Genomic DNA, 72,089 nt, shown 5'->3' with positions numbered 1-72,089 from the left:
CTTGGCTCACACTCACCCATACAAGACTATGGATGCGTGTGAAACATCGGACTGCACTTGGATGTCATCCCAGTGCAGTGCAATTACCATGGACGCTGGCAATGGAGGAGATGGAGAAATGACTTTCTTCGTCTGCTCTGCACCTACAGAGGATGGAAGCACAGTGCACTGACACTCGGCTCACTCTCGCAGCAGATGCTATACGCTAGTGTGACCCCAGCCTAGCACTGGATGTCTGTATCACAGGATATTACATCCAGTATACAGCATAATATGTGATGGTATATGATATACTGTGATACAGACATCAGATATTATACCAGCCATCAATGATCTTGTATATAATATGGGATGTCTTTGCATATAGTATATCACATACAGGATAATATGTAACTAGTGCATATTACACTATGACTACAGACATCAGATATTACACCACTCACATATTATCCTGTATATACCATCTGATGTCTGTGCACAAAGTATATCACATCCAGTATACAGGGTAATATGGGATGGTATTTGACATACTTTGATACAGACATAAGATGGTATATACTGGATAATATATGATAGCATATATCAGTGGTGGGTAATTAATTTACTCGAATGGCCACATGAGAGAACGTGACTGTTGTGGAGGGTCGAACCAATAGATTGAAGTTAATTCTGCTCAATATTAATATTAACAAACATTAATATTAACAAAAATTTATATTAATATAAAATATTAATTATATCACTTGATATTGAGCAGAATTAAGTATGTTGACATCCCCTTAAATACCGTATGAACGCACACACATAGCCCCCTTTGTTTAGTATGAGCCCCACATAGCCCCTTATACACAGTATAAGCCCATTATACACTGTGTGACCCCACATAGCCCTTATATACAATGAGTCCTCACATAACCTCCTAAATACCGTATGAGCCCTCACATAACCTCCAATACACATTATGAGCCCTCACATAGCCCCTATATACAGTGTGAGCCCTCACATAGCCCCCTATATACAGTGTGAGCCACACATAGCCTCCTGTATACATTATGAGCTCCCATATAGCCTTCTATATACAGTGTGAGCCCCCACATAGCCTCCTATATATGTAGCACCCTGAGGATTCGGCTGCTACAGGGGTATTGCACCTCAACCCAGAGGTGTGATATTCCACTCCCGGGTAAGGATGGAGTGTGGAACTGAGCTCGGTAGGCTGCATGCACTACACACATCCCATTTCCGAGGAACAGGCCGACGGTACTCCCACTTAGAAATGTGCAGGTACGACCGAGTCTGTTCCTGGCTGGAGTGGGAGGGGGGTGGTACATCCCAAGTAGTGTAGGGGCAGATAGGGGGAGCAGCCTGGGTAAAGATAGGAGCTCATTGGGTGCTGGTCACCTGAGCTCACACATAGAGGGTGTATATAAGGTGGGCACCATCATAGATCAGGGTCAGTCTGTCAGCCTTTGCAGAGGAGTCACAGGAAGAGGAGCAGAGCAGATCCAGAGAGAGAGAGGAGAAAGAAGGAAAGACCCAGAGGGGGAAGCAGAAGAGAGGACTCTAAGACCCCAAATTCAAACAACGGGTGAAGAGCCGGCATTAGGGTACCGGAACCCAAGCTGGTGGGGGCAAAAACACACCCCAGCCAGAGACCGGAGGCCGTGGGCAGCGTCTGCCACGGCCACCCACCACATCCACCACGAAGGCATACCACGCGGAGGGTCAGGGAACCCAAGGCCAAGGGTCACCCAACAGAAGGCCCGAGGGAGCTGGACCTGGGTGGATCACTAGTGGGGACGGCCAGAGAAAGGACAGAAGGAGAGCTCAGGGTCACGCTCCGGACTCGCTTGGGGGTTGGCTGGATCCAGGACCTGGTGGACGCAGCACGGCTCGGGAGGTCACTTGAAGCTGGAGTGACCGGAACATCAGCAGTGAGTAAATACCCTAAAACTGCACAACCCGACTCTGTCTTCCTTTAACACCTATGCTGCACCACCACAACCCCCATCCTCTGCACCTGACCCCCTGAGGCTATACCCCACCCGTTGGGGGTTATACCATCACAAGCTGCACCTACACCATCAGCCTCAGCGGACCCTGCTGCAGCGGCGGCCATAGTGACCGCAACACAACGGGTGGCGTAGTCGACAATAAAGAACTTATAACATCTGTAGGACTGCCACATACAACTGAGTTTGACACCCTGGGCACGGGCCGGGTCACAGCCACTCGGAAGACTACAACTCCCATCTGATCCGGCTCCGGATATTCCCACTAACGAATATGGCCCAGGGGGCGCGTCATATACATTATGAGCTCCCACATAGGCTCCTATATACAGCGTGAGGCCCCACATAACCTCCTAAATACAGTGTGAGGCCCCATATAGCCCCCTATATACAGTGTGAGCCCTCACATAGCCCCCTATATACAGTGTGAGCCACACATAGCCTCCTGTATACATTATGAGCTCCCATATAGCCTTCTATATACAGTATGAGCCCTCACATAGCCTCCTATATACATTATGAGCTCCCACATAGGCTCCTATATACAGCGTGAGGCCCCACATAACCTCCTATATACAGTGTGAGGCCCCATATAGCCCCCTATATACAGTGTGAGCCCTCACATAGCCCCCTATATACAGTGTGAGCCACACATAGCCTCCTGTATACATTATGAGCTCTCATATAGCCTTCTATATACAGTATGAGCCCTCACATAGCCTCCTATATACATTATGAGCTCCCACATAGGCTCCTATATACAGCGTGAGGCCCCACATAACCTCCTATATACAGTGTGAGGCCCCATATAGCCTCCTATATACAATGTGGAGACCTACATAGCCTCCTATATACAGTGGGACCCCCCACATAGCCTCTCTATATACAGTATGAGCCCCCGCATAGCCTGTGTATACTATATGCCCTCACATAGCTTCCTATATACAGTATGAGCCCACACATAACCTCCTATATACAGTATGCGTTCTCACACAGCCTTCTTTATGCAGACACACATCCCAAACACATATAAAAGAAAAAAAACAACACCATCTCACTTCGCTCTTGTTCCCCCAGTTTTGATTCTGCACTTAAAAAAGTAACTGCAGTTTTTTACATGCGTTTTTTTTAGGCTCCACATAGAAGACAAGAGAAAGAAATAAACACCAAAACTGCACAGTTTAGCAGCGTGTCGAGACTACAGAAGGCGCAGTTCTCATGAAATCACATCCACTTCGCTTGGATAGCTAAACCCAGCAGAATTTATGTGCAAAAAAAGCAGCAGAAAATATGCAACATTTATGCTACATGGGAACAAGTAAATGTGATTGCATGAAATCTCCGCCCTCTGTGCATGTAAATACGCTGCTGTACTCTGCGGTTTTAGTGCCTTTTTCTCTATAGGCTTCTTCTGAAAAAAATGCATGAAAAAAACGCTGATGCATTTTTAAGCGCAGAATCAAAGCTTTTCTGTACTATTAAAAAAGTGCTAAAAACTGTGCTTTATATCTGCCACAAAATCGCATGAAATAAGGGGAACACGCATAAAAGAAACGCAGCAAACACACAACAATCAGGGAAGATTGTTATTGCATCGTTTGGTGAGGACACCTGCAGAAAAAAGCTGTAGAAAGAACGCAGCATTTGCGCTACGTGTGAACACGGCCTCAGCACTACAGTTTTATTACATTTTTTATTGGTTTAATAGAGAAATATCAATCACGCCTTTTTTATGCCATTTACTGATTCCCATAAATAATTTGATGGCTGTGTTGTGCGGGTTATCACGATTACAGGAACACCAAATATGTCAGTGTTATTTGCTGATTTGTGATGTTTTTTATTTAAATTTAAAAAAATGCATTACAAATGACAATATTTTTTTCATTATCAAGTGTTTTTCATTATTTTTTAGTAATTTTATCTCTAGAATACAAATACATACATTGTACACAGCAGTGTATTTCTATCAGTAGAATCTGTTTGTTGAGTCAGAGCCTGCAATAGAGATAAAGTATACTAAATTCTCCTCACAACCTCACCAGAGCTTGTAGCTCAGTAGCTTAGGCTCCTGCCTGTAATGTTAAGGTTATGGGTTCGGGACCTGGGGAGACTCACAAAATTAGAGAAAATTATGTTTTTGTAATTGCTTCTTATTATTTTTACTACTTTTATAGCAATCTTTTTCTTCATCTCAGTATACAGGGAACATAGAAATACATTTTTATATATACAATGGATCTGTATGGACATGTATAATCTGATTCTGGGTTCACTGCCTGCAATAGAGGTCAAGATTGCCAAATTCTCCTATGTGAATCATTATAAGTTGTGGCTCATTAGTAGAGCGGCAGCTTGTGAACATGGAGATGTGAGTGTAAGACCAGATCACTGGAGAAGCAGTGAATATATGTGGCGCCCCTGAGGGTTCAGTTGCCACAGGGGTACTGCACCTCAGCTCAAGGTGTGGTATCTCCTCTTCCAGGTAAGGATGGAGCATTTCTCAGGACCCTACTTCACCACTCAACACTACACCACTCCTGTCCTGTAGGGGGCCTAAATGCACCAGGGTGCTGCCCTGGGCCGGGATGGAGGAGATGGGGGGGAACCAAAGATAGGGGGAACCATGTAGTGGGTGAGGGTGGAGGACACACTTTTAGGAAACACTTATTCTTTCATATTTAATCTACGGCCATCTTAAGTTCACGGTCTTTGATTGTGGTCTTCTGTCGGGGTCCAGCAAGAGGCTGTAGCTGGCTGAAGAGAAAACTTAGTGGGAGAACTAACCAAGGAGAGGAACACACACCAGAGGGTTCTCGACAGGTGCTCCTGATCTACCTGGAAAGTGCTGAACCCCCTTCCCGGTGGCCGCATTACGTCGTGTGTAGCACAGGGAAGCTTTGCGGCTAAAGATCATCTGAAAGTGAGTAAAAACCCTGGATGACTTCACACACCGCTTCAGCCTGTTATTTTCTGTGCGGCACTGCACCCATCATCACCTTCATCTCACTGCCCTGAGGCCTGCTCTGCCTGTGGGGAGCCATCCCATCTTAGCTGCCTGTAACACCGGCCTCAGTGGACTGAAGCAGCGCTGGTGTCCATCACCGGAAACCGCAGGTGGCGTAGTCGAAATACCACTCTCACTTAAAAGCCCAATTTTTTATGAGGAAGCCCTGGTCACGGAATGGGTCTAGGCCACGACTGCATCCCCATCCCCTACAACCGACCCGGTTCCCAGTAACCCCATCTCCCAGGGAGGGCGTCTCATATATAACTTAATTTATGCACTGAGTAGAGAAGCGGCCCTGCCCCAAAAAGGAGGAGTTACGGAGCGATGAAAACATTGGAGAGAGGTGAGTATCAGAAGCCAGGACAAAAACGCTGACGTTTCGGGAGAGTCCTGCTGAATCCGGGATAGTTGTGAGCTACCAGAATATAGGGGGGGAATTCATGACTGGTATATAATATACTGTGACCACAGACATCTGATGGTATATAGCAATGTGTATTTTTTAAAACATCTGATTTCTGTATCACAATAGATCATACACCAATCTGTATACTAGATGTGGTATATTATGTACACAGATATACAATGCAGTGTACTGATCACACCTGGACCGGCCTACAGGACCTAGCATATTACATATTGGGCCATATAGTACAATCTGTCATGTGCTGTAGGTTCAAGTGTGATCAGTAGTGTTGAGCGATACCTTCCGATATCAGGAAATATCGTATCGGATTGGATCGGGCCGATACCCAAAAAGTATCGGATATCGCCGATTCCGATACCGGAAACCAATGCAAGTCAATGGGACACAAATATCGGAATGAAAATAAACCCTTTCTTTCCTTGTAGGTTAATTCTACATGAAGTAAAACAACTAAGAATAATGTAGAATGACATGAAAAGCCGGCAATTCATCAGCGGCATTCACCGGTACCCGACAATTTACAACAGAAAGAATAGAGCTTCACACATAGATTAGGTAGATAGAACCATGTCAGTCACATATATATGAAGTACAGTGACAGTGTTGCTTACTGTACTTGTCATTTAGTGTAAAGGATTTATTTTAAAAAATATTAGTGTTTTCGTGCACCGTCTCTTTAAGACAGCCGGCCGGCAATTCAGCAGCGGTACCCGACAATTTACAACAGAAAGAATAGAGCATCACACATAGATTAGATAGATAGAAACATGTCAGTCACATATATATGAAGTACTGTGACAGTGTTGCTTACTGTACTTGTCATTTAGTGTAAAGGATTTATTTAAAAAAATATTAGTGTTTTCGTGCACCGTCTCTTTAAAAAAGCCGGCCGGCAATTCAGCATCTGTACCCGACAATTTAGAATAGAAGGAATAGAGAATCACACATAGATTAGATAGATAGAAACATGTCAGTCACATATATATGAAGTACAGTGACAGTGTTGATTACTGTACTTGTCATTTAGTGTTAAAATAAAGGATTTATTTAAAAAAAAAATGGCGTGGGGTTCCCCTTAATTTTAGGCTCTAGCGGAGGTTAAGCAGACAGCTGGGGCAAATGTTTAATACCCACGGAGCTTCCCAGGCTACTAATATCAGCCCCCAGCTGAATACCTAGCCTTTACTAGCTATTAAAATGGGGGAACCCCCCCAAAAAAATAACGTGGGGTCCCCCCTAATTTAATAGCTAGCACAGGCTAGGCAGACAGCTGGGGGCTGATATTAATAGCCCAGGAAGGGTGCCATGAATATTGGCCCCCTCCCAGGCTAGAAACACCAGCCGTCAGCCGCCCCAGAAATGGCGCATCCATAGGATGCGCCAATTCTGGCACTTAGCCTCGCTCTTCCCACTGCCCTGTAGCGGTGGCAGTGGGGTAATGGGGTTGGGGTTGATGTCAGCTTATAATGCCAGATGACATCAAGCCCAGGTTAGTAATGGAGAGGCGTCTATAAGACACCCCCATTACTAACCCCATAGTCAAAGTTAAAGAAAAACACAAACACCCAGAATAAAGTCCTTTAATTGAAATAAACACACAATTCTTTATTGTTCTAAATTAAACCATACTTACCATCACGCCCATTCCAGCTGAAGCCAACGATCTCCTGCAATAAAAGAAAAATAATAAAGCAACCTCATCCTTACCTTTCGATGGTTCCCAGGACAGCTCCAGCTCTGCTACATCGAGATGACAGGCTGGACCGCAGCAGAACGCTGCCATCCAGCCTGTCATCCCGCAGACACTGAGAAGCGCAGGCATGCTTGCGCTCCTCAGTGTCTCTCTGTGACGTCATCCAGATGAGCCGAGTTCATGTCCAATGAACTCAGCTCACCTCATGCACGTCACTGACAGCGTGGGAAAATTCTCCTGCACTCAGCGCTTCAGCGTGAGAATTCTCCCACGCTGTCAGTGACATACATGAGGTGAGGTCATGTCCAATGAACTCAGCTCACCTTATGCACGTCACTGACAGCGTGGGAAAATTCTCACGCTGAAGTGCTGAGTGCAGGAGAATTTTCCCACGCTGTCAGTGACGTACATGAGGTGAGCTGAGTTCATTGGACATGACCTCGGCTCATCTGGATGCCGTCACAGCCAGACACTGAGGAGTGGAAGTATGCCTGCGCTTCTCAGTGTCTGCGGGATGACAGGATGGATGGCAGCGTTCTGCTGCGGTCCAGCCTGTCATCTCGATGTAGCAGAGCTGAAGCTGTCCTGGGAACCATGGAAAGGTAAGGATGAGGTTGGTTTATTATTTTTCTTTTATTTCAGGAGATCGTTGGCTTCAGCTGGAATGGGCGAGACGGTAAGTATGGTTTAATTTAGAACAATAAAGAATTGTGTGTTTATTTCAATTAAAGGACTTTATTCTGGGTGTTTGTGTTTTTTTTAAATACTTTACTAGAAATTCATGGTGGTCATGTCTAATATTGGCGTGACCCCATGAATTTCGGGCTTAGGGCCAGCTGATAATGCCAAGCTGGCCTTAACCCCTTTATTACCCAGTGAGCCACCGCACCAGGGCCCTGGATGAGTTGGGTACAGCGCCAGAAGATGGCGCTTCTATGAACGCGCCATTTTCCGGGGCGGCTGCGGACTGCAATTTGCAGCGGGTAGGGCCCAGAAAGCTTGGGCCTCCCTGCGCTGCGGATTCCAGCCCCCAGCTGCCTTGTTGTACCTGGCTGGACACAAAAATAGGGCGAAGCCCCACGTATTTTTTTTTTTAATTATTTCATGAAATTCATGGAATAATTAAGAAAAAAAGGGCTTCCCTATATTGTTGTGTCCGGCTAGGTACAAATAGGCAGCTGGTGGTTGGGGGCAGCCCGTTCCTGCCTGCTGTACCTGACTGGACACAAATATAGGGCGAAGCCCCACATAATTTTTTTTTAATTATTTCATGAATTTCCTGAAATAATTAAAAAAAAATTGACGTGGGGCTTTGCACTATATTTGTGTCCAGCCAGGTACAGCAGGCAGGAACGGGCTGCCCCCAACCACCAGCTGCCTATTTGTACCTGGTTGGACACAACAATATAGGGAAGCCCTTTTTTTCTTAATTATTCCATGAATTTCATGAAATAATTAAAAAAAACAAAACGTGGAGCTTCTCCCTATTTTTGTGTCCAGCCAGGTACAACTAGGCAGCTGGGGGATGGAATCTGCAGCGCAGGGAGGCCCAAGCTTTCTGCCCCCCCCGCTGAAAATTGCAGTCTGCAGCCGCCCCGGAAAATGGCGCGTTCATAGAAGCTGGATGCTGTACCTGGCTGGCATACAAAAATATGGCGAAGCCCACGTCAAAAGTTTTGGGAAAAATTAATTAAAAAATAAATAATAATTTAGGGACTGCATCTTTATTAACTCCTCAAATGTCATTTAGTGTTAAAATAAAGGATTTATTTAAAAAAAAAAATGGCGTGGGATCCCCCATAATTTTAGTCTCTAGCGGAGGTTAAGCAGACGGCTGGGGCAGATGTTTGAAGCCTGGGAAGGGGGTAAAACCCACGGAGCTTCCCAGGCTACTAATATCAGCCCCCAGCTGAATACCTAGCCTTTACTAGCTATTAAAATGGGGGACCCCCCCAAAAAAAATGACGTGGGGTCCCCCCTATTTTAATAGCTAGCAAAGGCTAGGCAGACAGCTGGGGGCTGATAATAATAGCCCAGGAAGGGTGCCATGAATAATGGCCCCCTCCCAGGCTAGAAACACCAGCCGTCAGCCGCCCCAGAAATGGCGCATCCATAGGATGCGCCAATTCTGGCACTTAGCCTCGCTCTTCCACGCTGCCCTGGTGCGGTGGCAGGGGGTAATAGTGGTGGGGTTCATGTCAGCGCCAGCTGCCATGAAGCCCAGGTTAGTAATGATGGGCGTCTATAAGACACCCCCATTACTAACCTACAAAGTGTTAAAAAGAAAAAACACACTACACCCAGAAAAAAATAATTTATTTGAAATAAAACACACAATTTTATTTAATTCTTAGTTTACTAAAAATAATAGTTACCTGTCCTCGTTCCTGCGCTGATCTCCCATGCACAGCTGTCACATCTGGAGATGGTGACAGCTGTCATGGCTGCTGTAAGCTCACGCTGCCGGGAACACGTCCGCTCCCGGCAGCGGGAGCCACTGACTGAGGTCACCGGAGTGCATTCAGGCAGCGCAGCTCCGGAGACCTCCTTTACGGCACTGCTGTACCGTGGGAATTTCTCACGATACAGCAGGGCCGTAAAGGAGCTAACCGGAGCAGCGCTGCCTGAACTCCGGTGAACCCTTACGGCCCCGTCATTCTAGCGGCGGCAGCGGTTCAGAGCGGTCACATTCTATGTGGCTGCTCTGAACTGGAGATCTTCGTGGGACACTCGTGGACTGCTACGGAGGGGTAAGGATAAGGTTGTGGTTTATTATTTTATATTTTATTACAGGAGATCGATGGCTTCGGGGAATTAGGTGTCTAGGTGAGTATAGGTGTAGTTTTTTATTTTTTACTTTATTTTAGGTGGCGATCGGCGGGGACAGGTAATGTATGAACTAATTTCTTTTAGGTAACCACTGGCCACCAATGACATGTATTTAACATTTATTGGGGACACAGTAGGGCAATTTAAATAGCAGGATCAGGCTGATGGGAACTACTGCTCCCATCGAGCTGATCCTGCTGGCAGGAGTGGACGGGGGACAGACATAGGCCGATGGGAGTAGTAGTGTCACATCGGCCTATGTCTGCCTGCACGCACACACCCGCACACATCGCACAGACACCGCGCACACCCGCACAAACATCGCACAGACACCCCGCACACACACCCCGCACTCACACCCCGCACACACACTAATCATGACGGGTCTGGGAGGTGAGGCTGACCTGTGCGGCCGTGGGAAAGTTCATGTGAGTTCATGTAGTCAAGCATGAACTCACATGAACCCTCTGAGGGCAACGCGGTGACTTCAAATGAACAGCTGATCGGCATCACCTGATACCTCAGCTGTTCATTTGAAATAACCGGCGGGAAAGCGCAGCACAGAACGGGAAAGCCGGCGGTGAAGTCTTTTCACTGCCGGCTTCCCCGCCCGGGTCCTTCGCTCCTTGGTGCTGCGCTCCCCGCCCGGTCCTAATTTACGATTGGGATTGGAGGTGGCGAGGGGAGCGGAGGATCGGGGTGGGAGGCTGCGGGGAAGCAGTATGGGGCTGTGTGATTGTTTAAAAGCCGGCGGCTTTTTACCGCGCGCCGGCTTTTAAACAATCAGGAGAATTCTCCCCCGCTGGGATGGCATTCTGATGACAGGCTGGATCGCGCTGCCATCCAACTTGTCATCCTTCACAGACACTGCAGAGCGCAGGCATTATGGGAACTTCCGATTCCGGTATCCGATATTGTAAAAGTATCGGAATTAAGTATCGGAATTCCGATACCGCGAATATCGGCCGATACCCGATATTACAGTATCGGAATGCTCAACACTAGTGATCAGTCAATCCAGGATCCTGTATAGTGATGTCTGTGGGCCTCTCTGCTGGGACTCAGTGTGATTTATTGCTCCAGACTGAACTTTCTGCATTGACAGGGCGACCCTAATCTGCATCGAAGTTCAGACTCCTGCAAAAACTAACACTGAGCACCAGCAGAGCGACCACCGACAGGACAAAACACAAATCCGTGTGGGCTTATGAGGAGATGAGCAGCTTCCTGCTACCTCCTCCGTGTGGGCTTATGAGGAGATGAGCAGCTTCCTGCTACCTCCTCTGTGTGGGCTTATGAGGAGATGAGCAGCTTCCTGCTACCTCCTCCGTGTGGGCTTATGAGGAGATGAGCAGCTTCCTGCTACCTCCTCCGTGTGGGCTTATGAGGAGATGAGCAGCTTCCTGCTACCTCCTCTGTGTGGGCTTATGAGGAGATGAGCAGCTTCCTGCTACCTCCTCCGTGTGGGCTTATGAGGAGATGAGCAGCTTCCTGCTACCTCCTCCGTGTGGGCTTATGAGGAGATGAGCAGCTTCCTGCTACCTCCTCCGTGTGGGCTTATGAGGAGATGAGCAGCTTCCTGCTACCTCCTCCGTGTGGGCTTATGAGGAGATGAGCAGCTTCCTGCTACCTCCTCCGTGTGGGCTTATGAGGAGATGAGCAGCTTCCTGCTACCTCCTCCGTGTGGGCTTATGAGGAGATGAGCAGCTTCCTGCTACCTCCTCCGTGTGGGCTTATGAGGAGATGAGCAGCTTCCTGCTCCCTCCTCACTGCAGACCTCTTAATGTCACACTTATCCACGGAGGTCTCCGATCCACAGGCTCCTCTCCGACAGAATGAATCAGCTGCAGGCGCGCTGTGACGCCACTTCTGCAGGCGCAGCCAGGGTCGGTCTGGCCTGGCGGGAAATCGGGAAATTTCCCGGTGGGCCCCGATATGAGAGTGAGAAAATTGGTGGCGGGGGCTCTTTAAAAGCGCGGCTGAAGCAAATGTAGCGTCGCGCGCACGGCACATTCATTGGTGACAGCGGGCCTGCAGTGACGTGCATGCAGCATACTTAACACGTGAGTCTCTGACACTGAGAGGACGGATTCTTTCTGGGCGGTGACACGCACTGCGCTCTGCTCTCCAACTGGCTGGCAGACTGGTGTGGTGTCAGGTGACGCTGACGCCGCTCTCTTCTGGCCTCTGATACGCCGCGGCTGCGCTCTGCAGTGCTCTCTCTCTGCTCCAGGGCCGGCCTCTGAGACGCCGGCGCCACCGAAGCTGATGTCTCGCTCTGCTCTCGGGCTTCTGATACGTCCTATCCCGGCTCCATATCTGCCCTGGCCTGCTCCCCTGTAGTAATACCAGCTCCCGACCAGGTGGTGGCACCGCCCCCTTCTCTCCTGCTCTGACTCTGGGCTTTTTTATACCGGTTCCGGGGCTGGATATGTGGACGGTGACCTGCAGCACTCTACAGTTCAACTCTCCAACCAGGCCTGGAATTGGAAACAAGGCTGCAGGCCTACAGCTGCCACTGCTTCAATTTCATGTCAAGAGCACCGTGCCAAATATTCAATAACGTTTTTATGGGTGAGTGATATGCCTGTGTGTGTGTATATGCCTGCTGGTGCATGTATATGCCTGCTGGTGCATGTGTGTATATGCCTGTGGTGCGTGCGTGTATATGCCTGCGTGTGTGTGTGTACAGTGTGTGTGTAAATGCCTGTGTGTGTACAGTGTGTGTGTATATGCCTGTGTGTACAGTGTGTGTGTGTGTATATGCCTGTGTGTACAGTGTGTGTGTATATGCCTGCGATGCGTGTGTATATATGCTTGTGTGTGTGTGTGTGTATATATGCCTGCCTGTGTGTATATGCATGTGTGTACAGTTTGTGTATATGGCTGTGTGTGTACAGTGTGTGTGTATATGCCTGCCTGCATGTGTGTGTATATGCCTGCATGCTGTGTGTGTATGTATTTGAGTGCCTGCATGTCTACATGTGTATATGTGTCTTCACACGTGTGTGCGTGCTTCCCTGCATGTCTGCATTTTTGTGTGTGATTGTCTGAGTGTGTCTGTGCATGACTGCATGTGCATTTCTGTGAGTGCTTGCCTGCGTGTGTACGTGTCCCCATTTCTGTATGTGTATCTGCGTGTGTATATTAGGGCTCTTTCACATGTCCTGATATTTACGGGACTGGAGATATCCGTGTCCACCTGTGTGTCATCCGTGTGACACATACCAGTGCTTGGGAATCAATGTACAGTTAGCGCTGTTCCCAAGAGCTGGGTGCTGCCCTCATCATAGATCCCTGCCGGTGCTGCGATCAGCAGCAGCAGGGTCAATGATGAGAGTAGTAGTCTACTCCCGCCATGTCCAACTGTAAAAATAGGAATAAAATTAAAAAATCCTTATACTCACCTCTCCTAAGTGTCACCCACTGTAATCCGTGCGAGCGGGCAGGAGAGGACAGTGTGGAGAGCAGGTACCATAAGAGGGGTAGAGTGTATGTCATATTTTGTGCAGGGAGCATTGTAAGAGTTAGGTTTATTCAGGGGCTCAGTGTAGATATTTTTATTCAGGAGCATTATAATGACTCTGCTATCTTTAAGGGCATCGTGTCGGGATGTACTGCAGAAGACCGGAGAAGATGGAAGTCTGCAGAGACGAGCTGTGGATGAGAAAACTCATCATGGAGTCTGGACAAGATGGAGACGAAAAGAAGGAGAACGACTCTAATCAGAGAAGACGTCTCAGGTAAGATACCTGGATGTAAATGTTCATTTGTGATCCTGCCTGTGTCTCATCAGTACTGTGGTTCCTGTATGGTCCGCAGTCTGATGATGACTGATAACAACTCCCAGTATCTCTATTGTTAATTACATACTGGGAGTTGTAGGTTTATGCGATACAAAGATATATGGGGCTGACCTGACATTACAAATGATGGTGGTTCCGATGATGTATTCATGTACTGATGTGTTTGTGCGCGTCTGCGTGTTTGTGCGCGTCTGCGTGTTTGTGCGCGTCTGCGTGTTTGTGCACGCCTGCGTATCTGGAATAATATGTATTTTTGTAAGATGCGTGTATGTAACTGTGCATTGTGGTGTGTAATAACATTCATATGCTTGAGGCACCTTTACTAAATCTATTAGGTCTCTTTCACATGTGTTAGGGAATTCCATTTGTCTTTCCACATTTAGGAACAGACAAGTGAAATTTGCTAACCTTGTCATAACTGTCACCATTGGGATGTGCTTGTATGGAGCGGGTTCGGGAGCTGAGCCTGTTCCATACCGGGCAGATGTCGGCTGTGTTACATAGCCGGCGTCTGCCTGTAACAGCGGTGATCAGAGCTCGCCTTGATTGCTGCTGTTTTGAGTATTTAAGTGCCCTTGTCAATCACTGACAGCGGCATTTAGATAGCACAATGGCCGGTGCATGCAGTCACCTGTTCCCTTCAGCCCCCTGTGACGCAGTTGCAGGTTCCTGATGGGTTGCCAGTAGTGCTGAGTGAGCGTGGTCGGATAAGAGACATTACAGTCACCGCGAACTACAAAGTGAGCGTGCTGCAATAACTTCCGGCACCTTGATAGTGACACTTCCATGGAGCCCAACCTCAGGCTGAGCTTCATTGAATGACTAACATGGTAGCTGCACCTGGCAACTAGTGCTGAGTAAGTTTGGTCGGATAAGGTGTGATCCCAGCATGCTCGGGTGTTATCCGAGTATCTTGTAGTGCTCTGCTAATATGCTCGAGTCCCCGGGGTAGCATGTTTTGCGGTGATAGACAGAAGCAACACATGCAGGGATTACCTAACAAACCGGCAATTCCTGTATGTGTTGCGTTTGTCTACCTCCGTAAAACATGCTACCCCGAGGACTCGAGCATAGTAGCAGAGCACTACAAGATACTTGGATAACACCCGAGCATGCTGGGATCACACCTTATCCAACCACGTTCGCTCAGCACTAGTTGCCAGGTGCTGCTGCCATGTTAGTCATTCAATGAAGCTCAGCCTGAGGTTGGCCTCCATGGAAGATGTCACAATCAAGGTGCCGGACGTTATTGCAGCACCCTCACCAACCCTATGACAGGAAGCGAGTGGCGGCAGGGAGAATAAAATGTAATTTTCTCCGTGTAGCCAATGCTTTTCCAATAAGCCGTCTAACCAGGCTTTACACCCTATTTACCTGCAGATTACCCCTATATCTGCAGATAAATAGCATTTTTCAAGGTGGCAAGTTACCATTAAAGGGACTCTGGCAGTGCGGAATGACTGTTCGAAGAAAGTCCTGCCGCTTGGTGCTCCACAGCGCGGCCAAACATGTAACTATAGTACATTATAGAAAAACATAACAAGTAATAAAACCGTTTAGGTGGGCTGTAGTGTGGGCCCCTAGAGTCAGTTCCCCTGGTGGGCCCTCAGCACCCCAGTCCGACCCTGGGAGCAGCACACATAGCATGCAGTTGGCATGTCTGCATCACTGTGATGTGGCCAGGACAGCAGCTACAGTGCAGCTCCCCGGCAGCCCCCCTGAGTAGCTTCATGGGATCCGGCGCGGGGGGACATCCCTCCCCCCCAGCCCAGTGCAGTCTTAGTATGAAGAAGCTAGTAAAAAGTCCAATGCAATAGCATGTATCCTTAGATGAAAGGCCCAAAAGAATAGGGGCATACTATTAGACCAGTGATCGCCATGCATAAAAAATCATTAGCTGATATTAATAGAAAAATATATATCAATTTTATTAGGAAAAATACATACACATCAACGACACAAAATCCATTAAAACACAAGTAAAAACTCAGTGGAATCCCTCACTGAGTGAGAGCCCACCCACTACAAAGACCACCCTGCAAAAATAAATCATCATAAATAAGATAGGTAAAAGTTTTATATGAAAGCCGGCTGGAATAAAACTATCTCCGATAATCAATACCCCACCTGGGCAGAAATATAATATGGTAACAGGAATCCTCTAATCTTGTTGTACATGAATAAAGAGTGTGATATTAAAGTCACACACACCACAATAACAATGATTGCCCAAGAAGAGGACACCAGATGAATGTCAGCAATGACCAGATGAAGCCTAATAAAGATACAAAAGTCACTAGACAATAGATCAAATTTAGGCTTCCTGTTCAGCCATTAGATTTTAAGGGTAGATTATAAATTCAAGGAAAATAACACTAGCATATCCTAAATAGGCAAAGACCTATCACCAATACCAGGGACCGGGGTGGTGTGGATGAGCTGTCAATGCCCAACGCGTGTCGCCACGCATGGTGGCTTCATCAGGGGCCTATGAGGTAAGTGTTGCAATGCTGTTAGTCCTTAGATGAAAGGAATAAGCAGAGAGAAGACTAACGTCGTTCACTCTAGGGCTGAGTGATAGCTCCGTTTTTTTTGTAACGATAAGGCCACGTTCACACCTTCAGTATTTGGACAGTATTCTACACCAGTATTTGTAAGCCAAAACCAAGAGTGGAACAATCAGAGGAAAAGTATAATAGAAACTCCTCACCATTTCTGTATTTTTCTCCCACTCCTGGTTTTGACTTACAAATACTGATGTAAAATACTGACCAAATACTGAAGGTGGGGACATGGTCTAAGCTGTGTGCTCAGTTTAGGGGTTCGTCTGCTGAGCTTATACTTTACTGGTTTGATTCATGATGAGCTCACAGGAACACAGCAGATACAGCTGTGTAAAGATACGGGCACTAATTTGATTAAACAAATAGGCAGGGACAGGGGCGTACATTGAAATCATGGGAACCCATGACAGATGTCCTGGTGGAAGGTCCTTAAAGATGATTTCAGGGAATTAGGCTGCAAGCTTAAAGCAAGGACTCCCAAGGTGGTATTCTCTGATATACTGCCTGTACCACGTGCCACACCAGAGAGGCAATGGAAGATTAGGGAGATAAATAAGTGGTTCAGGAATTGGTGTAGGAAGGAGGGGTTTGGGTTCCTGGAGAACTGGGCCAACTTCTCAGGTGGCTACAGGTTCTACGCTAGGGACTGGCTGCATCTCAATGAGGAGGGTGCAACTGTGCTGGGGGAGAAAATGGCTAGAAGGTTGGAGGAGTGTTTAAACTAGGGATTGGGGGGGGAGGGTATTCATTTTATAGGTGGGGAAGATAATGCAGATAGTGACCTGGGCACAAATAAAGAAATTGGGGGTGGGCTTAGAACAGTCAATATAGTAGGAAGGAATACAGGTACAGAGAGATACATGTACATGCATGTACACTAATGCCAGAAGCCTCACCAACAAAATGGAGGAATTAGAATTAATTTTGTTGGAAAATAATTATGACATGGTGGGGATATCTGAGACATGGCTGGATGAGAGCCATGACTGGGCAGTTAATTTACAGGGCTATAGTCTGTTCAGAAATGACCGTACAAACAAGTGAAGGGGGGGGGGTGTTTATATGTAAAATCATCCTTAAAACCCATCTTGCGTGAGCATATATGTGAGTCTAATGAAAATGTAGAGAGTCCCTATGGGTGGCGATAAGGGGAGGGGGAAAAAATAATAAATTACTGATAGGGGTTTGTTATAAGTCTCCAAAAATAATGGAAGTAGCGGAGAATATCCTCATAAAGCAAATAGATGAAGCAGTGACTCAAAGAGAAGTCATTATTATGGGAGACTTCAACTACCCTGAAATACATTGGGGAACAGAAACCTGTAGTTCCAGCAAAGGTAATAGCTTTTTGACAACTATGAGAGACAATAACCTTTCACAACTGGTTCAGGACCCAATAAGAAGAGGGGCACTGCTAGACCTAATACTAACCAACAGGCCAGACCACATATCAAATATACGAGATGGTGGTCACTTGGGTAATAGTGATCACAAAATAATAAGTTTTCATGTATCCTTTAATACGATATGTAGTAGAAGGGTTACAAGGACACTAAACTTCAGGAAGGCAAATTTTCAACGGTTGAGAGATGATCTTAGTGCAATAAGCTAGGATGATATCCTGAGACATAAAGCTACACAAAGCAAATGAGATACATTTATTAGCATCCTGAATAGGACGTGTGCACAATATATACCCTATGGGAATAAACATGCTAGAAATAGGAGGAAACCACTATGGCTAAATAAAGCTGTAAGGGGCGCAATAAGTGCCAAAAAAAAAGCATTTAGAGAACTAAAGCAAGTAGGTAGTGATGAGGCATTAAATAAATACAGAAAATTAAATAAATTCTGTAAAAAACAAAATCAAGGCAGCAAAGATAGAGGCAGAGAGACACATTGCCAGAGAAAGTAAAAATAATCCCAAAATATTCTTTAACTACATAAATAGTAAAAAACTAAAAAATGATTGTCTTGGCCCCCTTAAAAATAGTCTGGGTGAAATGGTGCATGAGGATGAGGAAAAAGACAATATGCTAAATGATTTTTTTTTCAACAGCATTTGCCCAAGAAAATTGCATGACAGAAAACATGATTAGTGATGAGAAAAATTCTCCATTAAATGTCACTTGCTTAACCCAGCAGTAAGTACGGCGGCGTCTAAAAACCACTAAAGTTGACAAATCCCCGGGCCCGGATGGGATATACCTACGAGTACTGCAGGAATTAAGTAACGTCATAGATAGGCCATTATTTTTAATCTTTAAAGATTCCATAATAACAGGGTCTGTACCACAGGACTGGCGTATAGCAAATGTGGTGCCAATATTCAAAAAGGGGACAAAAACCGAACTTGGAAAATATAAGCCGGTAAGCTTAACCTCTACTGTGGGTAAAATCCTGGAGGGTTTCCTAAGAGATGCTATACTAGAGTATCTGAAGAAGAATAACCTCATGACCCAATATCAACATGGGTTTACGAGGGACCGTTCCTGTCAAACTAATCTGATCAGTTTTTATGAAGATTTACTTTAAGTTCCAGACTGGACCAAGGAAATGCAGTGGATGTTGTGTATATGGACGTTTCAAAAGCTTTTGATACGGTTCCACACAAAAGGTTGATACATAAAATGAGAACAATGGGGATAGGGGAAAATATATGTATGTGGGTTAAGAACTGGCTCAATGATAGGAAACAAAGGGTGGTTATTAATGGAACACACTCAGACTGGGTCTCAGTTAACAGTGGGGTACCACAGGGGTCAGTATTGGGCCAGCTCCTTTTTAAAATATTTATTAACCCCTTTAGAGCCCATGCCGTATTAGTACGCACATTTGCGTACCCCCCTGTTCAGTGAGGGCTGCTGCGCTGAGTCCTCACTGAACCGAGCACATGTCAGCTGATTCTTACAGCTGACATGTGCCCGCAACAGCAGTGGGTGGAATCGCGATCCACCCGCGGCTGTTAACATCTTAAATGCCGCTGTCAATCTCCGACAGCGACATTTAACGCGCGCTTCCGGGTTGTGCGTCATAAGCCCTGCCCACCGGCGACCCCGTCACGTGATCGCGGGTCACCGATGGGCGTGCATGACAACCCAGGGTCTGCAGCAGACGCCTGTGGTTGTCATGATCTCGTCGCTATGAGCGCCACCTAGTGGTCGGCGCTCATAGCACAGGACCATTTCTGCTATATGCAGGGGATCTGCTCGTCCCCTGTATGTAGCAGAGACGATCAGACAACTGCTGCTTCTAGTCTCCTATGGAGACTTTTGAAGCATGCAGTAAGTGAAAAAATAATGTTTTTAAAAATATAAAAAAAATATAAAAGTTTAAATCACCACCCTTTCGCCCCATTCAAAATAAAATATATATATAAAAAAAAAACCCACATACACATATTTGGTATCGCCGCGTTCAGAATCGCCCCATCTATCAATATAAAAAAAGAATTAATCCGATCGGTAAACGGTGTAACGAGAAAAAAATTCTAAACGCCAGAATTACGTTTTTTGGTCGCCGCAAAATTGCAATAAAATGCAATAACGGGCGATCAAAACATCGGCTCTACCCCAAAATGTTATCAATAAAAACGTCAGCCCGGCACGCAAAAAATAAACCCTCAGGCTGTGTGCCCACGTAGCATTTTTCAAGCGTTTTTGATGCGGAATTTCCGCAGCGTAAACGCTTGAAAAACGCTTGGTAACACGCACCCCATGGTCCCCAATGGGATTCCGCAAGTTCTATGCACATGCTGCGGATTTTTCCGCAGCGTTTATGCCGCGTTCAAAAATCCGCAGCATGTCATTTAATTTTGCGTTTCCGCAAGCGGAATTGCCTTAGTCCAATGCATAAAAAACGCAAGGCAATTCCGCATGTGGAAAACGCGTGATAAACGCGCGAAAAATGCGCGATAAACGCGTGCGGAATTCCGCATGCGTTTTTCCGGGAGAGGACTTGCATTTATGCAGCAGAAATTTTCTGCTTCATAAATGCAACGTGGGCACATAAATGCCCACGTTGCATTTATGAAGCAGAAAATTTCTGCTGCATAAATGCAAGTCCTCTCCCGGAAAAACGCATGCGGAATTCCGCACGCGTTTATCGCGCATTTTTCGCGCGTTTATCACGCGTTTTCCACATGCGGAATTGCCTTGCGTTTTTTATGCATTGGACTAAGGCAATTCCGCTTGCGGAAACGCAAAATTAAATGACATGCTGCGGATTTTTGAACGCGGCATAAACGCTGCGGAAAAATCCGCAGCATGTGCATAGAACTTGCGGAATCCCATTGGGGACCATGGGGTGCGGATATACATGCGTTTTTCAAGCGTTTACGCTGCAGAAATTCCGCAGCATATACGCTTGAAAAATGCTACGTGGGCACACAGCCTTACCCAGCCCCAGATCCCGAAAAATGGAGACGCTACAGGTCTCGGAAAATGGCGCTATTTTTTTTTAGTTTTTTTTACCAAATTTTGGATTTTTTTTTCACCACTTCAATATAAAATAACCTATACATGTTTGGTGTCTACGAACTCGTAATGACCTGGAGAATAAGAATGGCAAGTCAGTTTTAGCATTCAGTGAACGTGGTAAAAAAATAAATAAAAAACAACTGTGGTATTGCACTTTTTTTGCAATTTTACCGCACTTGGAATTTTTTTCCCGTTTTCCCGTACACGATATGGTAAAACTAGTAATGGCGTTGAAAAGTACAACTTGTCCCGCAAAAAATAAGCCCTCACACGGCCATATTGTCCAAAAAATAAAGACGCTATGGCTCTGGGAACAAGGGGAGCAAAAAACGAAAAAGCAAAAATGACAAAACCCAAGGTTGCGAAGGGGTTAATGACCTTGTAGGGGGCATACAGAGTAGTATTTCAATATTTGCAGATGACACTAAACTTTTCTACCTTTTGCCACATTTCTGGCTTCAAACATAAAGATATAAAATTCTAATTTTTTTGGGAAGAATCAACAACAAGTGGGACACAATCGTGAAGTGGAACGAAATTTATTGGATATTTTAAACTTTCTAAAAAAAAAATTACAAACTGAAAAGTGGGGCGTGCAATATAATTAGGCCCCTTTACTTTCAGTGCAGAAGTTCAGTGAGGATCTCCGAATGATCCAATGTTGTCCTAAATGACTGGTAATGATGAATAGAATCCACCTGTGTGTAATCAAGTCTCCGTATAAATGCACCTGCTCTGTGATCGTCTCAGGGTTCTGTTTCAAGTGCAGAGAGCATCATGAACACCAAGGAACAGGTCCGAGATACTGTTGTGGCGAAGTTTAAAGCCGGATTTGGATACAAAAAGATTTCCCAAGTTTTAAACATCTCAAGGAGCACTGTGCAAGCGATCATATTGAAATGGAAGGAGTATCAGACCACTGCAAATCTACCAAGACCCGGCCGTCCCTCTAAACTTTCATCTCGAACAAGGAGAAGACTGATCAGACATGCAGCCAAAAGGCCCATGTACACTCTGGATGAACTGCAGAGATCTATAGCTGAGGTGGGAGAGTCTGTCCATAGGACAACAATCAGTCGTACACTGCACAAATCTGGCCTTTATGGAAGAGTGGCAAGAAGAAAGCCATTTCTCTAAGATATCCATAAAAGGTCTTGTTTGAAGTTTGCCACAAGCCACCTGGGAGACACACCAAACATGTGGAATAAGGTGCTCGGTCACATGAAACCAAAATCGAACCTTTTGGCCACAATGCAAAACGATATATTTGGCGTAAAAGCAACACAGCTCATCACCCTCAAAACACCCTCCCCACTGTCAAACATGGTGGTGGCAGCATCATGGTTTGGGCCTGCTTTTCTTCAGCAGGGACAGGGAAGATGGTTAAAATTGATGGGAAGATGGACAGAGCCAAATACAGGACCATTCTGAAAGAAAACCTGCTGGAGTCTGCAAAAGACCTGAGACTGGGACGGAGATTTATCTTCCAACAAGACAATGATCTCAAACATAAAGCAAAATCTACAATGGAATGGTTCAAAAATAAACGTATCCAGGTGTTAAAATGGCCAAGTCAAAGTCCAGACCTGAATCCAATCGAGAATCTGTGGAAAGAGCTTAAAACTGTTGTTCACAAACGCCCTCCATCCAACCTCAATGAGCTCGAGCTGTTTTGCAAGGAAGAATGGGCAAGAATTTCAGCCTCTCGATGTGCAAAACTGATAGAGACATTCCCCAAGCGACTTGCAGCTGTAATCGCAGCAAAAGGTGGCGCTACAAAGTATTAACTCAAGGGGGTCGAATAATATTGCACGCCCCACTTTTCAGTTTTTAATTTGTTAAAAAAGTTTAAAATATCCAATAAATTTTGTTCCATTTCACGATTGTGCCCCACTTGTTGTTGATTCTTCCCCCAAAAATTTGAATTTTATATCTTTATGTTTGAAGCCAGAAATGTGGCAAAAGGTAGAAAAGTTCAAGGGGTCCAAACATTTTCACAATGTACAGTATGTAAACTAGAAGCTTGGGCTGATAAATGGCAAATGAGCTTTAATGGGGATACATGTAGAGGAAATAAAATGTATAATTATATGCTTAATTGTAAAACACTGGGCAAAACTGTCACTGAAAAAGACCTGGGTGTATTGGTGGGCGACAAGTTCACGTTTGGTGGCCAGTGTCAGGCAGCTGCTACAAAGGCAAATAAAATAATGGGATGCATTAAAAGAGGCATAGATGCTCATGAGGAGAACATAATTTTACCTCTATTCAAGTCATTAGTACCACCACACTTAGAATACTGTGTACAGTTCTGGTGTCCGGTGTATAAGAGAGACATAGAGCGGGTGTAGAGAAGAGCGACCAAGGTTATTAGAGGACTGGGGGGTCTGCAGTACCAAGACAGGTTATTAGAGGACTGGGGGGTCTGCAATACCAAGACAGGTTATTAGAGGACTGGGGGGTCTGCAATACCAAGACAGGTTATTAGAGGACTGGGGGGTCTGCAATACCAAGACAGGTTATTAGTAATTACACTTATTACACTTGGGGTTATTTACTGTGGAAAAAAGAAGGCTTAGGGGTGATCTTATTACTATGTACAAGTATATGAGGGGACAGTACAAAGACCTTTCTACTGATCTTTTTACTCTGATGCCTGAGACGGGGACAAGGGGGCATCTTCTACGTCTGGAGGAAAGAAGGTTTCATCATAATCACAGACGGGGATTCTTTACTGTAAGAGCAGTGAGACTATGGAACTCTCTGCCGCATGATGTTGTAATGAGTGATTCACTACTAAAATTTAAGAAGGGCATGGATGCCTTTCTTGAAAAGTATAATATTACAGGTTATAAATACTAGATTCCTTGATAGGGCGTTGATCCAGGGAACTAGTCTGATTGTCGTATGGAGTCAGGAAGGAATTTTTTTCCCCAATGTGGAGCTTAGTGTTTGCCACATGGTTTTTTTTTTGCCTTCCTCTGGATTAAAATGTTAGGCTATGGGTTGAACTAGATGAACTTAGTCTTCTTTCAACCTTAACCCTTTCGCAACCTTGGGTTTTGTCGTTTTTACATTTTCGTTTTTTGCTCCCCTTGTTCCCAGAGCCATAGTGTTTTTATTTTTTGGTCAATATGGCCATGTGAAGGCTTATTTTTTGCGGGACGAGTTTTACTTTTCAACGCCATTACTACTTTTACCATATCGTGTACGAGAAAACGGGAAAAAAATTCCAAGTGCCGTGAAATTGCAAAAAAAGTGCAATACCACAGTTGTTTTTTATTTTTATTTTTTTACCACGTTCACTGAATGCTAAAACTGACCTGCCATCATTATTCTCCAGGTCATTACGAGTTCGTAGACACCAAACATGTATAGGTTCTTTTATTTTTAAGTGGTGAAAAAAATTCCAAAATTTGGTAAAAAAAAAAAATAGCGCAATTTTCTAAGACCTGTAGCATCTCCATTTTTCGGGATCTGGGGCTGGGTGAGGGCTTATTTTTTGCGCGGCGGACTGACGTTTTTATTGATAACATTTTGGGGTAGATCTGATGTTTTGATCGCCTGTTATTGCATTTTATTGCAATTTTGCGGCGACCAAAAAACGTAATTCTGGCGTTTAGAATTTTTTTATCATTACGCCGTTTACCGTTCGGATTAATTCTTTTTTTATATTGATAGATCGGGCGATTCTGAATGCGGCGATACCAAATATGTGTATGTAGGGTTTTTTTTTTAATATTTTATTTTGAATGGGGCGAAAGGGGGGTGATTTAAACTTTTATATTTTTTAAATTTTTTTTTATATTTTTAAAAACGTTTTTTTTCACTTTTTGCATGCTTCTATAGTCTTCATAGGAGACTAGAAGCAGCAACTATCCGATCGCCTCTGCTACATACAGGGGATCAGCAGATCCCCTGCATATAGCAGAATTGGTCCTGTGCTATGAGCGCCGACCACTAGGTGGCGCTCATAGCGTCCAGCTCATGTCAACCGCAGGCATCTGCTGCAGACCCTGGGTTGTCATGCCCACCCATCGGTGACCCGCGATCACATGATGGGGTAACCGATGGGCGGGGCTTAGGACGCGCTTCCCGGAGATTGACAGCGGCATATAACATGTTAACAGCCGCGGGTGGATCGCGATTCCACCCGTGGCTGTTGCGGGCACATGTCAGCTGTAAGAATCAGCTGACATGTGCTCGGTTCAGTGCGGGCTCAGCGCCGGAGCCCTCACTGAACCGGGGGAGGTAGCCTATGACGTACTAAGACGTCATAGGTTGTAAAGTGGTTTTAAAAACGATGTTACTACTGTATGTTGCTATGTTACATACTTGGGCAAAGCTAGATACACGGTATACATGAGGGGCGCATTTATAAGTTTATCTCAAAAATATGATTTTTTTTTAAATATATCCAATTGTGCAACTGCTTCGTTTTTCATGATCTATTGATTAAAATGTTCAATTGTTCTTGGGATAAACTTTTTAAGGTCTTAAACTTACCATAAAGAGGTTTTCCATCCCTGTATTTTAATCAGCATATGTCAGAATGTGCTTTAAAAAATAAATAGCCCATGTTCACTTATGGATTGTATGTTCAGGCCATATGTTCAAGGGCAGGGCCGGCTCCAGGTTTTTCTGGGCCCCGGGCGAAAGAGTCTCAGTGGGCCCCTTTAACACATACACGATTCATGATGCAGAGATACGGCGGAGAAATATATATATATATATATATATATATATATATATATATATATAGTACAATGCAAAGATTTCACTTCTTACATTACATGAGTGATATCTATTGTAAATTCTACAATAGCTCAGAAACTGGTGAATCGCTCCACACAGAATACTGGCCCCCATATAAGGCTCCATACGGAATACTGGCCCCCATATAACGCTTCATAAGGAATACTGGCCCCCGTATAAGGCCCCATGCGGAATACTGGCCCCCATATAAGGCCCCATAAGGAATACTGGCCCCTATTGTAAGGCCCCATACGGAATACTGGCCCCCATATAAGGCTCCATGCGGAATACTGACCCACATATAAGGCTCCATACGGAATACTGGCCCCCATATAAGGCTCCATACAGAATACTGGCCCCCATATAAGGCTCCATACGGAATACTGGCCCCCATATAAGGCTCCATACGGAATACTGGCCCCCATATAAGGCTCCATACGGAATACTGGCCCCCATATAACGCTCCATACAGGATACTGGTCCCCTTATAAAGCTCCATACAGGATACTGGCCCCCATATAACGCTCCATACAGGATACTGGTCCCCTTATAAAACTCCATACAGGATAATGGCCCCCATATAACGCTCCATACAGGATACCGGTCCCCTTATAAAACTCCATACAGGATAATGGCCCCCATATAACGCTCCATACAGGATACCGGTCCCCTTATAACGCTCCATACAGGATACTGGCCCCCATATAATGCTGCATGCATAATGCCCCATACAGGCTGTCCCCCCCTTATAATGCTCCATGCAGGCTGTTACCCCCCACATAATGCCCCATACAGGCCCCCCCACTTTTAATGCTCCATGCAGGCTGTTACCCCCCACATAATGCTCCATGCAGGCTGTTCCCCCCCACATAATGCACTATGCAGGCTGCCCCCCCCCCTTTATAATGCCCCATGCAGGCTGTTCCCCACCTTATAATGCCCCATGCAGGATGTCCCCCCCTCTCTTTATAATGCCCCATGCCGGATGCCCCCCCCCCTCTCTTTATAATGCCCCATGCAGGATGTCCCCCCCTCTCTTTATAATGCCCCATGCAGGATGCCCCCCCCTCTCTTTATAATGCCCCATGCAGGATGCCTCCCCCTCTCTTTATAATGCCCCATGCAGGATGCCCCCCCCCCTCTCTTTATAATGCCCCATGCAGGATGCCCCCCCCTCTCTTTATAATGCCCCATGCAGGATGTCACCCCCCCTCTTTATAATGCCCCATGCAGGATGTCCCCCCCTCTCTTTTTAATGCCCCATGCAGGATGCCCCCCCTCTCTTTATAATGCCCCATGCAGGATGTCACCCCCCCTCTTTATAATGCCCCATGCAGGATGCCACCCCCCCTTCTCTTTATACTGCCCCATGCAGGATGCCCCCCCCTCTCTTTATAATGCCCCATGCAGGATGTCACCCCCCCTCTTTATAATGCCCCATGCAGGATGCCACCCCCCTTCTCTTTATACTGCCCCATGCAGGATGCCACCCCCCCTTCTCTTTATACTGCCCCATGCAGGATGCCCCCCCCTCTCTTTATAATGCCCCATGCAGGATGCCCCCCCCCTTCTCTTTATAATGCTCCATGCCTCCATACATTAAAAAAAAAAAATCAAATACTCACCTCCCTTCTCCTCACCTGCTGCCCGCTGCTCGGGTCCGAACTCCAGCGTTGTCGGCGTCTTCCCGCTCAGCGCTCCCTGTGACGGCTCAGGGGAGGGCGCGGTGTAAAGACGTCACCGCGCCCTCTGACCTGAGACGTCACACGGAGCGCAGAGCAGGAAGACAGCTGATCTGCGGAGGCACGGGGAGAAGTAAGTATCCGGCTGCCGGGGCCCTGAGCAAGAGGCGGAGAAGGGTGGGCGCTGACACCGCTCTCCTCCGCCCATAGCCCAGCGGGGTGCGCGACCGCCAGTGGGCCCCTCTGCCTGCTCAGGGCCCCGGCATTTGCCCGGGTGCGCCGGGTGCTGACGCCGGCCCTGTTCAAGGGGTTGGTGATCGGTCTCGGACTCCCAGCACCACCACGATCATTTGGTATGTGAGTTGCCACCAGCTAGATGTGCACAGTGGACATTGTTTAATGGCTGCTGTGGGGTACTGCCGATCAGCTCCTAGTCACTTCACTAGAAACCTATCTGCAGTTCCTGGCAGTGGCCACTACACAATGTCCAGCGCTGTGCTATTCTGCTCCATACACTATTTACATCCTGCCAATGGCGGATAACAGATGATCAGTGGGGGCTGGGTGGCAGTCCCTCACCTATATTATATTGATGACCTATCCCATCTATGCTGTATGATACATTTTGATCTTGCTAGACCTGTTGAACACTAAGCCACACTTCTTTACTTTATATCAACCCCTTTTCTAGACCCTTAATAGTGAGGCTCAAAAAATGCCAATAACACAAAATAATTCAGGCCCATTTAGCCCAATAAAACTCGCAAACCTCAATCAAAATCATGACAAAACCTGGACTGTGAATAGACCTTACCACATTTTTATTAGACATTAAGGAGTTTTCATACCAAAGACATTATTTATTTTATTCCATATACTTTCCCACTATAAAAATATTAAAAAAGCTATTCTCTTCCACTCTTTAAAGTTGATAGGCTACAGGGATAACTTCACAACTCCAGCATATCTGACCGCTGCAGCCAATCGCTGGGCTCAGTGGTATTGTGATGACTGTATCAACATCATTGCTGAACCCTATGATTGGCTGCTGCCATAATGTGCACTGTGGTCATGATGCTTCTGCTATAATCTGCCACCAAAGACCAGGGACAGAGACAGCGGAGAGACATTGCCCAACCTAGGAAGGATGAGGAGGACAGCTTCATTTATCATTGTTATAGCAGCCAAGCATTTGGAATAAAAAAAATAATCTTCTAATATCCTTTAAAGTCTGAGGTGGGTGTCTGCTGGGTCACGCACCCAAGTTTTAGAATAGTAGTTCATTGTCTATTGATGTTTTTCCATCACTTCTCATTGACTGCAATGTAAATCGCAATGCACATGTAGCAAAAGATTCATTGAACCCCCATTCTTACAATCATAGGGGTCTTAGTATCACACATCCACCTTTAAAATAGTAATGAATACTGGCAGCATACCACATTAATTGGACTTAATTGACTTTAATGGTTGCAGCAATACCACATGTATACAGTAACAATAAAAAAAACATGAAAATTCATATCACCCCATCTTTTCCAATAAAATAAAGACATATATATGTATATGCATATATATATATATATATATATATATATATATACTGTGCACACAACTATAAATATTTATATATATATATATATATATATATATATATATATATATATAATTTATTTATTTTTTGTCTTGTAATGTAATATTTAGCTAAATCACTGTCTCCTATGAACCCCAGCCATTGACGGGGCTTCACAGGGGTACCAATATGGCAGCCATGGGGATAATGATCTGTCCCCTGGCTGCCATGACATCCCATCAGCACTCCACAACCACATTCTTTGGTGACCAATGGATGCCACTGTCACTGGAAAAATAAAAGACTGTTATTAGTCTTGAAATATGATGGCAGAAAAAAATAATTTTTTAAAGTGTTTGTGTTTTTATGGCAATAACAGTAGAACTTCAATAAACTTTATTAAGTTGGAATCACCATAATTGTCCTGACCCCGATAATAAAGACACAAGAGTCCAAGGCCTCACCGGACCGATTTTCAATGTTTTATTGTGCCCCACATATAAGCAGCCCACCCCCAGACCTCGATTTCCATAGATATCAGCTGAATACATCATTGACCCAGAGATTAACATTATCTTGAGATTTGTAATGTATATTGTAAAGTGAATGATGAAAAAAAAGAATAAATGACAGAATTGCAACTGTTTTTTTAGATTTCCCTCAAGAAGTTATTTAAATGTAAATGAAATCAATGCATTAAATATACAGTATCCCAAATTATGACTTAAAAGTACAATTTGTCCCAGAAGAAGTAAGTCTTTTATAACTGTGTCAATGAAGATATAAAAAAGTCATGCCTTTTGATGTTCTACAATGAAAAAAAAACAACAAAAAAGAAAAATTAGAATAGGGCCCAAAATAGTCTGCTCACTAAATAGTGAAGAAAACCCTCCACAATGGTAGGTATGACTTGTTTTAAAAAAAACCATAAATGTATGTATTAATCTACCTGAGCTTCTCTGGAGTCCCTGCTGGTCTTCTGTTTTCAGGACCCCTTTGGCTCTTTTGGGCAGCGGATTTTTTTCTCCTGAAGAGTTTATGGTGTGTTTTCTCTTCTTGGCACTTTTTTTCCTCTCTTCATCCACTTGATTCATCTTCAGATTGGAAGACATCTTCTCAGCTGGCCTTGACCTTGTCCTTCTCTTCTTCCTCTCTTGGCTGCTGTTCTTCGATGTCTTCTTATCTTCATTTGATGAGATCTGTTAGGATCATTCAGCCATGGAGGGTCCTTGTTGGAGTCGGGGTATCCCCGTAACAAGAAATACACAGACACGTAGTGTATAATCAAGTACTGGGAAGCCCCTGAGCGCGCCTGCCTCTATAGGTGCTGTCCCTTTATTTATACTAATAATCATAGTTTTTTTGTCACACATGCGCAGTAAAATGCCTTTGTTTCACAAGCAGTGAAGTGATGATTCATAACAGTGGAATGTTGATAAGAAAGTTTCATAAACAAAAAAGTGATAATTCATAGCAGTAGAAGGTTGCTGAGACAGCTAAAAACAAGTTACAATCTAATTTCTGGGCGTCAGTCCAAATGTCCAGATAAGGGAAGAATAACTTCATCTGTGTCTTACATCGTAGTCTTGGGTGAAGTATAACTCCTATCATCCTCTCAGTCCCCCCTTTGATTCTTCCTTATGGACTTTTGGTAGAAAACCTGGTCCGGGAGTTCTTTTCTTTCATATTCTTGAGTCCGTGTTACAAAGCTTATTTATGCATATTAAAATAATTTTTAATCCTATTTTAAACACTACATATATGACTACTATAATTAGCACAATCTGTAATATACCTTGCAGAATTCCAGCCACCCAACCTCCAATACCCTTAAACCAGTTCTTTGGGTTGAGAAAGGAGAAGGTGTCTGACCACCAGCTATCTTTATTTTGGTCATTGTGTCTGTCATATTCATCCCGTAATCGTTGTATATCTGCCAGCTTGAACCTCATACTCATTGTACTGTTTGGATCTATGTAATGACAACAGGTTGGACCAATAATTTGACACATTCCTCCCTGGGCCGCAGTTAGGTAGTCTAACACTACAGTATGTTGATTAGTAACAATTATAAGTTGATTTTGGACAGCTATACTAGTATTAAGTATATCCAAAATATCCCATATCTGATCATCTAGATAGTCGGTGGCCTGAACTAATTTATCCCACATCTGCATCAACATTGGATACACAAAGAAAGTGCTGAATATTTTATTAGGAATTCCCATTTGGACCACATGTGGCCTACCTGAAGGTCTAGGCGAGTTGTCGGCTGCTCTTTTGTATAGTGTGTGTTTAGGTACTGCTTGCATATCTACCTGCTGATTCTGAACTATAAATGTGGCCGGTGTTAAGCGTCCTAGAGTACATGCACCTTTTATTCCTACTGGGAGCCATTTGTATGCTCCATTTCCACAAATCCAGAAGGTTCCTTCAGGCAGATCCCATATTGCAGAGTGTTGGAGCACCAACCTATGTACCAAATCTAAAAATTTAGATACATTCTGAAGTATACACCAAGGGGGTTTTTGACCTAATGGACTACAGTATCCTGCATCTGGATTTTCACAAGTCGGTGTACCTGGGTCATATGCACTTGACTCATTACATAATATATTACCTGGTATCTTTGAACATGTATCATTGTTTCCATCGGGGAATAATTGTGAATATTTCCAACCATTATTGTGTATGTATTTTTCTACTATATCAGGTTTAAAAGGTTGAGAAGAAGATACTGTGCTACTAAAACTGAGTTGTATATTTTCTGTAGGAATTAACCCTAAGTCTGTTAGTCCCGTCTTATTTCTAGGAACCCATACACCTCCTTTAAACGCTAAATATTGTAAGTTGTTTATTTTTCCGGTCATATTACCTTGCCACCAGGGAAATCCCACCCACCCCACAACTGGGATGGCAACAGTGGTGTTCCATAATCTAGAATTAACGGTTTGGTTATTTGCTAATTTGTCTGAGCAATTAGTCCATGTAAACACTTCCTCAGGGGTCATGGGTACGGCCAGGAAGGGTATGCTCGTGGCTGATATTGGAGAATGCGTACAAATCCAACAGTCTGCTATTTTCTGTCCGCCATCGAGCAGCCCGTTTACCAATGTCTCATGATGTTTTATAAATTTATTATCTGCAGGTTTTGGGGAACTTAGTTTATCCCACAGGTCTCCCTGATCTATCGTTATAGCTAACACAAGTACAATCACCACTATTTCTTTTTGCAATGGCTTGCATGTACCCATGCTGATTTTCCTTCCAATTTTACTGCAGTTGGAGTTGTCAATAACACCTGATATGGACCCTCAAATCTGGGTTCTAGCGTTCTTCTGTTATGTCTTTTTACGTAAACTTCGTCTCCTGGTTGCAGCTTGTGCGTTCCCTCAATGGAATCTGGATCTGGAATGGAAGAGAACACTAAAGAGTGTATTTTAGACACATGCTTACATAAATTTTGTACATAAGCAGTTAAGCTTTCAGTTTCTAACATTAAAGTCTGTGGGAAATACAATCCTGTATTGGCAACTCTACCAAACAATATTTCATGGGGGGTGAGTTTGCTCTTTCCCTGGGGGGTGTTTCTGACTGAATACAATGCTATTGGGAGACACTCAGTCCATGGTTTCTGTGTTTCTGCCATGGCTTTCTGTATTTTTAACTTAAGTGTTCCATTCATTCTCTCAACCTTACCAGAACTCTGTGGGTGGTAAGGGGTGTGTAGTTCACTTTTTATACACAACATTTTCATTACATTCTGAAAGATCTCTCCAGTAAAATGTGTACCTCTATCTGACTCGATCACTTCTGGGATACCATAACGGGGTACCAGTTCATGTGCTATTTTTACTGCAGTGGCTTTAGCCGTGGCTGTATGAACTGGATAAGCCTCTGGCCACCCCGAAAACATGTCCACACATACCAGTACATACTCATAGTGTCCATGCTTAGGCATCTGGATGTAATCGATCTGAAGTCTCTGGAACGGATATAGTGGTCTTACATGGTGCTTCTGGGGGGTCTTAACAGTCTGTCCTGGATTGTGGGCTAAACAGATTTCACAAGAACCACATTTTGCTCGAGCTACCTGGCCGAACCCTGGGGCTAACCACTTCTGTCTGACCCTCTGTATCATACCGTTTGCAGACACATGTGTAGGTCCGTGGGCTTCACTGACCACAACAGGTTACCACGCTCGGGGGAGACAAAGCTCATCTCCTTTTCTCCATAGTCCTTCTTTTTCTTCTGCCCCCTGTTTCTGCCACTCTTCTTTTTCTTCTCTACTCACCTGCTGGTGGGCTTTCTTTGAGCCGTGTAATTAAGTCAAATTCTGATACTGCACTAATAGTGTGGTCAGTTGTCAGAGGTTTTACTGCAGCTCGCTTAGCAGCCTTGTCGGCTCGGTCATTACCCCTAGCTATCTCGGTGTCGAGTCTTACATGTGCAGGTACTTTTATTACTGCTACTTGTTTGGTTGAGGCAGCTGATTCTAGGATTTGTCTAATCATTGAAATGTGTTTTGGCAATACCTGATTCAGTATGCCATGTACATCATGTGTAGTTTGTACTATTAAGGCATGGTCTAGTACTATTTCTGAGGCTTTTTCTACCAAAAGAGAGACAGCTGCTACTACTCTGACACATGATGGTGCAGCTTTGGTAACATTATCTAATTGAGCAGAATAGTATGCGACAGGTCTTTGTTTATTTTCATGTTTCTGTGTTAGTACTCCTGTAGCATGATTAGACATTTCCGCAGCCATTAATTGGAATGGTTTGGCGTAGTCTGGGATTCCCAAGGCCGGGGCTGACATGAGACCTTTCTTGAGGTCTTGAAAGGCTATGAGCGCTGATTCAGTTAACTGAAAAGGCTCGATTTTTAAACAATCATATAGAGGTTGCATAAGCTGACTAGCATGTATAACCCATTGTCTGCAGTGTGATACTATTCCCAAAAATGCTCTTAATGTTTTGTAGTTCTTGGGAGGAACAAGATCTCTAATGATTTTTAGTCTGTCGGCGGTGAGGTGCCGAATACCTTGTGAAATGCAGTGTCCTAGAAATACTACCGTAGTCATACAAAGTTGTACTTTTTTCTTGTTAACTTTACAGCCCATGTCTGCTAGAAATATTAACAACCTTATTGTGTTGCTGTTTGCGGACTCTTGAGCAGGGGCACATAATAATAGGTCATCAACATATTGAAGAATTACAACCTCATCCGTAGGTTTGAAATTTTGAAGAACTGATCTCATAGCTTCTGAGTACAAGGTAGGTGAATGTATCATACCCTGTGGTAATCTTGTCCATGCTAATTGTCTATTCTTAAATGTAAATGCAAACAGTTTGTAACAGTCTGGGTGTAATGGTACTGAAAAAAATGCATTTGATAAGTCTATGACAGAAAATACTCGTGCTGTTGCTGGGATCTGTGATAGCAACGTGTGTGGATTTGGCACAACAGGAGTAATAGGTTCCAAAATTTTATTTATCTCCCTTAAATCATGTACCATCCGGTATCTAGCAGCTGACCCCTCAGTAGATTTCTTTTTTACGGGGTACAACGGTGTATTGGCTGGTGACTTTACTTCTATCAGTACTCCAGTTTTTAGATAATCTTTTATCTGTTCTCCTATGGCGTGTTCTTGTTGGGCACTAATAGGATACTGTCTCAATTGGGGTAGTGTCACACCTGGAACAGGAGTGACTTTTACTGGAGCTATTGGCATTAGTCCTACATCGGTGTCATGTTGTGCCCATAATTTTTCTGGTACCTCAGAAAGATCTAAAATAATTTGGGTAGGGGCAGGATCTTTCTCATCCTCTAAGGCTTGGACTTTTACAATGTTTTCTAGAGACTCTTGGTCATCAGGCACCAAAATTTGGACTCTACCATCCTCCAAAAATTGGATATTCATTTCTGTCTGCTTTAATAGGTCTGTACCTAGAAGACAAGTAGGTGCCCCTTTGACAAAAAGAAATTTAGATAAAAATATTTTAGATCCTATCTTTGTTTCAAGGGGAATACTATATGGGAGTGGCCTGATTCCTCCATCATACCCTTCGGTATAGGTTACATCATCTGATAAACAATCAGCATTTGGTAAGGCGTCTTCATTGAGGACGGAGGAAGTTGCTCCGGTATCTATTAGAAAAGGGCATTGTTTTCCTGCTACTTTTACCTGAATTATTGGGCGCCTTCCAGTCAAAGTGGTTTGCATCACGTCTAGTCACTCGCTTGCTGCAGGAGCAGAAGCCTGTACTGTCTTTTCTTGTGATTCTCTTGGGACATAGGTACCATCTTCTATATCCCTGGCTTTTTTCCTGCATTCTCTAATCCAATGTCCTCCCATAGTTTCCTGTTAAACCTGTCATGCCTTGCTACCTGAAAAGTTTTGCAAACTTTCCCTAAATTCTTAGTTGCTTCTACACCACACCTTTCTTTCACGATTGTATAGACATCTTGTTCATCATTTGTGGTTTTAGTCTGTTTGTTGCCCATTTTTCCTGACTATTCCTACCTTAGGAGGCTTTTTGGGTTAGATAAAATATATTCTATATTTTACCTTTCCTCGTTACCTATTCTGTCCTAAGGAGCCAGTATCTGAAACGGTTTCTCTGGACCGTTTTGTCTGAAGTGTAGAGTAATTCTAACACATATATATATGGCAACAAGGGCAAGACCAACAATACATAAAATGAACCATACAGTCTCCATTATATATCGTGTCCCTGGAGTATTATCATTACTTCCATGGGCTCATTCTGTCAATCTCTTATCCGTCAAAAAGGAGGACAAAGGTTCGGGAGTTAAGCGTGAGCGAAGGTTTCCCCGAAAGGACACAACCTTATGACTCAGTTAGGCAATCTCCGTAATACTTATGTCATCTACCTTAGTGCGGCTTATGAGGCTATTCCCGACATCCACATCTCTTTCATACCATCCGTTTCATAACCTTCTCTGACCTCTCCTTCGGCAGATCCTACAGTATATACATGAATGACCCGAGCTATAGGTATCCTTCTCTACTAGTTCCTCAATCCCAACACAAGATATGCATGAAATTTACGGACTATCGCAGAGCAGATGTAAGAGAACTAACAGTGTCTCTTACCTGGCCAGGTTTGTCATCTGCTGTTCCGATGTCCCAATCTCAGCGGTTACTCGTGCCGGTCGATGAACTTGAAGGAATACGCAGACCTCGGGTCCCTGTTCAGGCGCCAGGAATTGTTAGGATCATTCAGCCATGGAGGGTCCTTGTTGGAGTCGGGGTATCCCCGTAACAAGAAATACACAGACACGTAGTGTATAATCAAGTACTGGGAAGCCCCTGAGCGCGCCTGCCTCTATAGGTGCTGTCCCTTTATTTATACTAATAATCATAGTTTTTTTGTCACACATGCGCAGTAAAATGCCTTTGTTTCACAAGCAGTGAAGTGATGATTCATAACAGTGGAATGTTGATAAGAAAGTTTCATAAACAGAAAAGTGATAATTCATAGCAGTAGAAGGTTGCTGAGACAGCTAAAAACAAGTTACAATCTAATTTCTGGGCGTCAGTCCAAATGTCCAGATAAGGGAAGAATAACTTCATCTGTGTCTTACATCGTAGTCTTGGGTGAAGTATAACTCCTATCATCCTCTCAGGAGTTATATACTTAACAAAAAAGTGTGAAACAACTGAAAATATGTCTTATATCCTAGGTTCTTCAAAGTAGCCACCTTTTGCTTTGATACCTGCTTTGCACACTCTTGGCATTCTCTTGATGAGCTTCAAGAGGTAGTCACCAGAAATGGTCTTCACTTCACAGATGTGCCCTGTGAGGTTTAATAAGTGGGATTTCTTGCCTTATAAATGGGGTTGGGACCATCAGTTGTGTTGTGTAGAAGTCTGGTGGATACACAGCAGATAGTCCTACTGAATAGACTGTTAGAATTTGTATTATGGCAAGAAAAAAGTAGCTAAGTAAAGAAAAACGAGTGGCCATCATTACTTTAAGAAATGAAGGTCAGTTAGTGCGAAAAATTGGGAAAACTTTGAAAGTGTCCCCAAGTGCCGTTGCAAAAACCATCAAGCGCTACAAAGAAACTGGCTCACATGAGGACCGCCGTCATTCCTGTGCTTCCTTCTGCAGTCAGTCTTCTGCCATTCCTGTGCTTCCTCACTCCTCCACCATTCCTGTGCTTCCTCACTCCTCCACCATTCCTGTGCTTCCTCACCCCTCCACCATTCCTGTGCTTCCTCACCCCTCCACCATTCCTGTGCTTCCTCACTCCTCCACCATTCCTGTGCTTCCTCACCCCTCCACCATTCCTGTGCTTCCTCACTCCTCCACCATTCCTGTGCTTCCTCACTCCTCCACCATTCCTGTGCTTCCTCACTCCTCCACCATTCCTGTGCTTCCTCACTCCTCCACCATTCCTGTGCTTCCTCACCCCTCCACCAATCCTGTGCTTCCTCACTCCTCCACCATTCCTGTGCTTCCTCACCCCTCCACCATTCCTGTGCTTCCTCACCCCTCCACCATTCCTGTGCTTCCTCACTCCTCCACCATTCCTGTGCTTCCTCACTCCTCCACCATTCCTGTGCTTCCTCACTCCTCCACCATTCCTGTGCTTCCTCACTCCTCCACCATTCCTGTGCTTCCTCACTCCTCCACCATTCCTGTGCTTCCTCACCCCTCCACCATTCCTGTGCTTCCTCACTCTATTTTTTAGAAAACACCCATAACAATGCTGGACGGCTTACGTGCACCTTATTTTGGGTAATCTTTATTTACCGCCATTTACGTAGATGAGTAATCTATTGGCTAAAAAATAATATGTCACTGTGTATAATCCCCTGGCAGCAGCCGCAGAGCGAGCAGAGCTCACTGAGTGAGTGGCTGTTCCATCCTGCTTTATGCCGCACATAATAGGGGTTGAACTCCTTGAAGATGTTTGTCATCCAACCTTTTATGTGAAACCATATTAAAAAACAATCCTTGGATGTTTCCTCCTGCTATATACGCGGAGGGCAGAGGAGATCGGTAATAATAATCCCTTATTTCTTTCGCTCCGTTCTGCATAAAACGAATAATAATGTTTTTTTTATTTGTTGTACGAAAGGAAAATTTGCATTTTTAGGTGTAGAGAAATTACTCCGAGAAGTCGGCAATTTACAAACGATCTCTATGGGCTTAATTCCATCTGTTTTAGTAGATACTTCTGAGCATTTTAGAACTCACTGTTGTGCCGTTCCTCTGTTATTCCTCCTGGAAATGTAGAAATAAATTGACAGCTTAGTATTACCGTGCTCCATGGGATGTTATTCTACACAGTTTTATCATTGATTGCACAGTGGGTATGGACAAGGGAATGGCAACACCCAGTTTTCAGATTACTCATTCATTCCCAGGAGGGAAAACAGAGGGTCAAAGTAGAGATGCTCTAAAATTGTCATTTCATGCAGAATATGGGAGTGTACTAAAACAGATATGTCTGGAAAGGATAATTCTATAAAATATTTTATTGAACTCTGTTTTGTGCTTTTCCTCTTTTACCCCTCCTGGAAATGTTTTTTTTTTTAAATTGACAGCTAGGCTTTGCCTTTCCCCATGGAGATGTCTCTACACAGTCTGCCATTGACACACTTGATTGGACGTCCCATTGACAAACAGAATGGGGACTTTGGCTGTCAATTTATTCACACATTTCCAGGAGAGATAACAGAGGAACTGCATAGAGCTTAGTTCTTAGAAATGAGGCTTCTGAATAGGTATTTCATGAGAAATATGGGAATTTATTAAAAATAAACATGTCTGGATAGCTGAATTTTGTAATATCTTTTATTTAACTCTGCTTTATACTGTTCCTCTTGTTAGCCCTCCTGGAAATGTATGAATAAATGAAAGCTGGGGGTAACCCTCCCCATTAAGGAAAGACAATATATGTATGGATACAACCCATTGACGAAGAGAATGATAACACCAACAGTCAATTTAGTCATAAATTTCCAGAAGGGATAACGGAGGAACTGCAAAAACCTTCTAAAATATGAGGTTTCTGTATCGGTATTTCAATAGGTAGACAAGAATAGACTAAAACAAACTTGTCAGGAGAGCTGAAATCTGTAGCATCTTTTATCAAACACTGGTTTGTGCTGTTCCTCAGTTATCCATCCTGGAAATGTATGAATAAATTAAAAACTGGTTGGAAAACCTCCCCATTAAAGACAAGACAGAATGGTTAGGGAATAGGGATACATCCCATTGACAAGGAGAATGGAAACGCCAACAATCAAATTAATCACACATTTCCAGGAGTGATAACAGAGGAACTGCACAAACCTTACTTAAAAAATGAGGTTTCTGAATTGGTATTTCATTGAGGAATAGACTAAAATAAACCTGTCAGGAGAGCTGTCAATTTTTTATGTTTTTTTTTACATTTACAGGAAGGATTACAGAGGAAGTGCATAAAATAAAGTTCTTACCTTTCCAGGAGGAATTACAGAGGAAATGCACAACGTTCTTACATTTCCAGGAGGGATTACAGAGGAAGTGCACAAAGTAGATTTCTTACATTTCCAGGATTAATTACAAAGGAAGTGCATGAAGTAAAGTTCTTACATTTCCAGGAGGAATTACAGAGGAAGTGCATGAAGTAAAGTTCTTACATTTCCAGGAGGAAAAACAGAGGAAGTGCACAAAGTTCTTACATTTCCAGGAGGGATTACAGAGGAAGTCCACAAAGTAGAGTTTTTACATTTTCAGGAGGGATTAAAGAGGAAGTGGACAAAGTAGAGTTCTAACATTTCCAGGAGGGATTACAGAAGAAGTGCACAAAGTAGATTTCTTACATTTCCAGGAGGAATTATAGAGGAAATGCACAAAGTAGATTTCTTACATTTCCAGGAGGGATTACAGAGGAAGTGCAGAAAGTAGAGTCTTTACATTTCCAGGAGTATTTACAGAGGAAGTGCATAAAGTAAAGTTCTTACATTTCCAGGAGGAAATATAGAGGAAATGCACAAAGTAGAGTTCTTACATTTCCAGGAGGAATTAAAGAGGAAGTGCAGAAAGTAGAGTTCTTACATTTCCAGGAGGAATTACAGGGGATGTGCACAAAGTAGAGTTATTACATTTCCAGGAGGATTTACAGAGGAAGTGCATAAAGTAAAATTCTTACATTTCCAGGAGGGATTACAGAGGAAGTGCATAAAGTAAAGTTCTTACATTTCCAGGAGGAATTATAGAGGAAATGCACAAAGTAGAGTTCTTACATTTCCAGGAGGAATTAAAGAGGAAGTGCAGAAAGTAGAGTTCTTACATTTGCAGGAGGAATTACAGAGGAAGTGCACAAAGTAGAGTTCTTACATTTCCAGGAGGGATTACAGAGGAAGGGCATAAAGTAAAGTTCTTACATTTCCTGGAGGAATTATAGAGGAAATCCATAAAGTAGAATTCTTAAATTTCCAGGAGGGATTACAGAGGAAGTGCATAAAGTAAAGTTCTTACATTTCCAGGAGGGATTACAGAGGAAGTGCATAAAGTAAAGTTCTTACATTTCCAGGAGTATTTACAGAGGAAGTGCAAAAAGTAAAGTTCTTACATTTCCAGGAGGGATTACAGAGGAAGTGCAGCAAGTAGAGTTCTTACATTTCCAGGAGGATTTACACAGGGAGTGCATAAAGTAAAGCTCTTACATTTCCAGGAGGGATTATAGAGGAAGTTCATAAAGTAAAGTTCTTACATGTCCATGGGGGAATTACAGAGGAAGTGCATAAAGTAAAGTTCTTACATTTCCAGGAGGGATTAAAGAGGAAGTGCATAAAGTAGAGTTCTTACATTTCCAGGAGGAATTACAGGGGATGTGCACAAAGTAGAGTTATTACATTTCCAGGAGGATTTACAGAGGAAGTGCATAAAGTAAAATTCTTACATTTCCAGGAGGGATTACAGAGGAAGTGCATAAAGTAAAGTTCTTACATTTCCAGGAGGAATTATAGAGGAAATGCACAAAGTAGAGTTCTTACATTTCCAGGAGGAATTAAAGAGGAAGTGCAGAAAGTAGAGTTTTTACATTTGCAGGAGGAATTACAGAGGAAGTGCACAAAGTAGAGTTCTTACATTTCCAGGAGGGATTACAGAGGAAGTGCATAAAGTAAAGTTCTTACATTTCCTGGAGGAATTATAGAGGAAATCCATAAAGTAGAATTCTTAAATTTCCAGGAGGGATTACAGAGGAAGTGCATAAAGTAAAGTTCTTACATTTCCAGGAGGGATTACAGAGGAAGTGCATAAAGTAAAGTTATTACATTTCCAGGAGTATTTACAGAGGAAGTGCAAAAAGTAAAGTTCTTACATTTCCAGGAGGGATTACAGAGGAAGTGCAGCAAGTAGAGTTCTTACATTTCCAGGAGGATTTACACAGGGAGTGCATAAAGTAAAGCTCTTACATTTCCAGGAGGGATTATAGAGGAAGTTCATAAAGTAAAGTTCTTACATGTCCATGGGGGAATTACAGAGGAAGTGCATAAAGTAAAGTTCTTACATTTCCAGGAGGGATTAAAGAGGAAGTGCATAAAGTAGAGTTCTTACATTTCCAGGGGGAATTAAAGAGGAAGTGCAGAAAGTAGAGTCCTTGCATTTCCAGGAGGGATTACAGGGTATGTGCACAAAGTAGAGTTCTTACATTTCCAGGAGGATTTACAGAGGAAGTGCATAAAGTAAAATTCTTACATTTCCAGGAGGAATTATAGAGGAAATGCATAAAGTACAGTTCTTACATTTCCAGGAGGGATTACAGAGGAGGTGCATAAAGTAAAGTTCTTACATTTCCAGTAGGGATTACAGAGGAAGTGCATAAAGTAAAGTTCTTACAATTCCAGGAGGAATTACAGAGGAAGTGCATAAAGTAAAGTTCTTACATACACAGGAGGGATTAAAGAGGAAATGCATAAAGTAGAGTTATTACATTTCCAGGGGGAATTAAAGAGGAAGTGCAGAAAGTAGAGTCCTTACATTTCCAGGAGGGATTACAGAGGAAGTGCATAAAGTAGAGTTTTACATTTCCAGGAGGGATTACAGAGGAAGTGCACAAAGTAGAGTTCTAATATTTCCAGGAGGGATTACAGAGGAAGTGCACAAAGTAGAGTTCTAATATTTCCAGGAGGGATTACAGAGGAAGTGCACAAAGTAGAGTTCTTACATTTCCAGGAGGAATTACAGAGGAAGTGCATAAAGTAAAGTTCTTACATTTCCAGGAGGGATTACAGAGGAAGTGCATAAAGTAAAGTTCTTACATTTCCAGGAGGAATTACAGAGGAAGTGCATAAAGTAAAGTTCTTACATTTCCAGGAGGGATTACAGAGGAAGTGCATAAAGTAAAGTTATTACATTTCCAGGAGGGATTACAGAGGAAGTGCATAAAGTAAAGTTCTTACATTTCCAGGAGGATTTACAGAGGAAGTGCAGAAAGTAGAGTCCTTACGTTTCCAGGAGGGATTACAGGGGATGTGCACAAAGTAGAGTTCTTACATTTCCAGGAGGATTTACAGAGGAAGTGCATAAAGTAAAGTTCTTGCATTCCCAGGGGGAATTAAAGAGGAAGTTCATAAAGAAAAATTCTTACATTTCCAGGAGGGATTACAGAGCAAGTGCATAAAGTAAAGTTCTTACATTTCCAGGAGGAATTATAGAGGAAATGCACAAAGTAGAGTTCCTACATTTCCAGGAGGGATTACAGAGGAAGTGCATAAAGTAAAGTTCTTACATTTCCATGAGGGATTACAGAGGAAGTGCATAAAGTAAAGTTCTTACATTTCCAGGAGGGATTACAGAGGAGGTGCATAAAGTAAAGTTCTTACATTTCCAGGAGTAATTAAAGAGGAAGTGCACAAAGTAGAGTCCTTACATTTCCAGGACGATTTACAGAGGAAGTGCAGAAAGCAGAGTTCTTACATTTCCAGGAGGATTTACAGAGGAAGTGCATAAAGTAAAGTTCTTACATTTCCAGGAGGGATTACAGAGGAAGTGCATAAAGTAAAGTTCTTACATTTCCAGGGGGGATTACAGAGGAAGTGCATAAAGTAAAGTTCTTACATTTCCAGGAGTAATTAAAGAGGAAGTGCACAAAGTAGAGTCCTTACATTTCCAGGAGGATTTACAGAGGAAGTGCAGAAAGCAGAGTTCTTACATTTCCAGGAGGATTTACAGAGGAAGTGCATAAAGTAAAGTTCTTACATTTCCAGGAGGATTTACAGAGGAAGTGCATAAAGTAACGTTCTTACATTTCCAGGAGAGATTACAGAGGAAGTGCATAAAGTAAAGTTCTTACATTTCCAGGAGTAATTAAAGAGGAAGTGCACAAAGTAGAGTCCTTACATTTCCAGGAGGATTTACAGAGGAAGTGCAGAAAGCAGAGTTCTTACATTTCCAGGAGGATTTAAAGAGGAAGTGCATAAAGTAAAGTTCTTACATTTCCAGGAGGGATTACAGAGGAAGTGCAGAAAGTAGAGTCCTTACATTTCCAGGAGGGATTACAGGGATGTGCACAAAGTAGCGTTCTTACATTTCCAGGAGGATTTACAGAGGAATTGCAAAAAGAAAAGTTCTTACATTTCCAGGAGGGATTACAGAGGAAGTGCACAAAGTAAAGTTCTTACATTTCCAGAAGGGATTACAGAGGAAGTGCAGAAAGTAGAGTTCTTACATTTCCAGGAGGGATTACAGAGGAAGTGCAGAAAGTAAAGTTCTTACATTTCCAGGAGGATTTACAGAGGAAGTGCATAAAGTAAAGTTCTTACATTTCCAGGAGGAATTACAGAGGAAGTGCATAAAGTAAAGTTCTTACATTTCCAGGAGGGATTACAGAGGAAGTGCATAAAGTAAAGTTCTTACATTTCCAGGGGGAATTAAAGAGGAAGTGCAGAAAGTAGAGTCCTTACATTTCCAGGAGGGATTACAAGGGATGTGGACAAAGTAGAGTTCTTACATTTCCAGGAGGATTTACAGAGGAAGTGCATAATGTAAAATTCTTACATTCCCAGGAGGGATTACAGAGCAAGTGCATAAAGTAAAGTTCTTACATTTCCAGGAGGAATTAAAGAGGAAATGCACGAAGTAGAGTTCTTACATTTCCAGGAGGGATTACAGAGGATGTGCACAAAGTAGAGTTCTTACATTTACAGGAGGGATTACAGAGGAAGTGCATAAAGTAAAGTTCTTACATTTCCAGGAGGGATTACAGAGGAAGTGCATAAAGTAAAGTTCTTACATTTCCAGGAGGAATTAAAGAGGAAGTGCAGAAAGTAGAGTTCTTACATTTCCAGGAGGAATTACAGAGGAAGTGCACAAAGTTCTTACATTTCCAGGAGGGATTACAGAGGAAGTGGACAAAGTAGAATTTTTACATTTCCAGGAGGGATTAAAGAGGAAGTGCATAAAGTAAAGTTCTTACATTTCCAGGAGTATTTACAGAGGAAGTGCAAAAAGTAAAGTTCTTAAATTTCCAGGAGGGATTACAGAGGAAGTGCACAAAGTAGAGTTCTTACACTTCCAGGAGGAATTATAGAGGAAATGCATGAAGTAGAGTTCTTACATTTCCAGGAGGGATTACAGAGGAAGTGCATAAAGTAAAGTTCTTACATTTCCAGAAGGAATTACAGAGGAAGGGCATAAAGTAAAGTTCTTACATTTCCAGGAGGAATTATAGAGTAAATGAACAAAGTAGAGTTCTTACATTTCCAGGAGAAATTACAGAGGAAGTGCATAAAGTAGAGTTCTTACATTTCCAGGAGGAATTACAGAGGAAGTGCACAAAGTTCTTACATTTCCAGGAGGGATTACAGAGGAAGTGCACAAAGTAGAGTTCTTACATTTCCAGGAGGGATTACAGAGGAAGTGCATAAAGTAAAGTTCTTACATTTCCTGGAGGAATTATAGAGGTAATGCACAAAGTAGAATTCTTACATTTCCAGGAGGGATTACAGAGGAAGTGCATAAAGTAAAGTTCTTACATGTCCAGGAGGGATTACAGAGGAAGTGCATAAAGTAAAGTTCTTACATTTCCAGGAGTATTTACAGAGGAAGTGCAAAATGTAAAGTTCTTACATTTCCAGGAGGGATTACAGCGGAAGTGCAGAAAGTAGAGTCCTTACATTTCCAGGAGGAATTACAGAGGAAGTGCACAAAGTAGAGTTCTTACATTTCCAGGAGTATTTACAGAGGAAGTGCACAAAGTAAAGTTCTTACATGTCCATGGGGGAATTACAGAAGAAGTGCAGAAAGTAGAGTCCTTGCATTTCCAGGAGGGATTACAGGGGATGTGCACAAAGTAGAGTTCTTACATTTCCAGGAGGATTTACAGAGGAAGTGCATAAATTAAAATTCTTCCATTTCCAGGAGGGATTACAGAGGAAGTGCCTAAAGTAAATTTCTTACATTTCCAGGAGTTATTATAGAGGAAATGCATAAAGTACAGTTATTACATTTCCAGGAGGGATTACAGAGAAGATGCATAAAGTAAAGTTCTTACATTTCCAGTAGGGATTACAGAGGAAGTGCATAAAGTAAAGTTCTTACAATTCCAGGAGGAATTACAGAGGAAGTGCATAAAGTAAAGTTCTTACATTTCCAGGAGGGATTAAAGAGGAAGTGCATAAAGTAGAGTTCTTACATTTCCAGGGGGAATTAAAGAGGAAGTGCAGAAAGTAGAGTCCTTACATTTCCAGGAGGGATTACAGAGGAAGTGCATAAAGTAGAGTTTTACATTTCCAGGAGGGATTACAGAGGAAGTGCACAAAGTAGAGTTCTAATATTTCCAGGAGGGATTACAGAGGAAGTTCACAAAGTAGAGTTCTTACATTTCCAGGAGGAATTACAGATGAAGTGCATAAAGTAAAGTTCTTACATTTCCAGGAGGGATTACAGAGGAAGTGCATAAAGTAAAGTTCTTACATTTCCAGGAGGAATTACAGAGGAAGTGCATAAAGTTAACTTCTTACATTTCCAGGAGGGATTACAGAGGAAGTGCATAAAGTAAAGTTCTTACATTTCCAGGAGGAATTACAGAGGAAGTGCATAGAGTAAAGTTATTACATTTCCAGGAGTGATTACAGAGGAAGTGCATAAAGTAAAGTTCTTACATTTCCAGGAGTATTTACAGAGGAAGTGCATAAAGTAAAGTTCTTACATTTACAGGAGGAATTATAGAGGAAATGCACAAAGTAAAGTTCTTACATTTCCAGGAGGAATTAAAGAGTCAGTGCAGAAAGTGGAGTTCTTACATTTCCAGGAGGAATTACAGAGAAAGTGCACAAAGTTCTTACATTTCCAGGAGGGATTACAGAGGAAGTGGACAAAGTAGAATTTTTACATTTCCAGGAGGGATTAAAGAGGAAGTGCACAAAGTAGACTCTTTACATTTCCAGGAGTATTTACAGAGGAAGTGCATGAAGTAAAATTCTTACATTTCAGGGAGGGATTACAGAGGAAGTGCCTAAAGTAAAGTTCTTACACTTCCAGGAGGAATTATAGAGGAAATGCATGAAGTAGAGTTCTTACATTTCCAGGAGGGATTACAGAGGAAGTGCAGAAAGTAGAGTTCTTACATTTCCAGGAGGGATTACAGAGGAAGTGTATAAAGTAAAGTTCTTACATTTCCAGGAGGGATTACAGAGGAAGTGAATAAAGTAAAGTTCTTACATTTCCAGGAGGAATTACAGAGGAAGTGCATAAAGTAAAGTTCTTACATTTCCAGGAAGGATTACAGAGGAAGTGCAAAAAGTAGAGTTCTTACATTTCCAGGAGGGATTACAGAGGAAGTGCAGAAAGTAGAGTTCTTACATTTCCAGGAGGATTTACACAGGGAGTGCATAAAGTAAAGCTCTTACATTTCCAGGAGGGATTATAGAGGAAGTTCATAAAGTAAAGTTCTTACATTTCCAGGGGGAATTAAAGAGGAAGTGCAGAAAGTAGAGTCCTTACATTTCCAGGAGGGATTACAGAGGAAGTGCACAAATTAGAGTTCTTACATTTCCAGGATTATTTACAGAGGAAGTGCACAAAGTAAAGTTATTACATGTCCATGGGGAAATTACAGAGGAAGTACATAAAGTAAAGTTGTTACGTTTCCAGGAGGGATTACAGGGGATGTGCACAAAGTAGAGTTCTTACATTTCCAGGAGGATTTACAGAGGAAGTGCATAAAGTAAAATTCTTACATTCCCAGGAGGGATTACAGAGCAAGTGCATAAAGTAAAGTTCTTACATTTCCAGGAGGAATTACAGAGGAAGTGCATATAGTAAAGTTCTTACATTTCCAGGAGGGATTACAGAGGAAGTGCATATAGTAAAGTTCTTACATTTCCAGGGGGAATTAAAGAGTAAGTGCAGAAAGTAAAGTTCTTACATATCCAGGAGGATTTACAGAGGAATTGCAGAAAGAAAAGTTCTTACATTTCCAGGAGGGATTACAGAGGAAATGCACAAAGTAAAGTTCTTACATTTCCAGAAGAGATTACAGAGGAAGTGCAGAAATTAGAGTCCTTACATTTCCAGGAGGGATTACAGAGGAAGTGCACAAAGTAGAATTTTTACATTTCCAGGAGGGATTAAAGAGGAAGTGCACAAAGTAGAGTTCTTACATTTCCAGGACTATTTACAGAGGAAGTGCAAAACGTAAAGTTCTTACATTTCCAGAAGGGATTACAGAGGAAGTGCACAAAGTAGACTCTTTACATTTCCAGGAGTATTTACAGAGGAAGTGCATAAAGTAAAATTCTTACATTTCAGGGAGGGATTACAGAGGAAGTGCCTAAAGTAAAGTTCTTACACGTCCAGGAGTAATTATAGAGGAAATGCATGAAGTAGAGTTCTTACATTTCCAGGAGGGATTACAGAGGAAGTGCAGAAAGTAGAGTTCTTACATTTCCAGGAGGGATTACAGACGAAGTGCATAAAGTAAAGTTCTTACATTTCCAGGAGGGATTACAGAGGAAGTGCATAAAGTAAAGTTCTTACATTTCCAGGAGGAATTACAGAGGAAGTGCATAAAGTAAAGTTCTTACATTTCCAGGAGGGATTACAGAGGAAGGGCATAAAGTAAAGTTCTTACATTTCCAGGAGGAATTATAGAGGAAATGCACAAAGTAGAGTTCTTACATTTCCAGGAGGAATTACAGAGGAAGTGCATAAAGTGGAGTTCTTACGTTTCCAGGAGGAATTACAGAGGAAGTGCACAAAGTTCTTACATTTCCAGGAGGGATTACAGAGGAAGTGCACAAAGTAGAGTTTTTACATTTCCAGGAGGGATTAAAGAGGAAGTGCATATAGTAAAGTTCTTACATTTCCTGGAGGAATTATAGAGGTAATGCACAAAGTAGAATTCTTACATTTCCAGGAGGGATTACAGAGGAAGTGCATAACGTAAAGTTCTTACATTTCCTGGGGGAATTATAGAGGTAATGCACAAAGTAGAATTCTTACATTTCCAGGAGGGATTACAGAGGAAGTGCATAAAGTAAAGTTCTTACATTTCCAGGAGGGATTACAGAGGAAGTGCATAAAGTAAAGTTCTTACATTTCCAGGAGTATTTACAGAGGAAGTGCAAAAAGTAAAGTTCTTACATTTCCAGGAGGGATTACAGAGGAAGTGCAGAAAGTAGAGTTCTTACATTTCCAGGAGGATTTACACAGGGAGTGCATAAAGTAAAGCTCTTACATTTCCAGGAGGGATTATAGAGGAAGTTCATAAAGTAAAGTTCTTACATTTCCAGGGGGAATTAAAGAGGAAGTGCAGAAAGTAGAGTCCTTACATTTCCAGGAGGGATTACAGAGTTAGTGCACAAAGTAGAGTTCTTACATTTCCAGGAGTATTTACAGAGGAAGTGCACAAAGTAAAGTTCTTACATGTCCATGGGGGAATTACAGAAGAAGTGCAGAAAGTAGAGTCCTTGCATTTCCAGGAGGGATTACAGTGGATGTGCACAAAGTAGAGTTCTTACATTTCCAGGAGGGATTACAGAGGAGGTGCATAAAGTAAAGTTCTTACATTTCCAGTAGGGATTACAGAGGAAGTGCATAACGTAAAGTTCTTACAATTCCAGGAGGAATTACAGAGGAAGTGCATAAAGTAAAGTTCTTACATTTCCAGGAGGGATTAAAGAGGAAGTGCATAAAGTAGAGTTCTTACATTTCCAGGGGGAATTAAAGAGGAAGTGCAGAAAGTAGAGTCCTTACATGTCCAGGAGGGATTACAGAGGAAGTGCATAAAGTAGAGTTTTACATTTCCACGAGGGATTACAGAGGAAGTGCACAAAGTAGAGTTATAATATTTCCAGGAGGGATTACAGAGGAAGTGCACAAAGTAGAGTTCTTACATTTCCAGGAGGAATTACAGAGGAAGTGCATAAAGTAAAGTTCTTACATTTCCAGGAGGGATTACAGAGGAAGTGCATAAAGTAAAGTTCTTACATTTCCAGGAGGAATTACAGAGGAAGTGCATAAAGTAAAGTTCTTACATTTCCAGGAGGGATTACAGAGGAAGTGCATAAAGTAAAGTTCTTACATTTCCAGGAGGAATTACAGAGGAAGTGCATAAAGTAAAGTTATTACATTTCCAGGAGTGATTACAGAGGAAGTGCATAAAGTAAAGTTCTTACATTTCCAGGAGGATTTACAGAGGAAGTGCAGAAAGTAGAGGCCTTATGTTTCCAGGAGGGATTACAGGGGATGTGCACAAAGTAGAGTTCTTACATTTCCAGGAGGATTTACAGAGGAAGTGCATAAAGTAAAATTCTTACATTCCCAGGAGGGATTACAGAGCAAGTGCATAAAGTAAAGTTCTTACATTTCCAGGAGGAATTACAGAGGAAGTGCATATAGTAAAGTTCTTACATTTCCAGGAGGGATTACAGAGGAAGTGCATATAGTAAAGTTCTTACATTTCCAGGAGGGATTACAGAGGAAGTGCATAAAGTAAAGTTCTTACATTTCCAGGAGGGATTACAGAGGAAGTGCATAAAGTAAAGTTCTTACATTTCCAGGAGGATTTACAGAGGAAGTGCATAAAGTAAAGTTCTTACATGTCCAGGGGGAATTAAAGAGGAAGTGCAGAAAGTAAAGTTCTTACATTTCCAGGAGGATTTACAGAGGAAGTGCATAAGGTAAAATTCTTACATTTCCAGGAGGGATTACAGAGCAATTGCATAAAGTAAAGTTCTTACATTTCCAGGAGGAATTATAGAGGAAGTGCACAAAGTAGAGTTCCTACATTTCCAGGAGGGATTACAGAGGAAGTGCATAAAGTAAAGTTCTTACATTTCCAGGGGAATTAAAGAGGAAGTGCAGAAAGTAGAGTCCTTACATTTCCAGGGGAAATAAAGAGGAAGTGCAGAAAGTAGAGTCCTTACATTTCCAGGAGGGATTACAGAGGAAGTGCACAAAGTAAAGTTCTTTCATGTCCATGGGGGAATTACAGAGGAAGTGCAGAAAGTAGAGTCCTTGAATTTCCAGGAGGGATTACAGGGGATGTGCACAAAGTAAAATTCTTACATTTCCAGGAGGGATTACAGAGGAAGTGCCTAAAGTAAAGTTCTTACATTTCCAGGAAGAATTATAGAGGAAATGCATAAAGTAAAGTTCTTACATTTCCAGTAGGGATTACAGAGGAAGTGCATAAAGTAAAGTTCTTACATTTCCAGGAGGAATTACAGAGGAAGTGCATAAAGTAAAGTTCTTACATATCCAGGAGGGATTAAAGAGGAAGTGCATAAAGTAAAGTTCTGACATTTCCAAGGGGAATTAAAGAGGAAGTGCAGAAAGTAGAGTCCTTATATTTCCAGGAGGAATTACAGAGGAAGTGCAAAAAGTAGAGTTTTACATTTCCAGGAGGGATTACAGAGGAAGTGCACAAAGTAGAGTTCTAATATTTCCAGGAGGGATTACAGAGGAAGTGCACAAAGTAGAGTTCTTACATTTCCAGGAGGATTTACAGAGGAAGTGCATAAAGTAAAATTCTTACATTTCCAGGAGGATTAACAGAGAAAGTGCATAAAGTACAGTTCTTACATTTCCAGGAGGAATTACAGAGGAAGTGCATAAAGTAAAGTTCTTACATTTCCAGGAGGGATTACAGAGGAAGTGCATAAAGTAAAGTTCTTACATTTCCAGGAGGAATTACAGAGGAAGTGCATAAAGTAAAGTTATTACATTTCCAGTAGTGATTACAGAGGAAGTGCATAAAGTAAAGTTCTTACATTTCCAGGAGGAATTACAGAGGAAGTGCATAAAGTAAAGTTCTTATATATCCAGGAGGGATTACAGAGGAAGTGCAGAAAGTAGAGTCCTTACATTTCCAGGAGGGATTACAGGGGAAGTGCAGAAAGTAGCATTCTTACATTTCCAGGAGGATTTACAGAGGAATTGCAAAAAGAAAAGTTCTTACATTTCCAGGAGGGATTACAGAGGAAGTGCACAAAGTAAAGTTCTTACATTTCCAGAAGGGATTACAGAGGAAGTGCAGAAAGTAGAGTCCTTACATTTCCAGGAGGGATTACAGAGGAAGTGCAAAAAGTAAAGTTCTTACATTTCCAGAAGGGATTACAGAGGAAGTGCAGAAAGTAGAGTTCTTACATTTCCAGTAGGGATTACAGAGGAAGTGCATAAAGTAAAGTTCTTACATTTCCAGGTGGGATTACAGAGGAAGTGCAGAAAGTAGAGTCCTTACATTTCCAGGAGGGATTACAGAGGAAGTGCACAAAGTAGAGTTTTACATTTCCAGGAGGGATTACAGAGGAAGTGCACAAAGTAGAGTTCTAATATTTCCAGGAGGGATTACAGAGGAAGTGCACAAAGTAGAGTTCTTACATTTCCAGGAGGATTTACAGAGGAAGTGCATAAAGTAAAGTTCTTACATTTCCAGGAGGATTTACAGAGGAAGTGCATAAAGTAAAGTTCTTACATTTCCAGGGGGAATTAAAGACGAAGTGCAGAAAGTAAAGTTCTTACATTTCCAGGAGGGATTATAGGGGATGTGGACAAAGTGGAGTTCTTACATTTCCAGGAGGATTTACAGAGGAAGTGCATAAAGTAAAATTCTTACATTCCCAGGAGGGACTAAAGAGGAAGTGCACAAAGTAGAGTCCTTACAATTCCAGGAGGATTTACAGAGGAAGTGCAGAAAGCAGAGTTCTTACATTTCCAGGTGGATTTACAGAGGAAGTGCATAAAGTAAAGTTCTTACATATCCAGGAGGGATTACAGAGGAAGTGCAGAAAGTAGAGTCCTTACATTTCCAGGAGGGATTACAGGGGATGTGCACAAAGTAGAGTTCTTACATTTCCAGGAGGATTTACAGAGGAATTGCAAAAAGAAAAGTTCTTACATTTCCAGGAGGGATTACAGAGGAAGTGCACAAAGTAAAGTTCTTACATTTCCAGAAGGGATTACAGAGGAAGTGCAGAAAGTAGAGTCCTTACATTTCCAGGAGGGATTACAGAGGAAGTGCACAAAGTAAAGTTCTTACATTTCCAGAAGGGATTACAGAGGAAGTGCAGAACATAGAGTTCTTACCTTTCCAGTAGGGATTACAGAGGAAGTGCATAAAGTAAAGTTCTTACATTTCCAGGCGGGATTACAGAGGAAGTACAGAAAGTAGAGTCCTTACATTTCCAGGAGGGATTACAGAGGAAGTGCACAAAGTAGAGTTTCACATTTCCAGGAGGGATTACAGAGGAAGTGCACAAAGTAGAGTTCTAATATTTCCAGGAGGGATTACAGAGGAAGTGCACAAAGTAGAGTTCTTACATTTCCAGGAGGATTTACAGAGGAAGTGCATAAAGTAAAGTTTTTACATTTCCAGGAGGATTTACAGAGGAAGTGCATAAAGTAAAGTTCTTACATTTCCAGGAGGAATTACAGAGGAAGTGCATAAAGTAAAGTTCTTACATTTCCAGGAGGATTTACAGAGGAAGTGCATAAAGTAAAGTTCTTACATTTCCAGGGGGAATTAAAGAGGAAGTGCAGAAAGTAGAGTCCTTACATTTCCAGGAGGGATTACAGGGAATGTGGACAAAGTAGAGTTCTTACATTTCCAGGAGGATTTACAGAGGAAGTGCATAAAGTAAAATTCTTACATTCCCAGGAGGGATTACAGAGCAAGTGCATAAAGTAAAGTTCTTACATTTCCAGGAGGAATTATAGAGGAAATGCACATAGTAGAGTTCTTACATTTCCAGGAGGGTTTACAGAGGATGTGCACAAAGTAGAGTTCTTACATTTCCAGGAGGGATTACAGAGGAAGTGCATAAAGTAAAGTTCTTACATTTCCAGGAGGGATTACAGAGGAAGTGCATGAAGTAAAGTTCTTACATTTCCAGGAAAGATTACAGAGGAAGTCCACAAAGTAGAGTTTTTACATTTCCAGGAGGGATTAAAGAGGAAGTGTACAAAGTAGAGTTCTTACATTTCCAGGCGGGATTACAGAGGAAGTGCAGAAAGTAGAGTCCTTACATTTCCAGGAGTATTTACAGAGGAAGAGCATAAAGTAAAGTTCTTACATTTCCAGGAGGAATTATAGAGGAAATGCACAAAGTAGAGTTCTTACATTTCCAGGAGGAATTAAAGAGGAAGTGCAGAAAGTAGAGTTCTTACATTTCCAGAAGGAATTACAGGGGATGTGCACAAAGTAGAGTTCTTACATTTCCAGGAGGATTTACAGAGGAAGTGCATAAAGTAAAATTCTTACATTTTCAGGAGGGATTACAGAGGAAGTGCCTAAAGTAAAGTTCTTACATTTCCAGGAGGAATTATAGAGGAAATGCATAAAGTAAAGTTCTTACATTTCCAAGAGGGATTACAGAGGAAGTATATAAAGTAAAGTTCTTACATTTCCAGGAGGAATTACAGAGGAAGTGCACCAAGTTCTTACCTTTCCAGGAGGGATTACAGAGGAAGTGGACAAAGTAGAATTTTTACATTTCCAGGAGGGATTAAAGAGGAAGTGCACAAAGAAGAGTTCTTACATTTCCAGGAGTATTTACAGAGGAAGTGCAAAAAGTAAAGTTCTTACATTTCCAGGAGGGATTACAGAGGAAGAGCACAAAGTAAACTCTTTACATTTCCAGGAGTATTTACAGAGGAAGTGCATAAAGTAAAATTCTTACATTTCCGGGAGGGATTACAGAGGAAGTGCCTAAAGTAAAGTTCTTACACTTCCAGGAGGAATTATTGAGGAAATTCATAAAGTAGAGTTCTTACATTTCCAGGAGGGATTACAGAGGAAGTGCATAAAGTAAAGTTCTTACATTTCCAGGAGGGATTACAGAGGAAGTGCATAAAGTAAAATTCTTACATTTCCAGGAGGAATTACAGAGGAAGTGCATAAAGTAAAGTTCTTACATTTCCAGGAGGGATTACAGAGGAAGGGCATAAAGTAAAGTTCTCACATTTCCAGGAGGAATTATAGAGGAAATGCACAAAGTAGAGTTCTTACATTTCCAGGAGGAATTAAAGAGGAAGTGCAGAAAGTAGAGTTCTTACATTTCCAGGAGGAATTACAGAGGAAGTGCACAAAGTTCTTACATTTCCAGAAGGGATTACAGAGGAAGTGGACAAAGTAGAATTTTTACATTTCCAGGAGGGATTAAAGAGGAAGTGCACAAAGTAGAGTTCTTACATTTCCAGGAGTATTTACAGAGGAAGTGCAAAAAGTAAAGTTCTTACATTTCCAGGAGGGATGACAGAGGAAGTGCACAAAGTAGACTCTTTACATTTCCAGGAGTATTTACAGAGGAAGTGCATAAAGTAAAATTCTTACATTCCAGGGAGGGATTACATAGGAAGTGCCTAAAGTAAAGTTCTTACACTTCCAGGAGGAATTAAAGAGGAAATGCATGAAGTAGAGTTCTTACATTTCCAGGAGGGATTACAGAGGAAGTGCAGAAAGTAGAGTTCTTACATTTCCAGGAGGGATTACAGAGGAAGTGCATAAAGTAAAGTTCTTACATTTCCAGGAGGGATTACAGAGGAAGTGCATAAAGTAAAGTTCTTACATTTCCAAGAGGAATTACAGAGGAAGTGCATAAAGTAAAGTTCTTACATTTCCAGGAGGAATTATAGAGGAAATGCACAAAGTAGAGTTCTTACATTTCCAGGAGGAATTATAGAGGAAATGCACAAAGTAGAGTTCTTACATTTCCAGGAGGAATTGCAGAGGAAGTGCATAAAGTAGAGTTCTCACATTTCCAGGAGGAATTACAGAGGAAGTGCACAAAGTTCTTACATTTCCAGGAGGGATTACAGAGGAAGTGCACAAAGTAGAGTTCTTACATTTCCAGGAGGAATTATAGAGGTAATGCACAAAGTAGAATTCTTACATTTCCAGGAGGGATTACAGAGGAAGTGCACAAAGTAGAGTCCTTACATTTCCAGGAGTATTTACAGAGGAAGTGCATAAAGTAAAATTCTTACATTTCCAGGAGGGATTACAGAGGAAGTGCCTAAAGTAAATTTCTTACATTTCCAGGAGGAATTATAGAGGAAATGCATAAAGTACAGTTCTTACATTTCCAGGAGGGATTACAGAAGAGGTGCATAAAGTAAAGTTCTTACATTTCCAGTAGGGATTACAGAGGAAGTGCATAAAGTAGAGTTTTACATTTCCAGGGGGAATTAAAGAGGAAGTGCAGAAAGTAGAGTCCTTACATTTCCAGGAGGGATTACAGAGGAAGTGCATAAAGTAGAGTTTTACATTTCCAGGAGGGATTACAGAGGAAGTGCACAAAGTAGAGTTCTAATATTTCAAGGAGGGATTACAGAGGAAGTGCACAAAGTAGAATTCTTACATTTCCAGGAGGAATTACAGAGGAAGTGCATAAAGTAAAGTTGTTACATTTCCAGGAGGGATTACAGAGGAAGTGCATAAAGTAAAGTTCTTAGATTTCCAGGAGGAATTACAGAGGAAGTGCATAAAGTAATGTTCTTACATTTCCAGGAGGAATTACAGAGGAAGTGCATAAAGTAAAGTTATTACATTTCCAGGAGTGATTACAGAGGAAGTGCATAAAGTAAAGTTCTTACATTTCCAGGAGGATTTACAGAGGAAGTACAGAAAGTAGAGTCCTTACGTTTCCAGGAGGGATTACAGGGGATGTGCACAAAGTAGAATTCTTACATTCCCAGGAGGGATTACAGAGCAAGTGCATAAAGTAAAGTTCTTACATTTCCAGGAGGAATTAAAGAGGAAGTGCATATAGTAAAGTTCTTACATTTCCAGGAGGGATTACAGAGGAAGTGCATATAGTAAAGTTCTTACATTTCCAGGAGGGATTACAGAGGAAGTGCATAAAGTAAAGTTCTTACATTTCCAGGAGGATTTACAGAGGAAGTGCATAAAGTAAAGTTCTTACATTTCCAGGAGGATTTACAGAGGAAGTGCATAAAGTAAAGTTCTTACATTTCCAGGGGGAATTAAAGAGGAAGTGCAGAAAGTAAAGTTCTTACATTTCCAGGAGGATTTACAGAGGAAGTGCATAAAGTAAAATTCTTACATTTCCAGGAGGGATTACAGAGCAAGTGCATAAACTAAAGTTCTTACATTTCCAGGAGGAATTATAGAGGAAATGCACAAAGTACAGTTCCTACATTTCCAGGAGGTATTACAGAGGAAGTGCATAAAGTAAAGTTCTTACATTTCCAGGAGGGATTACAGAGGAAGTGCAGAAAGTAAAGTTATTACATTTCCAGGAGTGATTACAGAGGAAGTGCATAAAGTAAAGTTCTTACATTTCCAGGAGGAATTACAGAGGAAGTGCATAAAGTAAAGTTATTACATTTCCAGGAGTGATTACAAAGGAAGTGCAGAAAGTAAAGTTCTTACATTTCCACGAGGAATTATAGAGGAAATGCACAAAGTAGAGTTCCTACATTTCCAGGAGGGATTACACAGGGAGTGCACAAAGTAAAGCTCTTACATTTCCAGGAGGGATTATAGAGGAAGTTCATAAAGTAAAGTTCTTACATTTCCAGGGGGACTTAAAGAGGAAGTGCAGAAAGTAGAGTCCTTACATTTCCAGGAGTATTTACAGAGGAAGTGCACAAAGTAAAGTTCTTACATGTCCATGGGGGAATTACAGAAGAAGTGCAGAAAGTAGAGTCCTTGCATTTCCAGGAAGGATTACAGGGGATGTGCACAAAGTAGAGTTCTTACATTTCCAGGAGGATTTACAGAGGAAGTGCATAAAGTAAAATTCTTACATTTCCAGGAGGGATTACAGAGGAAGTGCCTAAAGTAAATTTCTTACATTTCCAGGAGGAATTATAGAGGAAATGCATAAAGTACAGTTCTTACATTTCCAGTAGGGATTACAGAGGAAGTGCATAACGTAAAGTTCTTACAATTCCAGGAGGAATTACAGAGGAAGTGCATAAAGTAAAGTTCTTACATTTCCAGGAGGGATTAAAGAGGAAGTGCATAAAGTAGAGTTCTTACATTTCCAAGGGGAATTAAAGTGGAAGTGCAGAAAGTAGAGTCCTTACATTTCCAGGAGGGATTACAGAGGAAGTGCATAAAGTAGAGTTTTACATTTCCAGGAGGGATTACAGAGGAAGTGCACAAAGTAGAGTTCTAATATTTCCAGGAGGGATTACAGAGGAAGTGCATAAAGTAAAGTTCTTACATTTCCAGGAGGATTTACAGAGGAAGTGCATAAAGTAAAGTTCTTACATTTCCAGGAGGATTTACAGAGGAAGTGCATAAAGTAAAGTTCTTACATTTCCAGGGGGAATTAAAGAGGAAGTGCAGAAAGTAAAGTTCTTACATTTCCAGGAGGATTTACAGAGGAAGTGCATAAAGTAAAATTCTTACATTTCCAGGAGGGATTACAGAGCAAGTGCATAAACTAAAGTTCTTACATTTCCAGGAGGAATTATAGAGGAAATGCACAAAGTACAGTTCCTACATTTCCAGGAGGTATTACAGAGGAAGTGCATAAAGTAAAGTTCTTACATTTCCAGGAGGGATTACAGAGGAAGTGCAGAAAGTAAAGTTATTACATTTCCAGGAGTGATTACAGAGGAAGTGCATAAAGTAAAGTTCTTACATTTCCAGGAGGAATTACAGAGGAAGTGCATAAAGTAAAGTTATTACATTTCCAGGAGTGATTACAAAGGAAGTGCAGAAAGTAAAGTTCTTACATTTCCACGAGGAATTATAGAGGAAATGCACAAAGTAGAGTTCCTACATTTCCAGGAGGGATTACACAGGGAGTGCACAAAGTAAAGCTCTTACATTTCCAGGAGGGATTATAGAGGAAGTTCATAAAGTAAAGTTCTTACATTTCCAGGGGGACTTAAAGAGGAAGTGCAGAAAGTAGAGTCCTTACATTTCCAGGAGTATTTACAGAGGAAGTGCACAAAGTAAAGTTCTTACATGTCCATGGGGGAATTACAGAAGAAGTGCAGAAAGTAGAGTCCTTGCATTTCCAGGAAGGATTACAGGGGATGTGCACAAAGTAGAGTTCTTACATTTCCAGGAGGATTTACAGAGGAAGTGCATAAAGTAAAATTCTTACATTTCCAGGAGGGATTACAGAGGAAGTGCCTAAAGTAAATTTCTTACATTTCCAGGAGGAATTATAGAGGAAATGCATAAAGTACAGTTCTTACATTTCCAGTAGGGATTACAGAGGAAGTGCATAACGTAAAGTTCTTACAATTCCAGGAGGAATTACAGAGGAAGTGCATAAAGTAAAGTTCTTACATTTCCAGGAGGGATTAAAGAGGAAGTGCATAAAGTAGAGTTCTTACATTTCCAAGGGGAATTAAAGTGGAAGTGCAGAAAGTAGAGTCCTTACATTTCCAGGAGGGATTACAGAGGAAGTGCATAAAGTAGAGTTTTACATTTCCAGGAGGGATTACAGAGGAAGTGCACAAAGTAGAGTTCTAATATTTCCAGGAGGGATTACAGAGGAAGTGCACAAAGTAGAGTTCTTACATTTCCAGGAGGAATTACAGAGGAAGTGCATAAAGTAAAGTTCTTACATTTCCAGGAGGGAATACAGAGGAAGTGCATAAAGTAAAGTTCTTACATTTCCAGGAGGAATTACAGAGGAAGTGCATGAAGTAAAGTTCTTACATTTCCAGGAGGGATTACAGAGGAAGTGCATAAAGTAAAGTTCTTACTTTTCCAGGAGGAATTACAGAGGAAGTGTATAAAGTAAAGTTATTACATTTCCAGGAGTGATTACAGAGAAAGTGCATAAAGTAAAGTTCTTACATTTCCAGGAGATTTTACAGAGGAAGTGCAGAAAGTAGAGTCCTTACGTTTCTTGGAGAGATTACAGGGGATGTGCACAAAGTAGAGTTCTTACATTTCCAGGAGGATTTACAGAGGAAGTGCATAAAGTAAAATTCTTACATTCCCAGGAGGGATTACAGAGCAAGTGCATAAAGTAGAGTTCTTACATTTCCAGGAGGAATTACAGAGGAAGTGCATATAGTAAAGTTCTTACATTTCCAGGAGGGATTACATAGGAAGTGCATATAGTAAAGTTCTTACATTTCCAGGAGGGATTACAGAGGAAGTGCATAAAGTAAAGTTCTTACATTTCCAGGAGGGATTACAGAGGAAGTGCATAAAGTAAAGTTCTTACATTTCCAGGAAGATTTACAGAGGAAGTGCATAAAGTAAAGTTCTTACATTTCCAGGAGGATTTACAGAGGAAGTGCATAAAGTAAAGTTCTTACATTTCCAGGGGGAATTAAAGAGGAAGTGCAGAAAGTAAAGTTCTTACATTTCCAGGAGGATTTACAGAGGAAGTGCATAAAGTAAAATTCTTACATTTCCAGGAGGGATTACAGAGCAAGTGCATAAAGTAAAGTTCTTACATTTCCAGGAGGAATTATAGAGGAAATGCACAGAGTACAGTTCCTACATTTCCAGGAGGATTTACAGAGGAAGTGCATAAAGTAAAATTCTTACATTCCCAGGAGGGATTACAGAGCAAGTGCATAAAGTAAAGTTCTTACATTTCCAGGAAAGATTACAGAGGAAGTCCACAAAGTAGAGTTTTTACATTTCCAGGAGGGATTAAAGAGGAAGTGCACAAAGTAGAGTTCTTACATTTCCAGGCGGGATTACAGAGGAAGTGCAGAAAGTAGAGTCCTTACATTTCCAGGAGTATTTACAGAGGAAGAGCATAAAGTAAAGTTCTTACATTTCCAGGAGGAATTATAGAGGAAATGCACAAAGTAGAGTTCTTACATTTCCAGGAGGAATTAAAGAGGAAGTGCAGAAAGTAGAGTTCTTACATTTCCAGGAGGAATTACAGGGGATGTGCACAAAGTAGAGTTCTTACATTTCCAGGAGGATTTACAGAGGAAGTGCATAAAGTAAAATTCTTACATTTTCAGGAGGGATTACAGAGGAAGTGCCTAAAGTAAAGTTCTTTCATTTCCAGGAGGAATTATAGAGGAAAAGCATAAAGTAAATTTCTTACATTTCCAAGAGGGATTACAGAGGAAGTATATAAAGTAAAGTTCTTACATTTCCAGGAGGAATTACAGAGGAAGTGCACCAAGTTCTTACCTTTCCAGGAGGGATTACAGAGGAAGTGGACAAAGTAGAATTTTTACATTTCCAGGAGGGATTAAAGAGGAAGTGCACAAAGAAGAGTTCTTACATTTCCAGGAGTATTTACAGAGGAAGTGCAAAAAGTAAAGTTCTTACATTTCCAGGAGTATTTACAGAGGAAGTGCATAAAGTAAAATTCTTACATTTCCGGGAGGGATTACAGAGGAAGTGCCTAAAGTAAAGTTCTTACACTTCCAGGAGGAATTATTGAGGAAATTCATAAAGTAGAGTTCTTACATTTCCAGGAGGGATTACAGAGGAAGTGCATAAAGTAAAGTTCTTACATTTCCAGGAGGGATTACAGAGGAAGTGCATAAAGTAAAATTCTTACATTTCCAGGAGGAATTACAGAGGAAGTGCATATAGTAAAGTTCTTACATTTCCAGGAGGGATTACAGAGGAAGGGCATAAAGTAAAGTTCTCACATTTCCAGGAGGAATTATAGAGGAAATGCACAAAGTAGAGTTCTTACATTTCCAGGAGGAATTAAAGAGGAAGTGCAGAAAGTAGAGTTCTTACATTTCCAGGAGGAATTACAGAGGAAGTGCACAAAGTTCTTACATTTCCAGGAGGGATTACAGAGGAAGTGGACAAAGTAGAATTTTTACATTTCCAGGAGGGATTAAAGAGGAAGTGCACAAAGTAGAGTTCTTACATTTCCAGGAGTATTTACAAAGGAAGTGCAAAAAGTAAAGTTCTTACATTTCCAGGAGGGATTACAGAGGAAGTGCACAAAGTAGACTCTTTACATTTCCAGGAGTATTTACAGAGGAAGTGCATAAAGTAAAATTCTTACATTCCAGGGAGGGATTACATAGGAAGTGCCTAAAGTAAAGTTCTTACACTTTCAGGAGGAATTATAGAGGAAATGCATGAAGTAGAGTTCTTACATTTCCAGGAGGGATTACAGAGGAAGTGCAGAAAGTAGAGTTCTTACATTTCCAGGAGGGATTACAGAGGAAGTGCATAAAGTAAAGTTCTTACATTTCCAGGAGGGATTACAGAGGAAGTGCATAAAGTAAAGTTCTTACATTTCCAAGAGGAATTACAGAGGAAGTGCATAAAGTAAAGTTCTTACATTTCCAGGAGGAATTATAGAGGAAATGCACAAAGTAGAGTTCTTACATTTCCAGGAGGAATTATAGAGGAAATGCACAAAGTAGAGTTCTTACATTTCCAGGAGGAATTGCAGAGGAAGTGCATAAAGTAGAGTTCTCACATTTCCAGGAGGAATTACAGAGGAAGTGCACAAAGTTCTTACATTTCCAGGAGGTATTACAGAGGAAGTGCACAAAGTAGAGTTCTTACATTTCCAGGAGGAATTATAGAGGTAATGCACAAAGTAGAATTCTTACATTTCCAGGAGGGATTACAGAGGAAGTGCACAAAGTAGAGTCCTTGCATTTCCAGGAGTATTTACAGAGGAAGTGCATAAAGTAAAATTCTTACATTTCCAGGAGGGATTACAGAGGAAGTGCCTAAAGTAAATTTCTTACATTTCCAGGAGGAATTATAGAGGAAATGCATAAAGTACAGTTCTTACATTTCCAGGAGGGATTACAGAAGAGGTGCATAAAGTAAAGTTCTTACATTTCCAGTAGGGATTACAGAGGAAGTGCATAACGTAAAGTTCTTACAATTCCAGGAGGAATTACAGAGGAAGTGCATAAAGTAAAGTTCTTACATTTCCAGGAGGGATTAAAGAGGAAGGGCATAAAGTAGAGTTCTTACATTTCCAGGGGGAATTAAAGAGGAAGTGCAGAAAGTAGAGTCCTTACATTTCCAGGAGGGATTAAAGAGGAAGTGCATAAAGTAGAGTTCTTACATTTCCAGGGGGAATTAAAGAGGAAGTGCACAAAGTAGAGTTCTAATATTTCCAGGAGGGATTACAGAGGAAGTGCACAAAGTAGAGTTCTTACATTTCCAGGAGGAATTACAGAGGAAGTGCATGAAGTAAAGTTCTTACATTTCCAGGAGGGATTACAGAGGAAGTGCATAAAGTAAAGTTCTTACATTTCCAGGAGGAATTACAGAGGAAGTGCATAAAGTAATGTTCTTACATTTCCAGGAGGAATTACAGAGGAAGTGCATAAAGTAAAGTTATTACATTTCCAGGAGTGATTACAGAGGAAGTGCATAAAGTAAAGTTCTTACATTTCCAGGAGGATTTACAGAGGAAGTACAGAAAGTAGAGTCCTTACGTTTCCAGAAGGGATTATAGGGGATGTGCACAAAGTAGAGTTCTTACATTTCCAGGAGGATTTACAGAGGAAGTGCATAAAGTAAAATTCTTACATTTTCAGGAGGGATTACAGAGGAAGTGCCTAAAGTAAAGTTCTTAAATTTCCAGGAGGAATTATAGAGGAAATGCATAAAGTAAAGTTCTTACATTTCCAAGAGGGATTACAGAGGAAGTATATAAAGTAAAGTTCTTACATTTCCAGGAGGAATTACAGAGGAAGTGCACCAAGTTCTTACCTTTCCAGGAGGGATTACAGAGGAAGTGGACAAAGTAGAATTTTTACATTTCCAGGAGGGATTAAAGAGGAAGTGCACAAAGAAGAGTTCTTACATTTCCAGGAGTATTTACAGAGGAAGTGCAAAAAGTAAAGTTCTTACATTTCCAGGAGGGATTACAGAGGAAGTGCACAAAGTAAACTCTTTACATTTCCAGGAGTATTTACAGAGGAAGTGCATAAAGTAAAATTCTTACATTTCCGGGAGGGATTACAGAGGAAGTGCCTAAAGTAAAGTTCTTACACTTCCAGGAGGAATTATTGAGGAAATTCATAAAGTAGAGTTCTTACATTTCGAGGAGGGATTACAGAGGAAGTGCATAAAGTAAAGTTCTTACATTTCCAGGAGGGATTACAGAGGAAGTGCATAAAGTAAAATTCTTACATTTCCAGGAGGAATTACAGAGGAAGTGCATATAGTAAAGTTCTTACATTTCCAGGAGGGATTACAGAGGAAGGACATAAAGTAAAGTTCTCACATTTCCAGGAGGAATTATAGAGGAAATGCACAAAGTAGAGTTCTTACATTTCCAGGAGGAATTAAAGAGGAAGTGCAGAAAGTAGAGTTCTTACATTTCCAGGAGGAATTACAGAGGAAGTGCACAAAGTTCTTACATTTCCAGGAGGGATTACAGAGGAAGTGGACAAAGTAGAATTTTTACATTTCCAGGAGGGATTAAAGAGGAAGTGCACAAAGTAGAGTTCTTACATTTCCAGGAGTATTTACAGAGGAAGTGCAAAAAGTAAAGTTCTTACATTTCCAGGAGGGATTACAGAGGAAGTGCACAAAGTAGACTCTTTACATTTCCAGGAGTATTTACAGAGGAAGTGCATAAAGTAAAATTCTTACATTCCAGGGAGGGATTACATAGGAAGTGCCTAAAGTAAAGTTCTTACACTTCCAGGAGGAATTATAGAGGAAATGCATGAAGTAGAGTTCTTACATTTCCAGGAGGGATTATAGAGGAAGTGCAGAAAGTAGAGTTCTTACATTTCCAGGAGGGATTACAGAGGAAGTGCATAAAGTAAAGTTCTTACATTTCCAGGAGGGATTACAGAGGAAGTGCATAAAGTAAAGTTCTTACATTTCCAAGAGGAATTACAGAGGAAGTGCATAAAGTAAAGTTCTTACATTTCCAGGAGGAATTATAGAGGAAATGCACAAAGTAGAGTTCTTACATTTCCAGGAGGAATTATAGAGGAAATGCACAAAGTAGAGTTCTTACATTTCCAGGAGGAATTGCAGAGGAAGTGCATAAAGTAGAGTTCTCACATTTCCAGGAGGAATTACAGAGGAAGTGCACAAAGTTCTTACATTTCCAGGAGGGATTACAGAGGAAGTGCACAAAGTAGAGTTCTTACATTTCCAGGAGGAATTATAGAGGTAATGCACAAAGTAGAATTCTTACATTTCCAGGAGGGATTACAGAGGAATTGCACAAAGTAGAGTCCTTGCATTTCCAGGAGGGATTACAGAGGAAGTGCCTAAAGTAAATTTCTTACATTTCCAGGAGGAATTATAGAGGAAATGCATAAAGTACAGTTCTTACATTTCCAGGAGGGATTACAGAAGAGGTGCATAAAGTAAAGTTCTTACATTTCCAGTAGGGATTACAGAGGAAGTGCATAACGTAAAGTTCTTACAATTCCAGGAGGAATTACAGAGGAAGTACATAAAGTAAAGTTCTTACATTTCCAGGAGGGATTAAAGAGGAAGGGCATAAAGTAGAGTTCTTACATTTCCAGGGGGAATTAAAGAGGAAGTGCAGAAAGTAGAGTCCTTACATTTCCAGGAGGGATTACAGAGGAAGTGCATAAAGTAGAGTTTTACATTTCCAGGAGGGATTACAGAGGAAGTGCACAAAGTAGAGTTCTAATATTTCCAGGAGGGATTACAGAGGAAGTGCACAAAGTAGAGTTCTTACATTTCCAGGAGGAATTACAGAGGAAGTGCATAAAGTAAAGTTCTTACATTTCCAGGAGGGATTACAGAGGAAGTACAGAAAGTAGAGTCCTTACGTTTCCAGAAGGGATTACAGGGGATGTGCACAAAGTAGAGTTCTTACATTTCCAGGAGGATTTACAGAGGAAGTGCATAAAGTAAAATTCTTACATTTTCAGGAGGGATTACAGAGGAAGTGCCTAAAGTAAAGTTCTTACATTTCCAGGAGGAATTATAGAGGAAATGCATAAAGTAAAGTTCTTACATTTCCAAGAGGGATTACAGAGGAAGTATATAAAGTAAAGTTCTTACATTTCCAGGAGGAATTACAGAGGAAGTGCACCAAGTTCTTACCTTTCCAGGAGGGATTACAGAGGAAGTGGACAAAGTAGAATTTTTACATTTCCAGGAGGGATTAAAGAGGAAGTGCACAAAGAAGAGTTCTTACATTTCCAGGAGTATTTACAGAGGAAGTGCAAAAAGTAAAGTTCTTACATTTCCAGGAGGGATTACAGAGGAAGTGCACAAAGTAAACTCTTTACATTTCCAGGAGTATTTACAGAGGAAGTGCATAAAGTAAAATTCTTACATTTCCGGGAGGGATTACAGAGGAAGTGCCTAAAGTAAAGTTCTTACACTTCCAGGAGGAATTATTGAGGAAATTCATAAAGTAGAGTTCTTACATTTCGAGGAGGGATTACAGAGGAAGTGCATAAAGTAAAGTTCTTACATTTCCAGGAGGGATTACAGAGGAAGTGCATAAAGTAAAATTCTTACATTTCCAGGAGGAATTACAGAGGAAGTGCATATAGTAAAGTTCTTACATTTCCAGGAGGGATTACAGAGGAAGGGCATAAAGTAAAGTTCTCACATTTCCAGGAGGAATTATAGAGGAAATGCACAAAGTAGAGTTCTTACATTTCCAGGAGGAATTAAAGAGGAAGTGCAGAAAGTAGAGTTCTTACATTTCCAGGAGGAATTACAGAGGAAGTGCACAAAGTTGTTACATTTCCAGGAGGGATTACAGAGGAAGTGGACAAAGTAGAATTTTTACATTTCCAGGAGGGATTAAAGAGGAAGTGCACAAAGTAGAGTTCTTACATTTCCAGGAGTATTTACAGAGGAAGTGCAAAAAGTAAAGTTCTTACATTTCCAGGAGGGATTACAGAGGAAGTGCACAAAGTAGACTCTTTACATTTCCAGGAGTATTTACAGAGGAAGTGCATAAAGTAAAATTCTTACATTCCAGGGAGGGATTACATAGGAAGTGCCTAAAGTAAAGTTCTTACACTTCCAGGAGGAATTATAGAGGAAATGCATGAAGTAGAGTTCTTACATTTCCAGGAGGGATTACAGAGGAAGTGCAGAAAGTAGAGTTCTTACATTTCCAGGAGGGATTACAGAGGAAGTGCATAAAGTAAAGTTCTTACATTTCCAGGAGGGATTACAGAGGAAGTGCATAAAGTAAAGTTCTTACATTTCCAAGAAGAATTACAGAGGAAGTGCATAAAGTAAAGTTCTTACATTTCCAGGAGGAATTATAGAGGAAATGCACAAAGTAGAGTTCTTACATTTCCAGGAGGAATTATAGAGGAAATGCACAAAGTAGAGTTCTTACATTTCCAGGAGGAATTGCAGAGGAAGTGCATAAAGTAGAGTTCTCACATTTCCAGGAGGAATTACAGAGGAAGTGCACAAAGTTCTTACATTTCCAGGAGGGATTACAGAGGAAGTGCACAAAGTAGAGTTCTTACATTTCCAGGAGGAATTAAAGAGGAAGTGCAGAAAGTAGAGTCCTTACATTTCCAGGAGGGATTACAGAGGAAGTGCATAAAGTAGAGTTTTACATTTCCAGGAGGGATTACAGAGGAAGTGCACAAAGTAGAGTTCTAATATTTCCAGGAGGGATTACAGAGGAAGTGCACAAAGTAGAGTTCTTACATTTCCAGGAGGAATTACAGAGGAAGTGCATAAAGTAAAGTTCTTACATTTCCAGGAGGGATTACAGAGGAAGTGCATAAAGTAAAGTTCTTACATTTCCAGGAGGAATTACAGAGGAAGTGCAGAAAGTAGAGTCCTTACATTTCCAGGAGGGATTACAGAGGAAGTGCATAAAGTAGAGTTCTTACATTTCCAGGAGGGATTACAGGGGAAGTGCATAAAGTAAAGTTCTTACATTTCCAGGAGGGATTACAGAGGAAGTGCAGAAAGTAGAGTCCTTACATTTCCAGGAGGGATTACAGAGGAAGTGCATAAAGTAGAGTTTTACATTTCCAGGAGGAATTATAGAGGAAATGCACAAAGTAGAGTTCTTACATTTCCAGGAGGAATTATAGAGGAAATGCACAAAGTAGAGTTCTTACATTTCCAGGAGGAATTGCAGAGGAAGTGCATAAAGTAGAGTTCTCACATTTCCAGGAGGAATTACAGAGGAAGTGCACAAAGTTCTTACATTTCCAGGAGGGATTACAGAGGAAGTGCATAAAGTAGAGTTCTTACATTTCCAAGGGGAATTAAAGAGGAAGTGCAGAAAGTAGAGTCCTTACATTTCCAGGAGGGATTACAGAGGAAGTGCATAAAGTAGAGTTTTACATTTCCAGGAGGGATTACAGAGGAAGTGCACAAAGTAGAGTTCTAATATTTCCAGGAGGGATTACAGAGGAAGTGCACAAAGTAGAGTTCTTACATTTCCAGGAGGAATTACAGAGGAAGTGCATAAAGTAAAGTTCTTACATTTCCAGGAGGGATTACAGAGGAAGTGCATAAAGTAAAGTTCTTACATTTCCAGGAGGAATTACAGAGGAAGTGCATAAAGTAAAGTTCTTACATTTCCAGGAGGGATTACAGAGGAAGTGCATAAATTAAAGTTCTTACTTTTCCAGGAGGAATTACAGAGGAAGTGTATAAAGTAAAGTTATTACATTTCCAGGAGTGATTACAGAGAAAGTGCATAAAGTAAAGTTCTTACATTTCCAGGAGGATTTACAGAGGAAGTGCAAAAAGTAGAGTCCTTACGTTTCCAGGAGAGATTACAGGGGATGTGCACAAAGTAGAGTTCTTACATTTCCAGGAGGATTTACAGAGGAAGTGAATAAAGTAGAGTTCTTACATTTCCAGGAGGAATTACAGAGGAAGTGCATATAGTAAAGTTCTTACAATTCCAGGAGGATTTACAGAGGAAGTGCATAAAGTAAAGTTCTTACATTTCCAGGAGGATTTACAGAGGAAGTGCATAAAGTAAAGTTCTTACATTTCCAGGGGGAATTAAAGAGGAAGTGCAGAAAGTAAAGTTCTTACATTTCCAGGAGGATTTACAGAGGAAGTGCATAAAGTAAAATTCTTACATTTCCAGGAGGGATTACAGAGCAAGTGCATAAAGTAAAGTTCTTACATTTCCAGGAGGAATTATAGAGGAAATGCACAAAGTACAGTTCCTACATTTCCAGGAGGGATTACAGAGGAAGTGCATAAAGTAAAGTTCTTACATTTCCAGGAGGGATTACAGAGGAAGTGCATAAAGTAAAGTTATTACATTTCCAGGAGTGATTAAAGAGGAAGTGCATAAAGTAAAGTTCTTACATTTCCAGGAGGAATTACAGAGGAAGTGCATAAAGTAAAGTTATTACATTTCCAGGAGTGATTACAGAGGAAGTGCATAAAGTAAAGTTCTTACATTTCCAGGAGGAATTACAGAGGAAGTGCAGAAAGTAGAGTCCTTACGTTTCCAGGAGGGATTACAGGGGATGTGCAAAAAGTAAAGTTCTTACATTTCCAGGAGGATTTACAGAGGAAATGCACAAAGTAGAGTTCCTACATTTCCAGGAGGGATTACAGAGGAAGTGCAGAAAGTAAAGTTCTTACATTTCCAGGAGGGATTACAGAGGAAGTGCATAAAGTAAAGTTCTTACATTTCCAGGAGTAATTAAAGAGGAAGTGCACATTTCCAGGAGGGATTACAGAGGAAGTGCATAAACTAAAGTTCTTACATTTCCAGGAGTAATTATAGAGGAAATGCACAAAGTACAGTTCCTACATTTCCAGGAGGGATTACAGAGGAAGTGCATAAAGTAAAGTTCTTACATTTCCAGGAGGGATTACAGAGGAAGTGCATAAAGTAAAGTTATTACATTTCCAGGAGTGATTACAGAGGAAGTGCATAAAGTTCTTACATTTCCAGGAGGAATTACAGAGGAAGTGCATAAAGTAAAGTTATTACATTTCCAGGAGTGATTACAGAGGAAGTGCATGAAGTAAAGTTCTTACATTTCCAGGAGGAATTACAGAGGAAGTGCAGAAAGTAGAGTCCTTACGTTTCCAGGAGGGATTACAGGGGATGTGCACAAAGTAGAGTTCTTACATTTCCAGGAGGATTTACAGAGGAAGTGCATAAAGTAAAATTCTTACATTCCCAGGAGGGATTACAGAGCAAGTGCATAAAGTAAAGTTCTTACATTTCCAGGAGGAATTACAGAGGAAGTGCATATAGTAAAGTTCTTACATTTCCAGGAGGGATTACAGAGGATGTGCATATAGTAACGTTCTTACATTTCCAGGAGGGATTACAGAGGAAGTGCATAAAGTAAAGTTCTTACATTTCCAGGAGGATTTACAGAGGAAATGCACAAAGTAGAGTTCCTACATTTCCAGGAGGGATTACAGAGGAAGTGCAGAAAGTAAAGTTCTTACATTTCCAGGAGGGATTACAGAGGAAGTGCATAAAGTAAAGTTCTTACATTTCCAGGAGTAATTAAAGAGGAAGTGCACATTTCCAGGAGGGATTACAGAGGAAGTGCATAAACTAAAGTTCTTACATTTCCAGGAGTAATTAAAGAGGAAGTGCACAAAGTAGAGTCCTTACATTTCCAGGAGGATTTACAGAGGAAGTGCAGAAAGCAAAGTTCTTACATTTCCAGGAGGATTTACAGAGGAAGTGCATAAAGTAGAGTTTTACATTTCCAGGAGGGATTACAGAGGAAGTGCACAAAGTAGAGTTCTAATATTTCCAGGAGGGATAACAGAGGAAGTGCACAAAGTAGAGTTCTTACATTTCCAGGAGGATTTACAGAGGAAGTGCATAAAGTAAAGTTCTTACATTTCCAGGAGGATTTACAGAGGAAGTGCATAAAGTAAAGTTCTTACATTTCCATGAGGAATTACAGAGGAAGTGCGTAAAGTAAAGTTCTTACATTTCCAGGGGGAATTAAAGAGGAAGTGCATAAAGTAAAGTTCTTACATTTCCAGGGGGAATTAAAGAGGAAGTGCAGAAAGTAGAGTCCTTACATTTCCAGGACGGATTACAGGGGATGTGGACAAAGTAGAGTTCTTACATTTCCAGGAGGATTTACAGAGGAAGTGCATAAAGTAAAATTCTTACATTCCCAGGAGGGATTACAGAGCAAGTGCATAAAGTAAAGTTCTTACATTTCCAGGAGGAATTATAGAGCAAATGCACATAGCAGAGTTCTTACATTTCCAGGAGGGATTACAGAGGATGTGCACAAAGTAGAGTTCTTACATTTCCAGGAGGGATTACAGAGGAAGTGCATAAAGTAAAGTTCTTACATTTCCAGGAGGGATTACAGAGGAAGTGCATAAAGTAAAGTTCTTACATTTCCAGGAAGGATTACAGAGGAAGTCCACAAAGTAGAGTTTTTACATTTCCAGGAGGGATTAAAGAGGAAGTGCACAAAGTAGAGTTCTTACATTTCCAGGAGTATTTACAGAGGAAGTGCAAAAAGTAAAGTTCTAACATTTCCAGGAGGGATTACAGAGGAAGTGCAGAAAGTAGAGTCTTTACATTTCCAGGAGTATTTACAGAGGAAGTGCATAAAGTAAAGTTCTTACATTTCCAGGAGGAATTATAGAGGAAATGCACAAAGTAGAGTTCTTACATTTCCAGGAGGAATTAAAGAGGAAGTGCAGAAAGTAGAGTTCTTACATTTCCAGGAGGAATTACAGGGGATGTGCACAAAGTAGAGTTCTTACATTTCCAGGAGGATTTACAGAGGAAGTGCATGAAGTAAAATTCTTACATTTTCAGGAGGGATTACAGAGGAAGTGCCTAAAGTAAAGTTCTTACATTTTCAGGAAGAATTATAGAGGAAATGCATGAAGTAAAGTTCTTACATTTCCAAGAGGGATTACAGAGGAAGTGCAGAAAGTAAAGTTCTTACATTTCCAGGAGGAATTATAGAGGAAATGCACAAAGTAGAGTTCTAACATTTCCAGGAGGAATTAAAGAGGAAGTGCAGAAAGTAGAGTTCTTACATTTCCAGGAGTATTTACAGAGGAAGTGCACAAAGTTCTTACATTTCCAGGAGGGATTACAGAGGAAGTTGACAAAGTAGAATTTTTACATTTCCAGGAGGGATTAAAGAGGAAGTGCACAAAGAAGAGTTCTTACATTTCCAGGAGTATTTACAGAGGAAGTGCAAAAAGTAAAGTTTTTACATTTCCAGGAGGGATTAAAGAGGAAGTGCATAAAGTAAAGTTCTTACACTTCCAGGAGGAATTATAGAGGAAATGCATGAAGTAGAGTTCTTACATTTCCAGGAGGGATTACAGAGGAAGTGCAGAAAGTAGAGTTCTTACATTTCCAGGAGGGATTACAGAGGAAGTGCATAAAGTAAAGTTCTTACATTTCCAGGAGAAATTACAGAGGAAGTGCATAAAGTAAAGTTCTTACATTTCCAGGAGGGATTACAGAGGAAGGGCATAAAGTAAAGTTCTTACATTTCCAGGAGAAATTATAGAGGAAATGCACAAAGTAGAGTTCTTACATTTCCAGGAGGAATTACAGAGGAAGTGCATAAAGTAGAGTTCTTACATTTCCAGGAGGAATTACAGAGGAAGTGCACAAAGTTCTTACATTTCCAGGAGGGATTACAGAGGAAGTGCACAAAGTAGAGTTTTTACATTTCCAGGAGGGATTAAAGAGGAAGTGCACAAAGTAGAGTTCTTACATTTCCAGGAGGGATTACAGAGGAAGTGCATAAAGTAAAGTTCTTACATTTCCAGGAGGGATTACAGAGGAAGTGCATAAAGTAAAGTTCTTACATTTCCAGGAGTATTTACAGAGGAAGTGCAAAAAGTAAAGTTCTTACATTTCCAGGAGGGATTACAGAGGAAGGGCATAAAGTAAAGTTCTTACATTTCCAGGAGGAATTACAGAGGAAGTGCAT

The sequence above is a fragment of the Phyllobates terribilis genome, unplaced genomic scaffold, assembly GCF_046119375.1.
Source record: "Phyllobates terribilis strain yellow unplaced genomic scaffold, ASM4611937v1 Scaffold_345__1_contigs__length_2012815, whole genome shotgun sequence".
Taxonomy (NCBI): domain Eukaryota; kingdom Metazoa; phylum Chordata; class Amphibia; order Anura; family Dendrobatidae; genus Phyllobates; species Phyllobates terribilis.
Note: the sequence above shows the minus strand (reverse complement) of the source record.